The sequence below is a fragment of the Mesocricetus auratus genome, unplaced genomic scaffold (genome assembly GCF_017639785.1).
Source record: "Mesocricetus auratus isolate SY011 unplaced genomic scaffold, BCM_Maur_2.0 Super-Scaffold_100021, whole genome shotgun sequence".
Lineage (NCBI taxonomy): Eukaryota > Metazoa > Chordata > Mammalia > Rodentia > Cricetidae > Mesocricetus > Mesocricetus auratus.
Window position 1 is genome coordinate 17,297,587 of NW_024429202.1, and position 72,089 is coordinate 17,369,675.

At 38.5% G+C, this 72,089-nt stretch overlaps 2 long non-coding RNA genes and 1 pseudogene across 2 annotated transcripts; all 3 read left to right on the forward strand.

Moving 5' to 3' along the window:
• Window positions 1-7,479: 7,479 nt before the first annotated feature.
• Window positions 7,480-38,772, forward strand: LOC110341283. The gene is made up of 3 exons (XR_005870101.1): window positions 7,480-15,075; window positions 16,333-16,586; window positions 20,605-38,772. It is a non-coding gene; the product is annotated as an uncharacterized LOC110341283 (long non-coding RNA).
• Window positions 38,773-56,414: 17,642 nt separating this feature from the next.
• Window positions 56,415-60,179, forward strand: LOC106021322 (annotated as a pseudogene).
• A 208-nt stretch (window positions 60,180-60,387) lies between these two features.
• On the forward strand, window positions 60,388-64,857 carry LOC106021323. The gene is made up of 2 exons (XR_001196622.3): window positions 60,388-64,452; window positions 64,532-64,857. It is a non-coding gene; the product is annotated as an uncharacterized LOC106021323 (long non-coding RNA).
• The last annotated feature ends 7,232 nt before the right edge of the window (window positions 64,858-72,089 follow it).

A 72,089-nucleotide genomic window follows, 5' to 3' on the forward strand; every position in this document is an offset into this window, starting at 1 on the left:
TTATCACACACAGCAAGCACACTGGTCACATAAAATAAGCAAATAGCTCTGCAGCCTCTATTTATTGCAAAGGTGACCGCCATCTTTAACCAATGCTTTCCTCAAGACTTGTCTAGGGAGCTAGAAAGATCGTAGGAATTCATTCATTCTGTCTCCATCCTTCATTTCAGGTATTTCGCTCAAGTTTCACTGTAGACATTTTGTGCGACTTTACTGAAGAAATAAGGTTCACACTGGGCACTTGCCAAGTTGTCTGTGGTACCAGCACTCAGGAGGCTGAGGGAGGAGGATACTAGTTTAAACCGGATAGGATTACACGGAAAGACCCTAACATCAAACAAGAACAACATAACGATAACTTTGAGGTTCGTAATAAAAATGATTTATGTACTATACTGACTCTTTAAATCTTAAATGCAATTTTCCTTTAGGGAAAAAATATCATGACTATGCCATTGATGGTCGGGATTTGGTTTCGGGGCAGAAACTAACCTGTCTGAGATACCTGGTGCTCTGGCTAATTCTTTAAGAACTCAGTTGCTCGACCACAGAAACACCGATCTGAGTGCTGTCTGGTTATGCACTAATGTAAAGGGAAAGGCCTTACTTAACTTTAAAAATTAATAACGTTACAACCCATGCGTGCAGCTAGTCTTGCACGGGAGGAGTTGGGGTTGAGGGTGAAGATTCTGTTGAGCCTCAGAAGCTCGCGTCACCTGCCTACCAAGAGGACTGCCAGGTTCCTGACCTGCCCAGGCCGACTCCCTTAGCGACGCCGCACAGCCCCGGACTGGACTTGCTCAAGGCGGCAGGATCAGGTCCCACCTCTGGCCTCTGAGCGGCTCGCTCCTCGAGGATCAGGGCGGGTGTGTAGCCGGAGTCGCTTCCTATTGGCCGCGCCGCCGGGCGTCCCGACATCCCATTGGACGGCCCCGCCTCCCAGCAGGCTGAGCTCATTGGAGGGAGCCAGCCAAGGGGGCGGAGCGCGTCGTCCCCCCCCCCCTCCGCCCCGGGTTCTTGAGCGAGCGCGCCGGGCCGCTGAGTGTGGGGCTGAGGCGCGGGAGCGGGGCTGCGCGGCGGCGGGCTGCGGAGGTAGGGAGCGCGGCGGGCGGGCGGGCGGGCGGCGAGGGCGGCGGGCCCGCGGCTGCTGGCGGCTCGTGTCCCGCGGACGCCCCGTGGCGAGAGGAGCTCGCCGCAGTCCTCGGCCGGCGGGGACCGAGCAGCCGGCTCCCCGAGCCATCCTCCAGCGTCCTGACAGCCGCGGCCGCCACACACACACAAAGAGCGCGGCGGCGGCGGCGGCGGTGCGGGGCGGCTCGCCGGGGCCCGCAGCTCCCAGGCCGCGGAGACAATGCGGCGGGCGGGGACCCCGCGACCGGCGAGCCGCGAGGCCGGGAAAAGTTTGCGGCTTCTCCTCGGGCCGAGCCGAGCCGGGCCGGGCCGGGCCGCGGCTGCTGGGAAGGGAAGCCGGCTTCGGGACGGGGGCCCGCGAGCTCGGGCGCCTGCGCGGCCGGAGGCGTGAGGAGAGCCTTGAATACTTTCTTTTTTTTTTTTTTTTTTTTTTTTTGGAGCGGGCGGGGAGAACAAATACAAGTCGGTCGGGCGAGAGGCGCTGGCGTGCCGCTGACGCGGGGACGGTAGCCGTGGGAACCCTTCGGGGGCGAAGGCTGCCCCGGGCCTGGCGGGGGCGGGGTGGAGAGGTTAGAAGGTCGCCGAGCTGCGCTGCCTGCGAGCGGCTCTGCTTGACCTTGGACCAATGATTTAACCCCCTGGATCGCCTCCCGGGGGTGATCTGGGAGGCGACAGCCACTCCAGCAAGAGTCGTGTGGCTTTGAAATGTGTCTCGGAGGGAGATTTTTTTTTTCTTTTTTCCTTAAAGCCTCGTTGTGGTGCGGGAGTTAGGAAGTGCTAGGCCGGGATGTATTTATGTGCTCCCGGGATTCAGTCTCCTTTCAGACCGACTCCCAAGTAACTTTTAAGTCGGAATGGCTTAAAAACACCGATCCTTCGCCTATCTCGAGTGCAGAATAGGTGTCCATTACTTTATTTGCGGTTCTTAAGACTGCTCTACCTGGCTTTGCTGTTTGAAGTCCTAGGGCCGGGGACAGAACCCATGGTAAAGGTGAAGTGTCAGGTGCCCCCCAGCAAGCCCTTCTCAGCTCAGTTCAGAAGAAGCACGAAGTGTTCATTATGCAAAGGCAAGAGTAAACTGGGCAGGTGTGGTGTTTATGGCGTTGGTTTCTGTATTACTGCTCCCTACTGAAAAGTTTTGTTGAAGGGTGAGATGTTTGTGCTAGTGTGTGTGTGTGTGTGTGTGTGTGTGTGTGTGTGTGGGGAGGGGAACTCTTGTGACAAAGAAGGAAAAGGAAACTTTATTTGTAATCCAAGTAAATCTTAAAAGTAATGTAAATCTCCCTTGCGGGCAGACACGGTAGCGGTCCTAGTACATCTTGATCTAATTTTAATGAAGGATTGAAAATAGCCACTGTGTTCGTATTCTGACGCCAAGGCAGCTCACTTACATAATCCTTTTTGTTGAGATGTGTTAGTGCCGCGCATACTTCTAAAGAGTAATTAAAAGGTTTGTCTTGACATTGTCATTGAACTGTTGTCATTTCAGACTGATACGTAAAATGATGAGATCTTAACTTTTGGTTATCGTGATAACCTACATTTTTCCGTCAAGAGTGAAAAAAAATCAAACCTTTCCACGAACAGAACTCTTGTAAATTATCTATATGTAGTCAGCAGTGTATAAAGAAGTGTTTGCTCTTTGATCGAGTACCACAGTTCTCTCACTGTGAGAGTGCGTTTGAGATGTCAGGTGCTCCACAGGCCATGTTTTCTCCACCATGGAGCTTATAAACAATTCCAGCATGTAAGTTAGAGATTCAGCAAATATTTGCTCACTTAAACGCCTAGTGTCCAGATAAAAGTAATTAAAAATTCGCCTTCCCTATAAAAGAGAACTATCACCATGCTTTTCTGGAAAGAAGGGAAATAGCAAAGAAAGAATTCACAGAAAAAGTAAGCTTAATTTTAGTACCTAACCTGAAGTTTATAGCTTAAAATAGGGATAATATTTACAGACAAGGACAACTGGTAGTGTTTCTAGGAGAATGATAACAATGTTGAGTTCACACGTGATCTAGTTATATTTGAGCATGAACCTTTGAAGAGGTGTTTCCTAAATAATCAGTACCTGTTTGCATTGATTGGATTCTAATTAAATGCCCCAATCATAACTATAATGTTTCACTGAGTGCTGCCTCATTTTTAAACTCATTTAGAAAATATCATGAAAGCTTTCAATTTATTTGTATGAAGAAGTATTGTTAAGATCAAGAAATCTCAGTGAGAAAAATTATCTAAAATCGTATACCAAATGTAAATTAAACACCAGAAATGGCATCTTGCAAAGGTCCTTGCTCTAGACAAACACTGGATGTAGGAAAGATCCAATGTGGACTACAGTGCGGCCTGCTCTGTGTAGTAATGGTAGTGTCAGGAGAGTAGTAATGCCTTGAAATTTGGAAGCTGGGACACTTAGGGACAGTTGAGTGGCTGTATTTCAAAGTGACCACTCAACCTGGACCTAACATTGGTCCAGGTAACAGTGGGTTTTCTTTGTAGAATTTGTGTTCTTTACTCAGATTTTTTAGTTGTGCAGCAGTGTCAGAAGTTGGAACAATATATCTCAGGGTGTGCCCTTCATAGACAGGTATCAAAATTCCCTTGTAGAACTTGCAAAGCTTCACACTGTTGAGTATCTCCATACTTAGAGAATCAGAATGTTTGTAAATGGAATCTGAATTTGTACTCAAAAGTTCCTTTCAGTTTGAGAGTTAGTCACACAAAATTGTAAGCATAAGTGGTTTGTTTTCTAGCCAGTGTTATAATGGCTAGTGTTTTCTTTTAAGATGCTCAGTGCCTAATCATTTCCCTATGACACCTATATGGTCTCATCCCTCATCTACTGTCTCTGCGTGTGCACCAAGTTAAGGCATGCCAGAGTATAACTAGAGTTCACAATGCTTCCTTTCTGTCCTGTTTGTGGGAGTAACCTAGTGAAATTACCCTGTTAACTAAATTTTAGGCTTAAGGTTCAGAATGGAGCCTGGGATGGCAGCCTGAGATACTAGAACAATAATATTCAATGAAGAGCTGTCCATTTATTATCCTTTAACACTCACATTTGAAGATTTGGGTGAAAATGCTAGTATTTTGCCCGGTAAGTAAGTATATGGTTATATCCATGTACCCTGCCTTCTATTGTTACAGATTTTTGTTGACAAATTTATATAAGGGCTTCTGTAAGCTCTGTATTCATGTCCCCCAACTTGTGAAGATTTTTGTTTATTGAAAAAATTAGAAAGACTGTAAAAGAGAAGTTCAAAGAATAGACTAAGTAGTCTACCAGACCTGCGTCTAATCCTAGCTGACATTTACTGCCCAGGTGGCTTCAGATGAACCCCTGACCTCCGTGCTTTAGCTCCTTTACTACAAAGACAAGGGTAATAGCCCTGTCTCATAGGAGTTGTTTTGAGAATTACACAAGATTATACATTGAAATGCTATCTGCTAAAAATGAGCATAATGTATATATTCAGTAGATGTAATTTTTAATTGTAACTTTTTCAATTTTCCCTTTTAGCCCTGGAGAGTCACTGAAGAAGAGAAGAGGAAGTACACACTGGATGAGCTAAGTAATTTGAACACAGTGGAGGTCACATTACTAAGTAGAAATTGTTGAGCAGAGGGAAAGAGGGTAGGACAAAGATGTAGATTGTAGTGCCAGCTAAGAACTTGGGTTTAGTGGTACAGCTTTCTGACTCAGGTGCCTTCTCTACCCTCATCTTCATTTGTACAGTCTTATTTAGTACTTAATTATATATTTCCTACACTCACTTTGAAAAGCACTGGTTATGTGGTCTGCCTCAAATTTTGAATCTACCCATGAATCTAGGAATGGATCCAGAATTGAACTTAAGAATTGCTTTTTCATATAGGCATTTACCACCAAAGAAAAGGGATTCAGGTCAAAGAGCCTCCTACCCAAGGACTTAACACTCCCTGTGCTGTGAGGTAGTATTTAGATATGTCAAAGTTCTTTCTCTAGCATCAGTTCACTTGCTCCTTATAGCAGCCCACTAAAATGCTGTCAACCTAAGTAGTCAAGCACCTCACATCCTCTCTCTCATCTCTTCTCTATTGCTTGTCAACAAAAGGAGCCCCATCCTGCTTTTGAAAACCTATCTTCATCGGTTTAGGAACAACCAACCATTGCAACTTAGCTCATTGGTAATGTCTTCTCTTGAACCATCCAGAATCTGTCCATTGTTCAGTTTCTAATCCTCCCTAGTCTGTTTGAAGATTCCTAACCTCTTAAGAAGCTCACCCTTGAGTTTATATGGAAACCACAACATAGTTATGTCTTCAGGCAAAAGAAAAAAAAAAAAGGATATGTGGTATACTTGCTTGATAGGAGAAAGCACTGGACTGAGTGAGTTTTAAGATTTTTACCAGGGTTTGTGTGAACTAAGTCAGGTTGCTCTACTTTCATGATTGGTGAGTGGAGAACATGGGCTAGATTTCTTACTCTGAGGTTTTAGCACATTTTGGTCTTGCATAAGTGGGATGGGATTGAGTATCCCTGGGTGCAAATATTGTTATGAGAACTGAATGCCTCAGGACCTGCTCTGTCCCAGAGATTCCTAAGTATAAAATTGTCACCTTTAAATTCCACATGCCTTTTCTGGAAAGCCTTTTAACCAAGAACTCAAGAAGATTAGGTTGGGAGACAAATTAAGGGCCTGTTGATAAGAGACAAAAATAAGAGCCCACATTATCCTTGAGAATCATTTACTATGGGCAAATAGTAGACTGTGAGTCCTCACTATCAAATGGGGTTGGGAGGAATTGATGCCAAGATCCACCACTATGTAGATACTAAAATCTGAGTGTTTAAACCCTTTATGGAAAGTAATTGAGTACTCCAAAGCATCTCCAGATGACTTATACTTAATATAATGTGTAACTAGCTGCTGCATTGTGTTGTTTAGGGAGTAGTGACAAGACTAAAATGTCTATACATGTTTAACGTAAATGAAATTATTTGTTTGATATATTTATTGAGAAAAGGTGTTCCTTTAGCCAAAGCTGGAGTGGAACTTACCAGGAGTCTATGCTGTCCTTGAATTTATAATTCTTGTAACTCAATTTCCCAAATACTGGAATTCTGAGGCATGTGATATGGAACTTGGCATACTTTTATACACACACACTCACACACACACACACACGCACGTGCACACGCACTTGATTCACAAAACTAGAATGTCATGTGAAAACCAAGGGTGTTTTACATTTCATTTTTATTGACAAATGCTGTATCTTACTTAAATTATTGCATAACTAAAAGTCATAGAAAGAAAAAGCTCTAGACTAGAATGAAAAATACTCAGTAAGTTTCCACTAATCTGGCTGGTAAATATGGTAGACTGCATCTATATGTACATACATCAAACATGCACGTTACACCTAAATTAAGGATACTCTGAAATTATGGGATGCTATTGTACATTGACCAGGCTTTAGGAATATCTCTTTAAAGTGTGTTGACATTTAATTGACCTTTGAAGGTTCATTCTGTTAATCATACTCAAAGTGCTAAAGTTATGGTTGACTGCTCTGGAATTTTTACATTCGGTCGTGCTTAGCATATAAATTCTTTGGCATAATTGCTGCTTATTTAGAGAAAGTTTCCTTTCTTCTCTCTGAGTGTGAATTGTGTTTGTTTGTTTGTTTGTTTTGTTAAACTTTGCTTCAGGCTAGGTAATGTTAGAGGTTTGAATTAAGACTTTTCCTGTCATTGGTTATATGGGGTATTGCTTTTTCATAAACATGTAAAAGAAATTGCTTGCTTAAATGAAGGGTGCTATTATTCGTGCAAGAGCAAGAACTAGTGCTCTTCAAGGTACAATGTTAAATTTTAAACAAGTTTAACATTTTAAATTGTATATTTTTCAACAAACTTTTAAGAGCCTTTCAATTCTGTTATTATGGATTTAAATCATCAGTGCAAGTTTTTTATTGAACAAGAATTCAAAAGAACTATTTTTTCATAGTAAACTATATTCCTTAAATTATTATGAATATAATTTTATTGTAGACAAACTGTTTGTAAAACAAAAAAGTCCAATCTATCTTTTTAAAATGATAATTTTTGTTGCTTTATCTAGAGGATATCTCCTGAAATGCTTTAAGATTTCTGGGACTTAAATTTATGAAAATGGTCTTTGAAAGTATTTTTAATATAGCTAGCTCAATTGACTTCTAAATTGATGTTTTTGTTTTGTTTTGTTTTTTTTTCTTTCCTTTGGAATATCTTCATGTATCTTAAACTGGCCTTGAAATCATGACCCTGTAGCCTCAGTCTCCTGAATACTGCTACTACAGGTGTGTACTACCATGCCTGTCTGTAAAAATATTACAATTTTTTCAGTTATTAATTTTATGTGTATGGACATTCTGCCTTCATGTCTGTCTGTACCATATATACCTGGTACCTGTAGAGATAGGAAGAGGTTATCAAATTCCCTGAGACTGCAGTTACACAGTTGTAAGTTGTCATGTAGGTAATAGGAATAGAACCCAGGGCCTCTGGAAGATCACCATCCATCTCTCTAGCCCCAAATTAATGCTTTTAATATGTGTGGAAATGTTTAACATTTTGCTAAATTATGACTGAAAAATTAACATGTACCTACTATTTTTTGATGATTTATCTTTGAGGCTCCATACATATTTTTGAATGCTTTTACCTTAAAACAGCTATTAAGTAGGAAAATTGAAGTTTAAACTAGAATTTTCACTTTCATGAGATAATTTTGTATTTTGCAAATAAGTGCCTCCATGTTGAAATGTATTCTTCTGTAAATTTTGATGTCACTGTATCATTTACTTATTCACTTGTACAGTGTGAGTAAAGCAAACATACACCTTCCCACAAAATCTGATCCTTTCTCATCAGCTCTCTACATCATCATCTCTTCTGCTTTTCCCTGTCCTCCGTTAGAGCTGAAAGAACCTCCTCCAAATAAAAGGTTAATCATTTTCTCTTAGACATTTAAATTCAGACTAACCTTTTTGGGGGATAGGGGATATACAGTGCAACATATTAATAATATTATTTCAATAAACCTAAAGAACTGGAATCAGTGCAGTGGTGAATAGTCATGTACAGGATACTTAGACCAAAGGTGACATCTCAGACTTCCTTTCTTGTATGTTGTGATTTCAGTATATTCATCAGTAGCAAGTATCTTAAAGTCAGAAATAACTAAACATAATTTTAATATAAAAACTGGTTTCCTCAGAAACTTTCTTAGTTTTGATAAGTCTGTTGAGTGGGTAATGCATTAACAAAAATAAATATTTATTATCATTTTATTTTTATCTATTATCAAACTTGATGTCTTGTCATTCAGAGGTAGAGATGTTCACAGGTGGTTTATTTTACCACTTTATGTGTTTTCACATACTAAATCCTGGCCTAAACACTTCCTCCATAAGTGTTAGTTTACCTAATATTCTCCATGTTAAAATGGTGTCTTCATTTTACAAGTGAGAAGGTAATGGTGCAAGTATTTATGTCTTTAGTTGGGGAGACAGATTTGTAAGAAAAGTAGGTAGCAGTCTTGATACTCAGAAGCAACAGAATGCTGTGCAGGATCTGGGGAAAGGTGGGTCTCTTAGAAAAGGACCAAGGGCCGAGCTGGCCCAGTATAAAGAGCAGCATGCCCTCCTTCCAGGTCCTCTGGAAGCCCAGGGCAGATGCTCTCAGGTTTCAGCCGAGAGTTCAGCCTGCCAGGTGGAGGAGACTCCTGCTCTAGGGCTGCAGGAGCCCTCATGTCTTTCTCCTTCTGGCGTTTTCTGGCTGACTCAGGCAGTTTTGCCCCAGAAGAGTTTTCCTTCTCCCTCAGTTGGAAGCCTGAGCTTTGAAAATAATAGGGAATTTTTCTTCTGCCAGGTTTAACCTCAGGCCATTTCATCCTCCCTTGCCCTTTGTATATTCCTGTGAAAATAGTAGTGGTTTATATGTGAGCATTGTATGAAACTTAAGAGAGTCATAGTAAGTAACAGAATTAAAGGGCAAAGCAGTCTTTTTCTGTTTGAATTCACTAAAGAAAGTGAGAGATCAGTTAAGTGTAGAAAAAAGGGAGAAAAACATTGTGGAAATGAAGAGATAAATTGGGAGCAGGAGGATGATGGGAAATGAAAGGAGAGAATTGCTGATTTGCTTCACACCCACACCTCCTCCCCAAATTCACAGTAACCGGCAATGTCACTTTCTTTTGCATGACATGTGCTGAGCCAGGGAGTTGAGAATCAATCGTGGGAGTGGAAATTTTCTTCCTTTTGCATTTTGAGACTTGGGTGTGCTGCTAAGATGCCACTGGTATCTAAGTAATGTTTGTTTATACTGGATATTTTCTGTGTAGCCTTTGTGGACGGGGCTTACAATACAAACAATACTGTTAGGACTGCAGGTACTCCATTGCTATGTTTATTTTACTAGTTAAAAAATTGCCAGAGCCCTACGACTTGTGAGTGAGCACATTTAGAAAACACCAGAGGCAACTTTAAGAAGAGCTTCAGTAAAAAAGACAGAAAAGAAATTAAGACTTAGTGCTTTAGAATGCTGACCAACATGGATGTTTTTCTTCAGAGAGTATAAATTAAGGCCCAGCATTTTGAAACTTAAATGTTAAGTAGTTTTTTTTTAAATATTGCCTTCTTAATTGCCTAGATGAAAGTGTAGCACTTTTGTTCCACAGAGTATAAGGTTAAAGTTAGGAAGAATTTGGAGGGGTTTTAGCCCTATTTTTAAATTCCATTTTGGTCATGTGTAAAGATCCTTGATCAGATCTAGATTTGTTTTCCTGATCTGTGATTGTAATAAGACAGAGTAATTGAAATTATGACCATCTCACAAAATGTAAGATACATTGCCAGTCTTATTTTTAACCTTTCTGGTAACTCATTTTATGCCTCAGTCTTACTTTTTAATCTTACTAGTTGTATAAAAAGTAGATTACTCATTTACATTTTTGAAAAAATATTCTCTTTAAATAACAAAATGTTGAGTTGGAGAAAGTAATTTCTAAGTGATTGTTTGTACCCCAGGTGGAAAAGCATCTGACAGGGTTTATTTAGATCCCCATTCATGGAATAACGATGCTTTTCCAGCCATTATGTAGCCTTGGCAGTCTGTTCAAGCACTCTTGAACTCTAGGAAACAAAAAGGGGCAGGCAGATTTTCTTATTTTTCCTTGTATCTAATTCTTGTACTTGTCAGTTCTTTGCTATTGTCATGGAAACTTTTCTCCTCCTCTGACACTGTTTTCATTAGACTCTAGATTGCCACCGTGCCCAGTTTTTCCACATTAGGTGGAGTTGGAACCTGGGCCTATGAGTGTGTAAAAAGGGTCCCATGCTTTCTTGGACTCCCCTCCCAGAAAAATGAGCTGTATGAGTGCTGCTTGTTTATTGCTGTTTGTTCCTGTGTCTGTGCTATTCATCTGGCCTGAACTGTGTCTTTTAACCTCTACTCTTAATGCTCAATTTCACAAGAGAAATTTGAGTCAGTCACACTAGAAATGTCAGCTATCCCTAGTGGCTCAGTTCACCTTCATCACAAACCTACTGAGTGCATATTAAATAGGTAACTATTCTTTGAATAGGATTTTTTTTTAATCTTGCAGGTATATAGTTATTTCATGAAAATTTTGAAAATTCTTAATTGAGCCACTGAGCTTTAGATAACCCAAAACACTTTTAGTCAAATATTAACTTTACATAAAACTCTCCTGAAATTTTCAAGTAAGCAAGCTATTTCCAGTTAAATTGCTCATTTTCTTATGAAATGATAGAGAGTTGTGAAAGCTGACTTTTGTACTGGTTTTCTATGTTCTTTACTGCTATTTGTTTCCAGAAAAAGGTATGTGATCCTCCTTTGTTCCCTGCTTGCATCCCACATTTCTTACCAAGTTGCACTGTAGACAGGTTCTTCTATGGGATGCTGTATAAGTTAGCTTCTAACTGCAATACTGTCAAACAGCTGTGTAATGCTGCTATTTTAAAAAAACGTGGGTGTGGAAAGTGATGATGAATGAATTCATGGTAATTGGTGACTTTGTATTAAGAGAAAAAAATCACTAGTTAAGAGAAATCTGCTTCCATGATTTGTATATCTTTAATTTTAAAATCTTTCAACCCTCCTTTACTCTGTTCCCACTGTTTCATAAATTAGAAATTAGAATCATGACACTTTATAGCTGTAAAGATTTTTGTAGAACATTTTATTAACCCTCTTGTTGAGAAAATTGGCATCCAGTATAGTCTAATGAAATCAGATAGCTACCTGGTATAAAAGCCCAAATAACATTTTAGTAATTAGTTTCCATTAGTATATACTGTACTATTTAAGCTTCCTTAACTTTCTAATAATCAGAAAATGATAATAGGGAAACATAACTAGTAAGGACATACAAACTTTGTCTTTTTACACACACCTTGGTCACTTCTCCAGGAAAGTCTGAGGAACAGGTATTGCTCTTTCCTTTCATAGAGAAAGTAGCTTAGTCTCAAAGTTACAGAGCTCTCCTAGGCCCCAGGTGTCTGCTAGGTAACACTATGGGCCTGGTCTTCTTGTTATTTAAGATTCACCAGCTGGTCTTGGAGAGTTCTCACAGGACACAGAGGGGAGCAGCATCTTCATATTGTGACTTTGGCTGTCTTTGTTGAGTTGTAAGCTCCCAAAATATGCTAATTGTTAATAAGATTTGTCCTAAGAATTAAGACAAATTACCAATGTCTTCTTGAAGATTCAGCCAGCATATACTGAGTACCCACTTTCTGCAGTGCACTTCTTGGGGCACTTCAATAGATTCAGTAGATAGACTCATGACCACGGGCAAAGACTAAAGGTTGTTTCTTTCCTTTCAAAGACTTACCTTTGTAGGGAGGTGTGAAAGATACTAGTCCCTATGTCTGAAATTGGTCAGCTTTTTCTAAATATTTGTACTTAAGTTCATATTAAAGTAATGTACACCATAAGAAAAGCAGGGAAGTGAGTTTTCAATACAACAACAGTTATATGACTTGGTTATTGTCGTGACTTTCTTTTAACTTGATAGTATAGCTCTTACTCTGTCATCACATAACTTTCAAAGCATTGCCATAAGTGCTTACAGAATGAATCAGTTTGGAAGTATGACATTCTGGATAGCTTATGGCAATTAATTATTATTAAAGACTCAAAATTAACCTTGCCTTTATAAATGTTTTCAAAATATGAGTTAAGTAGTAGACTACTCTATAATATTTAAGAATACTAGCTCATATATACGTATGTATATACATGCATGCGTGTGCACATGCGCGCGCACACACACACACACATTCTGAACAATTGGTCTAAGTTAAAAATAGATGCTTTCCAGTTACTGATATTAGTTAACAAACTTTTTTTTATTATTGTTAGTTTCATTTTTGTTTTTAATAAGGTCTTATTCTGTTATCCATGCTGGTCTTGAACTCTGGTACTTCTAAAACTGCAAGTGTGTAGCATCCCCAACTCAAATATTTGTGTTGATACAGTTTCCTGTGTGTAGCGCTGCCTGACTTGAAACACCCTGTATATTCTTTGTAGCCTCAGCTTCTGCTTCCTGAGTGCTGTGATTGCAAGTGTGCTCTATCTTCCATGCATGGTAAAATAAATATTTTTTAAAGGCAGCATTTCTTATAAAATTGCTCACAACTGAAACAACATATTATCCTGAAGGAATAATACTGATCATGCTGAGTTTTTACAGTGTGGGAATTATAGCTTTAGTTTTGTTTCTTTTTTAAAGTAATTCAGTATTTGAGCTCATTTCTGCCATGTTATTGTTACACTAAAACGTAAATGCACTTGATACTCCTTTAGAAGCGTGCTATATTTCAGCAGAAGCAGGAGGGTATATCTATCTATTCTTTACAAGGAATCTAATGGAACAAGACTCTGGAGGGAAGAGCTGAGCCAGCAGTCCGTGATCTGAGGGAGGTTGCCTGGGAACTGCTGACAGTGAGGTAAAAGGAATGAGCCTAGGTGGATAGAATGGGGTGGGAAAGTCCCCTATTAGCCTGGAGGCTGGGAGGCCCTGACCTTCTGGAATGTTCCACCTTAGTAGGAATACCAGGGAAAGTAAGAGAGAAGAACTACTTGCAGATGGGGATGAGTGGAGAATGAATGATAAGACTAATACCCTTGAGAATATCTAAAACCTTGGCTTGGAGAGCAAACCAATTCTATTTCATCGTAAAGGGTGTTTTTAGCTCTTAGCTCTTAATTTTGTTGGTTAATATTTTTATGTTAATTTTATAATGAAAATACAGTTATTATTAAACTGTTAACTGTCCTTATTTATTCAAATGCATGCCTTCCCGTACTCCACAAATGCTCTAGAACACCAGAACAGAGGAGTGAACAGTGAGCCGTGGATGTGATTTCAGTGCTGCAAATCTGGTGTCTACATCAGCATTGTGTTGATGATGTTTTTCCTGGTAGCTGCATTACTATGTTATGACAGGGATAAGATGAAAGCATGGTAGATATCGGTTGACATGCAATAAATACTTAGGTCTTAGTTGAACTGAGGTTTTAAGTCTGTACAAGACATTTGGTAGGCAGAGGCAAGAGAATCAGGATTTCAAGGTCAGTCTGGGCTATATGAGAAACCGCACCCAAATAAAAAGGCATAAATATGAGTATGTATACTTTCTTTTTTATTTATTTTGTACTGCCATTTTAGTAAAGAATGATAATTGAACAAAGTAATTATGTTCACCTCTTGACTAGGGGAGCATTTAGTTTTAAATTTAAAGTCTTTACTATCCAAAATAATGGTTTTCTTCCTAGAATTTGAGTTTCTCGGTTGTTTGCATGAACAAACTTCATGAGAAGTTGTTCCTAGTAAATTCGCATAGTTTTGTTCCTTTTCACAGAGCCAGGATAACAGGTAGGTTTTTAATAGTTTTACTTCCAACAGCAATCAAGCAAGTCAAAAGAAGATTCATGGGTGTCATGATTAGCTGAAATGTAATGAGGACTAACACAAACCCTTAGACTAGCTAAGACTGTGAGGAAAACTAGACATAGAAGAATGAGTCAGAGAAGGTGGAGTTGGGATTTGAAGTTCACAGTTATGTTTGTACAGTTAGCTATTCTGTGTCATATGAGTTCTATGTATGCTTTCAACAAAAGGAAACAGACCAGTTAGTGTTTGTTCTGTACAGGTACATTAAAATAAAAACAAGATAGGTTGAATACCAGTACTGTTAAAGCAGATTCCTAGACCCTAGGGTTACAAGGGCAGAAGGATGCAGATTCTGAGCACTGGACCCTTTGCTGACAAGGGACCTCCCATTCTTGGAATAGCAATATAAACATGCAAACTGAAGTTGGGAGGTTACATGGATAGCAAGGAAAAAGGTAGAAGAAAGTGTCATTTTCTGGAGGTGCAGGGCATTTTGTACTTTCTTCTCATTTCCTTAACTAGCTAAGAAAAAGTTTTAAAAGATTTTTTAGGACCAGTCTTAAAAGTCTCCACAAGAATGAGTTAATCCTTTAAATAGTTAAAACAGAAAGGATATGAGGAAGATTCCAAGATGACTGATCTATACTTTGGGCTGGCAGACTTAGGAACCTTGAACTGCTCGTAGTTTTGGAGTTGGAAGTTTATTTTCTATATTTGAGGGTTGTGTAAGACTGATTAGGATCTAATGTACTAAATGAAATTGAATCTTATTCTTTCATATTTGTTCTTTTTAAAAACATTCATATTTTCTAGATGATGGCAAAATATTTTGGTCATAAGCAGACTTGCTTTGTTCAGATACTTTTGGTCAGTGGTTCTCTGCTGGAAAAGTGTAGCAGAAGCATTTGATAGCTTTTGCCAGGTGTACACACCCAACAGCTTCTCATCTTTTTGAGTAAAAGTTGGAGAATCAGTGCAGCAAAATGAAATCCAGGTATGTGGGGTTAGAAGAAGCCAAATAGATAATCTGTCTTATCTCAACCCTCTAGTTTTCAGAATTATGGTTCCAAGTGGAGTCTCTGCTACTCAACAACAAAAACGAAATCCTAAGTCATTAAAATAACTATGTAACACAGAACTTCACCTATAGTGGCAAAATTATCCAGCATCCATATGAATAAATTGACTTTAGCTTTTGTGTGAATTTTTGCTCTGCTTGTATCTTGCTAAAAAACACTGCACGGACAGGCTGTGAAGCACAGGACTGATACTTTTTAAATGGTCTTGCAGTTTTGAGCTCTTGTATCTATGATCTTAGTCTTTCATGTTTTAAAGATTTTTTTTATTCATAAAAGTATTGAGCAAAAAGCTGGAGTGGTGCTGAAGTTTTATGTTTCTTCTATACAGAATTGTTATTGAAAGTTGTTTGCTTATTGTAACCAGGAAATTAATAATTTATCATTTTTAATTTTAAGTTGCTATTCAAAAGTTAGCAGATTCTAAGGCAACTAGGAGATCCTTCACTTTGAGAAAAATTTATGGGAGTGAAAATACTTTCTTTTTATAAACAGTTACTGATGTACAATATCTTCTGGGTGTCAGTTCTGGTATTTATGTTTTAATTAAAGAACACCCTGCCTCTCTGTTTGTGGGCCACTTAAAAGAGGTGGGTGTCTTGGTGAGAAGTTCAGGAGGTTGAAGCCTGTATGTAACTGAGTTTAGGATTGACTCAGCTCTGGGCAGCAATAGTATATGAATGCCAAGTGCTAAGAATGTTTGGAATGTAGACTTGCCAGCACTGATAGAGTTTGCTTTGTTCCCCTGTGTGACTTGACCCATTGAGAAATTGTGGTTCCCTAGGAAGTTTTAATAGTTCAAAGTGTTTAGTTAATAAAGAGAATGGCCACAACATAATTCAGCTTGTTTTCACCTGCTGCTTCAGAGATTAACTTTCTTAACCATAATGGGAGAGAACTGCCCTTTGTTTGAAAAGAAATTTATGGAACTCATCACATTTGTTAGTTTCCACACACATGAAGGTCTTTGTGGGGATAGTTGTGTCATCAAATCCCAAGGCATTGGCAACTTAACCTTGTGGTAATTTCATCTATAGCCCAATCTCAGGGAAAGGCACACCCATTTTCTGTATCAGCTTAATCTTTCACTAGACTCAGAAGGGTTTTGAATTACTTCAGGAAAAGTTGTGACTGATAGAGCTTAACCTTCCGTTTTCCTCATTTATTTTCATTAGAGAATGGGAGTGGAATTCAGAACATTCAGATGTGGAGTTAATGTGCGTCACTGCTGCCAGCCCTTGCTGCCAGCGATAGGTTCTGTGTTTTTCCAGTGGGAAACTCTGACCCACAGACTGATGCATGCGGACCCGCACTCCTCGCTCTTTGCTGCTTTTCTCCTGGTTGTAGCTTATTCTTCCAGAAGATCAATTGACTGTACAAAGCCTCTGGAAGCAGATTTCAGAACAAAGGTGATCTGTGCAAGCAATACGTAAGTCTTTTCTCTGTTAATAACTTTCCTGTTTTATTGATAGTCTCAGCTCTCCTGCTTGAGCGTTTAATGTTGAGTACACTTTATGCTGTATAGAGATAATTAAGCCTTTCTTGTTTACTTTTTCTCAAAGAAGGATTTTGATGAACTTATGTGTGTTGTAAACACTTGGCTGTTTGTTTCTTATGTCCAACAGTTGTGGATGAAATCCATTTACATATGTTTTAGTAAATGTGTTTGATGCTTAGTAGATGAATAGTAGATGTTCCTGAAGCATCTGTCTGTTTGGAACTACAATCATTTTCTAGGGCCTGTATGTGTGAATGAGGCTTTACAGTTTTACAGAAATGTTGTTGCCTGTACATTTCAGAAACACCTACAGGGGACTTCTCAGGTCAGTGAGACAGAATGCTGAAGAAGGCATATCTCTGTTGACAGTGAGCGACTGTAAACATCCTCGACTGGAAGCTGTGAAGCCACAAATGGGCTTTCAGTCGGATGTTTGCAGCTGCCTACTGCCTCCAACTTCAAGGAGCAATTATCATGTTGGCTGAAACCAATACCTTGTTTTCTCTTTGATTTATTTTTACAAAGCTTAGGTGGAAAAGATATAAATTAAGCAACTTGTAAACCACAAGTGTTCTTCCTGTGCATAGAATATGCAATATATGAACTAAAACCAAAAGAAGTAACCGTGTTCTTGAAATACTGAAGTAATATATTATATAGTATTTCTATTATTATTATTTTTAAAGTATGATAGGACAGTGCTTCAAAAAAATTCTAAAATGTGGGCTCTTTGATCCACTATTTTTATATTAAATCTCACAGTAGGTATTTCTTAGAGCCATTCACAAAAAATTCTGTTAATATAACTAAATTATTTGAAAAGAGCAAGTAAAATACAAAGTAGAGAATTAATTCATGCTTCATAGATAGTACTTGAATTAAACCACCTTTCCCTTGTTGGTTTAGTCTTTAAATTAATGAAGTGTTTAAAAAGTGCATTTGGCTGATCAAAAATACAGTATGGCCTTGTTTGAGATTTTCCTTTTAGCTGAACTGATAAAGTAACCATCTCTCTTTAAAATAGTCAGTGCATCAAATTCCATTCTTTATGAAGACAATTTCAGAGTGGGAAGTCTATCACAGATCTCTGAAGGACAGTTTCTAATTTGCCTTTTTTGTAAATCTATAGTCTTATGGTTTAATGTGAATTTTTAGTTAAATTGTGGGAATGAGACTCCTTAATAAGTGAAGTAGGCAGTATCTTTATCTTCTAGAACATAGCTTTTGAAAGATAGTATTTTCATTATACACTACAACTTCTATTCTCCCACTTAATACATTGGCCTTATTAGTAGGAGGACATACTAAAGGACTGTGCTACAGTCCATAAGTGCTGGCCTTGCTGATGGTTGGGATGGAGAGATTGGTGCATAGAAGTGAGTTTCCCTCATACATAAGCCATCTAGTGAGAAAACTCAATTAGTCATGTCAGGCATGAGGAATTAGTTGACTACCTCTGGAACACAGGGGCCTGAATAGAGAGCCCTCGGGTCTGGAACTGAGCACAATGTAGCTTTAATAGGTAAACTGAAAACACTTAGTGTAAGTAACTCAGCTGTGTCCCAGGTAAATGGCTGTAGGTTTGAAGAAGTTCTTTGACCTTCAATATCTTGATATTCTCCCCTCTGTTACTTCACACTCCTTTCCTTGCTCCATTGACTTCTAAATTTTCCACTTTCCACTTCTGTTTGGTTCCTTCCTTCACATAAATAATGACCTACTGGAATTTTTTTTACTTGTAAATTTTACTTCATTCTTAGATAATCCGTAAGCCAGCAGATGTAAACCTCCATTAGCTATTTTGGTTATTTTTGAAATTAATACCTGTTACGTTTTATGTTCCTCATTTCCACAGTAATAATCTAAAATGCTATTTTAAAATATCAACAGTGTGCTATTTATAGTTGAAATCAGATCTGGATTTTTTCCTTCATTTTATAAAAATAAACTTGTTTAAAACTTAGCAGTACTACATTTACATAGTTATGTCAAAGTTATTGTGAACTTTAACTAAGATTAAGTCAATTAACTTGCTCATTATTTTTATTCATACTTCTTTAGTAATAATTTTTAAAAATTTCACATCCATATCTGCTCAATAAGGCATCTTACATGAACCACAATATACAGCAGTGTTCCTTTTCCTCCTCCTCCTTCTCCTTTCATGCTGAGCCTTGTGCTTGTTAGGCAAGGGTTCTTAGACTGAGCATTTGCCTAGCCATACTAGAGTCTTAAAGTGGCCTACAGTAGTCAGTTACTGAGAAGAAAACCAAGGTCTTTGGTGCTAGAGAAATTAACTCAAGTTGCTTTAAACTTAGTAATGTTTTAAATGTGAACAACATGCCTAAAAACCCTAAGTAGTGTTTATTTAGTTTTATTTGTAGTTTTCCAAAATAGAAATTGAAACATCCTTTGAAAGATTTCTAAAGGAGAATATAAGAGCTGAAAGTGACATTGATGATTCACTTACATACTTATTTCTTTCCTGACCCTAGAACTCTGACTTGAACCCACACTTAAGTTTATAGGGATGTCTCCATAAATAGCACACATGTGTAACTCCTTTCCTCTCTGAGAGGACAGCTGCAAGCTGTGAGGATTTTGATGACAAGAGAACTGGAAGTGACAGAATCCCATGTGGATTTCTTATCTAGACCTGTGAGCTCCATCTCTGCCTGCCTTGCTCTTACATTGTGTTGTTTTCTTACGCTAAGAATTACCTAAATGTTACTTATCAAGAAAATAGTCTTTCCTAAGTATTATTAGGCTTTAATGCTTTAATAACACTAATTTGAAGTTGCCAGTTGTTTTTGTCTATTGGGAGAATAATAAGATGTTAATTCTTTTAATTTTTGAAGTGGCTTAACAAAATCCTAAAGATGATTCGTAGTGAACTATCTTAAGAGATTTGCTAAAGGAACTGAAAATGTTCTTCACATGGTCCTCTAAGTAGACAGAGAAAGGACTGGAGATTCTAAACAGATGGGAAAGTAGGCTTGTTAGTATATATTATTATCTATATTATTTATATAATATATAAACCTGTATATTATATGTTATATATGCTACATATTACATATATTGTTTAATTGTGCATATATATAATATATTATCTATCTATAGTATAGTTGTTTGCATGCACAAGTATGCAAATAGAGAACTGAGCTATTTGAGATTGAGGTTTTTATGATTATTATTTTTCTTGTTCACTTTTATTCCTCTTAGCAGAAATTCCGTAAATAAAAGTTTGGTTTTGGTGGTGGTGGTACTTCTTTTGTTTTTATAAATCCACTAACTGTGGAGCTAACCAAATGGCTCATTGGGTAAAGGTGATTGCCTCCAAGCTTGATGACCTGAGTTGAGTTCTGGGCCTCACTGGGTGGAATAAAAGAACTGACACCTTTCAGGTTGTTCTCCCACTTCCTCACGCAGACTGCACACTGCACACACAAACAGATCAATACATTTAAGAAAAGAAGTGTTTTAACCTGCTGATCTTGCAAATGGTACTTGATGAATTAAATATTCTTTTTTTATTTTTTGGTTTTTTGAGACAGGGTTTCTCTGTAGCATTGGAGGCTGTCCTGGAACTCACTCTGTAGACCAGGCTGGCCTCGAACTCACAGAGATCCGCCTGCCTCTGCCTCCCGAGTGCTGGGATTAAAGGCGTGCGCCACCAAATATTCTTTAATAGACTTCCTTAGTGGTTATTCATGACAAGTTATCTGTCACTGATATATAAAATCGGGCACTATGAATGTGGTGAGAAAGTTAGTGTTGCCAAGTGATACCTAATCTGCCTTTCTAATTTGTAGGTTTAATTATTATGTAAGATTAATGATGCAGTGCCGTTAGAATGAAACTTTTTGTTGCAAAATGCAAATTAAAACAAACTAGACTGGGGAGTCATTCAGCACAACTGCTAAATGTGAACTTATTGTCTCCACAGACTTCACCGCCTCCCATGATTAGCAAGATTAATAAAGTTCATCAAGTTCCTTCTCATTTCTGGGTAATATCAGAATCTTTCTTGTGAAAAAACACAAAACAGTGTGATACTGTTTTAGTTGTTACACTCGGTGATTTCTTGCAAGACTGACCGCAATAGCTAAATCTTGGATTTGGTGAATTTTAGCTAACGGATGCAACTCTTGAAAAATATAAATGCTTATACAAGAAGTCTGTAAATAAAGGAAAATTTACATAAGCAAGTTAAGAAATGCCACAGCTGAATATGTAAATAAATACTCAATGTCATAAAACAGTATCATAATCCCCCCAGTTAGTAGGTCTTTATTTACTGGCAGGATGTGTAAGCTAATGTCGTCAAAACATCCTGGCCCTGTCTGGATGAAGATTTATTTGCTCTGAATGTAACTGTACAGAAATGAGTCAGAGAATTTGTAGAATTTGCAAATTCAAATGTTCACTGTTGAGCATTCTGGTTTTGACACAGTAGATCTTTCTAAGTATATACCAAGGTATAACATGCATTCTTCCCACCAGCCTGGTCCTGCAGCTGTCTCAGCTCCCAAATAACACAGGAAACACTATATTAATTATGAAGCTGTTGGCCGTTTGCTTGGTTTCTTATAGACTAGTTCTGACTTAATTATTAACCCATAACTGCTAATCTGAGTATTTCTACGTGGCCTTCCCTTACCAGAGAAAGAATCTGGACCTCTTACTCGTCTGGTGTCCTACATCATTACTGACTGTGCCTCTGTTTCCCAGAATCCTCCTCGACTCCTAGTCCCACCTATCTTGCTTCCCTATTGGCCAACAGTGCTTTATCTAATAAACCATTAAGACAACATATACACAGAAGCACTTCCCCATCACCAAGGAAATCATTTTGCTAAATTATTTTGCTTAATTTTTAATTATTTCCTTCAATTAAAATTATTTGGGAATTAATAACTTTAAAGTATGAACTGCCTAGGAAATATAATTTTTGTAAATATTTTATGTTTTTGATGGCTTTCTTGGTCATATCAGCTATATAATTTTAATAAGTAAATCTGTATTGTACCTAAAATGTAAAGTTCCAACAGTCCAAAACTGAACTACAAGTAGAAAATCTGCATAGATTCTTCATAGGATAAGGTCTATCTATATCTTGGAACAATCTTCCAAATTTCCACATTATAGCTTTGAATTCTGGGGTTGGTTTCATTGGTTTCTTACAGTTCAGGCTAAATCCTTGAATAATTTTAAAAAATCATAATGAGTTCTTCAAATTTCAAAATTTAAGGACACTTTAAAAATGTAAATTCAATTAATCACAATGAAATCTACTAAAGTATAATTTATCTTTTCTTTTTTATACAATAGAATCTGTTGTTAGTATGAATTTAATTATTATTGAGTGTTTTTATTCGACTAGCTAATTAAAGCCACTTTAAAAATATACTTGAGGTTATCATCTGAGATGGTAGTAAATCTAGAGCGAGAGAAGTTAGAGTTGCAAGAATAATTGTTTGTTAGATTTAGATGTCAATTCAGTACTAACATGTTTAAACACTGTATTGCTTCATTTTTGAGAGCCCCTTCTGAAGAAGTCTTTCTGATCTAGTTTGTGTCCATCTTCTGCTGTGCTCGCCTCCTTAATTTTAGTCCATTGTGTCCTTCTCTGACCTCGGTTCCTTATTCCACTCATCACTACTCCCAAGCACATACGTCCTTGCGTACTTGCACACATACACATGCATGAACACTGTACTTTGTTTTGGGTTCTAAATAGCACTTCCTTGGGGAAGATTTCCTTTATTACCCCTTTTGTGCTGTATTCTTATTTGTCTACAAGTTACTGTCCACCATGTGAATGCAGAGGAAACAGCAAGTAAATGATCAGAAGTTGTATCAATAGGAAACAAGGAAATATTCAAGTATACAGTAAGACAGTCCCAGAGAGATAAGCAACAACCAGGTGATTCTTGTAGGAAATGGTGGTCAGTTTAGAATATACTAGTTGACATTAGATTACTATTTGTTTCTATGAAACATACTTTGGATTTTGAATTTAATTTATAATACCTTATACTTAAAATTTGATTGTACCAGAATTTTTTTTAAGATTAATGATTATTGGCTTTCTTTAGTAAATGCCTCACATGTAGGAAGGCTAGTGAAGATATACATAGAAAAAAATCTTTGCCTCTTGTGGTACTAATAGGTGGAGTGAGACAGTGTTAGGTGGACCAATGACCAACATTGCCTGAGATCAGTCTTTCCAGAAAATTCCATGCTAAGAAGAGGAAAAACAATAAACACTCAGAGCATTTTTTTCCAACTCCAGTATACTATACAAATGAGCCAGGTTGGAATAATTTGTTTCACATTCCTTTACTCTGTCTGTGGGCTATTAAAGAACAAGAGAATTTAGGTAATGAAGGGGAACTAAAAATCAAATCTGTCCACAACAAATGATTTAAACTTAGGCAGAAGAGCATCATTGAGGAAGTCTGTACAAAGGGGATAAGGACCATGTATCCTTGAGCATTCAGTGTTCATTTATCCAACCCACTGTAAAGACACTCCTCTGGTAGTTTGTTGGGGCTGGAGGGTGTGGAGAGTAAAGAAGGGGTAGGAGAGGGGAAAAAAAGCAAGGAAAGATGCTTACAAACACCTTTACTTCCCCTGAGTGCCACTACTTGCCTTTCAGCAATTTTCCCTGTGAAGACTGAAGTAATTATGACAAAAGTATGTTGCTGCCTGGAGTACTGGTAGCATTGATAAAATTGTAGATGCCATGTGCCAAGCACTGTTCTGAGTGATTTGTTGTATCTGTCATAGATGAATTACCACAGTAGCACTGGAAAGAAAGTGAAATCTTACTTTCATAAATGAGGAAACTGAGACCCAGATGGTTGAGTTACTCAGCTTTTCAGGAAGTGGCAGGGAAGCTAAAGTAGGAATATAAGTTACCAAGGCTCACATGATAAAGACAAATCAGTTTGACCTGGGCTGTGAAGACATGTGAAGCATAGTCTCCATATGGAGAGGGGAGGAAATGAAATACAAGGAAGGTGTGGAGGAGAAACATTGGAGTTCAAGGTGGATTACCTAGATTGGCTGGCCTGCTGCAGGTAAGAAGGTATCTGGAAGCATATGGTGAGGAAATAAGCTAGATTATTTGTGAAGTTTGAAAGTGTGCAAAAATAGCTCTCCAAACTTAATGGCAAGCTACACTTTAAAGGGTGTTGAATTATAGTTTAAACTTACTATGCAGACTTGTTTTGTGTCCCTTCAAAGCTGCAAACAAGGGACACCACTCTTGCTGCATCTGTAAATAGGCTGCTATCTGTTTTCCTGTCTTTTTGTGGTTGTAAAGAATCATTCATGCCAGCATAGTTAATGAGCTTCAACAGCTGTTGAATGAAATTATATATTCTGTTCCATAAGGGCCTTCTCATGCTGCCATCATTTCCTGCCTGCCTTGGTGTCTTTAGCACCAGGCTACTTCTAGGTCTAAACAGTCAAGTTCTTCTCCAGAGAGTATGGGCTCTGGGTTAGAGGCCCTTTGGGCAAAATTAGCCATAGTGGGATGCCCTGTTTCTATTCCATAACTCTCCTCTTCACCAAGATCTCTAAAAATTCTAGGGGGAAGCTGTTCAGTTTCCTAATTCTTTTTGAACAAAATAATAATTTACCAAATTGTGCAGGAACTTTTCCAGGTACAGAACTTCACCTTCATAGGCTTAGTGAAGGATGTGAATGAGACTTGATTTTCTCCTTCAAATATGTTTCTATTGCACCCCTATTTTGTAGTTTCTTGGGTGACTTTCTCATCTGTTATTACATAGGATTTAAACTTCTCTTTTCAGTACTAGGAATTGAAACTAGGACCTTGTGCACAGTAGATAAGTATTGTATGTCATAACCCTATCTATCCCCAGCCTGAATCCAAACTTGAACATTCAGTCTTCCTTAAGGAGTTCTCTGAGGTGACCACTTTTCTCTAGTTCTTAGAAAAGGTAAGCCAACTACTTGGTGTCACCATGGAGTAACTTCTCATTTTGCTTACCTGTCCTGGGCTGGACTCTGGAATTTGCCTCCATGATATAGCTGGTGGTTATGGCCAGCATTTTTTGCTAGAAACAAAAGAAGTGCATGTTGACAAAACCAGCACAATTTCTGTCCAGGCATAGGAGATGATGAAGCTTGGCTGTCTTCATGTGTTAAATGCTCCTCTGCAATGAAAGCATGTAGTTCCTTGCCTTTTGCATTGAAAAAAAATAATTTCAGGGTTTCCCACAAATATTTCTGCATACATTTCCATAAAATAAATATTTGGTAGACATAATTGATTGCCTTCTGTGTAAAAATGATATTTTTTTCTAAACCTAGAAGAGTATTAATTTAACCAATTAAGTTATATTTCAGAGTAAAACATAAGAAAATCAGAAGGTAAGCACCGGAAGCAAGGGTATTTTAATAAACAGATGTACATGTACAACTATACTCTTTTAGTTTTTTTCTATTTATTTGCATCCCTGATTCCATATGGATTTTCCATAAATGACCACTGCTTTATTTAAACATTTTAGCTGCTTTCATAATTAAGTGTGAGTAATCCAGTAGTGGTATTCTGCTTATTCAGTCACTGTGCTAGTTACTTTCCTCCTTGCTGAGATTAAATAGCCAGTCAAGGACCAAATTGAAGGACCAGGAGGTATCTGGTCACATATCGGCAGTCACAAAGTAGAGAGAGATGAATCCTAGATCTTGCCTTAGCTTACTTTTTTCTTTTCACTAAGTTTAGGACCCTAGCCCAAAGCATGGTACAGTGCCAAATACATTCAGAATGGGTCTTCCGATCTTATTTAACTGAATATAGGAGGAGAAAAATCCCTTATAGGAGTTCATAGAGGTTTGTTTCTATGCTTATTTTAAATTCCACCAAGTTGGTAGTCAAAGTTAACCATCACAGCTCATACATCTGCCTTCAAAACTATGGCAATATATGAATTCACAATCTTTTCACTTTTGCATACCTTTTGATGATGGGGAAGTAATTTCAGCATGTGATGAGAACAATATAAGGAGTGAAACACCACAGTCAAAAAAGAATACCATTCAAGCTTTCTGTGACTTAGTCTCTATTGATATCATTAAGGGTATGTTAAATGTATAGTCTAGAGGCTCTCCCAACATGTTCTATAGCGAGAGTGTCAGTTGACACATGGGCCACTTGGAAATACTGCTTAACATGTTTTCAAGTACTCTGTTGCCATCTCAATTGAATTCATTTCTGAATTAATGACTCTTCTTACAGAACTCAGATATATAATGCTATATATCCAAGGGCTGCTTCAGAAGTAGTATTTTTGTAGCTATAAACATTTGTTCTTCTAATATAGTAGGCATTAAGATAAAGTCTATCCCTAGCACTATGAGAATACTCGCTTGCTGACTAAACAAATATGGCTTCCAGAAGGAATTATTAGACTCCAGCTAGCCTTACTGCTAGAAAGTGTTACTCCTTTTTTGGTACATAGGTATACACCTTTTTACTAAATGAACATTTTTTAGCTCTAGCAAATAATTGCTGTATTTTCTAGTCATTATTAAAAGTTTCTCACCATTTATAGTTTTTGAAGACTAGTACCTGGACTTTGTGTGCACCTATGCAGATGTTCATCTAAAATTACATTAGTAAAAGTCTCAGTATCAAGAGAGTACAAGGCCCTGAGTTTCATTCCCAGGTATTGCAATAAATATCATAGAGATTCTACTCCTAAGTCTAACTGCTGTACGTGAGTCACTACTGTGAGACAGTCTCATCATCAAGCTACTTTTACATGACTGAACAGTGGTGACTTCATTTCAGTATTTCCTTTAGGCAGCTATTTGGGAGACTCCCTTCCAATAGAGGAAGTGGGTTGATGAAAGCCAGTGTTTTCATTCCAGATCCTTCACATCTCTGGAAAGCTGCATCCTCTGTAGAAAATAGAGCTGTATGTGTGCCAGAGTGTAACCCTGACATTCATCAGGGAGGGGGAGGAGGTCACATAATGCCTTGTGTCTTTCAACAGTAATCCTCCCATTTGGCAAGGGTTAGACAGGAAGTATTTAACAATGGGATTTTATAAAATTCAATGTAGTAATGAGTGTTTTTATATTTGAATGAATCTAAGGAAGTTTTCTTTTTCTCCCCACAAGTGAGTGAGGGTGTATGTGGACTTGGGAGCATTTACCTACTTTGTTGAACTTTGTGTAATATTTATTCCACTTTGTCATGCCCATGAAGGAGAGTTGGCAGAAAAAAGCTGTATATAGTCTCTTCATACTGATCTCAGATATTTTGCTTAAGAGGAATTAGTGAGGAAATAACTGTCTCTTAGGAAGGTGATTTTATTCAACAACCTGAGGTCTTACAATGGCTTCAACTAGACCAGAAACAATGGAGTTATTTTCTTTCACACATGTACTATAAAACCTGGTAGTTTTAAAGGCTTTGCACACAAATAGCTTTATATTAAAAATTAAAGTTAATACAAACTAGAGGAAAAGATACTCCTATTAACATTTCCTGCTTGTCCCCAGTCACACAAGTTTCTTAGGGATAGTACCAGAGATTTGGTTAGTAATACCCAGAAGACATCTGCCAAGGAACAAGGTGAGTCCTTTTCCTCCAAGACCCTAATAGTTACAGGTTTGGAACACAAGAATGATGTAGGTCTTCACTGTCCAGTAATCCTTAGTCACAGCTAAAGGGGATAAAGAGAATGAAGAAACAAAGATTCAAAAAGGCATGGAGATCATAAACCTGTCCATGAAAGATGTTCTGCTTCGTTGAGGACCAGCTAAAGGGTCACAAATTTGGGATGGCATATATTTCTTTTCAGGCATTTTCCCCCTAGTATTTAGATAAAATCCTAGTAAAGGCACCAAGAAAAAAGAATATTGTATATTGGGAACCCCACTTAAGATGAGAACTCACTGTAGGAGTCCACAGTTATATTAAGGGTGTTTTGTTGTTGTTTTTAAATGACAGATAACAGCCTTATCTCTGATCCTATCTTATCTCTACAGAGTCTGGTTGCCCCATGACCTTAAAGTACTCAGGTCCACAAAAGTCTAGAATACCTTTTATCTCTGACCATTATCGACATTTCTCTTTTCTCAGATGTTACAGATTGGTCTGTACATTTCAGCTGTGGAGAGGCTGCTTTTAGGGAGGAATTCTCATAATTTCATTTTCCAGATAAGCAATTATATCCCATTTAAACTAAAACAACTAACCCAAGAAGATGATTTTTGAAGTGTTTTTGTACTTTTGATTTCTCTAAAGAAAAAAAATAGGCCTCCCTCTGCCTTTTCAGCAGCATTTTGGTACATTTAGGCCATGGTTATAGATAGCACTTGTGCTGTGCCTGTTGAGTGTATTGAGGCCTCTGATGTTTGGGCTTGGGACTGTAATTGTTAGTCTTCCTGTGACAGAATTGTGCTTTTAAAATATGGGGACTGTGCCTGCTACTTCTCTGTCCATAAATACTTAGTTAATTTCTAAGGATAGCGGCCTCTCCCTTAATGTTGCCTTTTCCAGTCAGTGTTATTCAGCTTAGGCTTAATAGCAATAAAAACATCTTCTCACTTGAATTGCTTTGCCCCATTTGGTCCTTTTCTGTCCTGGCATTATCTGAATTTGAATAGGTCCTTAGAAGTCCCCTAAGCTTCACAGGAGCTAAGTCACCTCCACTGCATAGTCAGTCTCTTGGACACACTAGTGACATTAATTTGGTTCAGTGTATTAATCTTTAGTTCATGTCTTTGTGGACCCCAAGTCATAAGCTTTTTAAGGTATATGTCTAGTTGAGGAGGCCAATTACACTAGTTATTTAGTGCAATTGGCCATCTTGATAGAAGTTGCCATGTTACACAGAAAATACCCAAGCAAACTCCAGTCCATGAGGACTGAAGCTCAGCACTCTGCTTGCCTGGTGCCTGTTACAGTTCTGGCTGAACTTCTCCACAAGAACATCTTGAGAGACTTGGTCACTTATGTATTACATAACACATTTTCTCTGTCCATCCACTAATTATATTCCAAAAGAGGAAATAAAAACTAGTACCCACATCACATAAATTTCCTCTTACCTTCTCTCTTGCCCTAAGTTAAAAATATGATTGCTACTCCAAGGCAGAGGATTTCAGATGTGTGTTCACTCATAAATACTTGTTAATGTCTTATTCTAAGTAGCACTTGGTGCTAAACATTGTTGGTACAGCTGTAAATAAGTCAGGTGCTCTCCCTGCCCTCTCTTGTCCATTACTGCCAGATATTGTAAGGTTGGCAGAAGGAATGAGTGAGAAGCAGTTTCTGAATAGGTGGTGGCCAGACCAGAGCTGAGAAATTGTGTATGTTAAAATGGAAACCATTCAGGTTGCTGAGAGTTGTCATATCAAGGTCTAGATAGATTGGGGAACTGGTAGAACTTTGAAACAAACAAACCCCAAGAAACTGGAATTTGGAGCAACTTGCTTTCTAAAGCATTAATTAGTAATATTAGTAGACTTCTCATATCAGTAATTCAGGTTCATACTAACAATAGCTTTCACAGTCTGGTTAACATGCTCTAAAAGTGGCACTACCATGTCAAGTAAATGCCCTTGAACTTAGAACTGCCATATACGAATTTTGACTTTTTTACCAAGGGGGAAAATTCTAGCAGAACAATGAGTCAATCTTTTACTATGTTGCCCAAGTCTGAAGCTCTTTAGAGAGTTTTCAGAGAATTGCTTATGCAATACCAGTTTGTTCACTGTTGCCTCAGAGGGCTCACATTAATCATCTTCTGAAAGTTCTTTGTTTAGGTGTACATTATACCTGAGCTGACTTCTGAGTTAATCAAACCTGTTCACAGGTCTCAAAAGGTCTGTGGGTGGAAAACCACAAGGTAATTGGACCAGGACTCCTATTTAATCCTATCTCAGTTCATTCTACCTTATCTAGTGCAGTTTATTCCTTAGTCTAAAGTGTTGCAACCGTTTTAAAACACTGGAGAAAAGGAGTAGGCTTTGGTCCCTAGGACGCTACTGCTTGCATGAGCCAGGTTCTAGGTTCCCAGCTCTCCTGCCACCTTGTGTAGATGCTAGGCTAGAGTATTTTTGCTCAAATTTAGAAGGTCTGTGTGTGACCCAGTTGCCCAAGAGAAAACCAGTGTTTCCTTCTCACAACACTGTTATCATCTATCCTTTGGATTTCCTGACAGTCTGTTTGCTTGTGGACTCCTTTCCGTCTCTTATTAATGTCTACATATGTCACACACATGTATGAATGTCACAGGGATGTGAAAATGTCTAGATGCAATTACACATATAAATAAAAATGCCAGATAAACACAAATAGTAAATGGAACCAAAATCCAAACTTAGTCTCTGGACTGTTCTTATTGTATCTCAACACAGCAAGAGAATAATATCCATACTTACTATTATGTCTTTACAGAGGAAATAGCATAAAGGACCGACCATGCAGTGAGGTTGTTACAGGCAACTCTTAGTGAAGTATCAGCCTTGTATTTATAAGTTCGCTCTTTACATCCTCTCGGGTATCTCTTGCTGCCCAAACATGCACTGGGCTTAAGCAGTTGTATATTGGGCCAGGCAGGGTTTTGTGTATGTACTTGATGTATTTGGACTTCTTCGTGCTTTTCTTGTAAATTTCTCTGTCATCTAATGGGTTAGGAAGGAAACATACAGTTCTCAAATGAATATCAGTGACAGGATTATAGTTTTCTCTGATTTTTTTTAACTGAAGAAGAAAACGCGTGAACTGGACTAGAAGTTTTGATTTTTATGAAACTAAGAAAATGTGTTCCTTTGCCGCAGTGACTTTCCTCATAAATTAATGTTTCCAGCAGAAATAAGCTTCCAACTTAAATATAGTGGAAGAAGTAAACTGATAGATCTGATGTTGGTCAATAAGAAAGAGTTAAAAATTAGTTCCCCACTGAGACAGTGTCCAAAGTATTCCAGTGCTAGTTTGTTGTATAAGCTTAGCACGTTTTTCTTCACTTGGTTCTCCAAGGTTCTGTTTTTCATCAGAAGAAAACATTGTGTCATGTTAATATACAATAGCTAAAAAATCCTGCCCTGGGATACTGCCCTTGGTGCTGTGACAAGGATCACTGTCAGATTTCCTAAAGTATGAAGCACCCTGTGTTCTGTTTTCACCAAATATAGTAGATCACCTGAGAACTGTGTCCATTGCTGCTACTGTTTTAAAGCAGCTGGTTATCGGGCAGTAGCAAACGCCGTTTATTCATCTCCTTAAAAAGAAAACTCAGCATCATGAGTCTGTGAGATCTCAGTATTTCTTTGTCATAAAAAGTTATTGAAACATTGAACAAGTATACCAGAAAGTCCACAAAGGAAAAATGCTTTACTATCCTTCTGTTCAAACATATATGTTTTACGTTTTTACGTATGTCCCTTCAGTACTGGTCCATTTTTGTAGCCGTACAATTGTGTTATTTTGAAAGTAACAGTGTACTTTAAAAAGTGTCATAAATACATAAGGTATGGATGACTTAAGTGAATGTGTTACATTGATACATTATGCCAAGTTATTCTTGAAATTGCTTTCATTTTGATTAATTTTCTCATGTAGATATGTGTTTCTACCAGTCTGATATCATGACAAATTATCTTTAAAATATTTGAGTCAAAACTAGGGTTTTTGTTGTTAATTTTTCTGGTTTTTTTGCCTTTCTTAAGCATGACAGAGATGTGAACCATGCCAGGATTTTTGTATATATAATTTATTAGCTGAAAATACTAACTTAATGTTTCTTGACCTCAGTTTTAATCACTACAAAAACCTAGTCATCCCTGCTTTGTTATTTGACTTTCTGCTCTGGTAAGTCGTATTCGTATAGCTCTAGCAGCAAGCATTGTTGATTACACAATTGCCTGATGTAACATTGATTGGCAGCCCTTTATAGAGACATTGCATGATCTCCTAAGAAGTACATGGCAATGCTTACCCATGTAGAAGGTTGTGCAATCTAATGCAGTAATTAAGCTTTGATTGTTGCTCATTGTGACCTTAAAATTTAAAAGCTGGTACAATAAGGAGATAGTTGTTTTTCTCATTCACAAGTTGATAACCAAACTGCTATAATGGAAAGTAAGCTGAATAGATTAAGTATAAACAAAAGGAAATATGGCAGCCATGGACCAGAAGCTGAAGAATGTGTCACACATAGGAGTCATATAGGCAAGTCTAGCTTTTATGCAGTCATATCCATACTTTTGTGTTAGACTTGCCCTAAGTAGTGGTGGTGTTGATTTTTAGTCTATGGCTTTGCTGATTCTATTTTTGTTTCCGTTCTTTAGCCCTTCCTTTCCGGCCCTTTATTATTACTCCGAGAGGGGGGTCATGCCCACCACAGCATGTGTGTGAAGGACAACTTTATGGAGCGGGTTCTGTAGCTTTACCTTTACATGGGATCCAAGGATTAAGCTCAGGTCATTAGAATTGGACAACAAATACTTTTATCTACTGCGCCCTCTCACTAGCTCCCTACCTTTTTTAAATGTTATTTTTTAGCATAGCATTTTAGTTCTGTTACCTTTTTTAATGCTACATTTCCTAGCGATTTTATAATAGTTACTATAGAGATTATAATATGCTTCTTTAATTTATTATTACCAGTTTAAAACCAGTGTCATTTAACACTAAAAATAATTATATACACATAATTACATGCATTTACATACAGGTCCATTTACCTTGCCACTTCTTAGTACAGTTATTGTCACTTATATCACATATATATTAAAACCCAAAATGCAGTGTTATAAACGTTTCTATAGGTAGTCATATACTTTTAGGAAAGTAAAAGAAGATATAAAATGCTATTAATGCCTGGGTAGTTTTGTCTCTAAAATAAATCTTGTACATAATGATTTATTAGTTATGAATATTCCCAACAGTTACCTTTACCTCTTCAAGAGGCAAACTCAGTATGGCAGATGGCGAGGTTAGTGCTGAGTGATCACTTGGTCTCATTCACTTTCAATCTGTTTCTGTCAAATATCATAAGAGTGGTTGTCCCTTAGGTTTGCCCACTAAAAGGACAAAATTGAATATCCAGAGTCCTTTACCTTCCAGAAGATTTACTTAATGCATTTGAAATCATTTATAGCACCCCATTCCTTATTTACTGTACAGTATTCTTGACCTGAGGTTTGTGGAGTCTCCCTGTTTGGATTATGCAGCCACTGTGTGGCAGTGTCACATTACTGGAAGCTCTGCTTGAGCTCACTACTGCAGTGTAGAACTCCCATTTCCTCCCTGTAGGGCAGAAAAGCAGAGGTGCTTTGGGTTATAGTGACACCTGCTGGTGTGCTTTTTATTTTTTCTAGGCCACTTTGAGAAGGAATTGTTTCATACCTTAGAATGTCATAAAAGGCCTCCCTTTTCTGTCACCACATGCTCTTGTATAGCATATCCCCAAGCCACAGAGGAGGCAGCAACCAACATTTGGTTTTACAATTGGCTTGAGAGAAAGATCTATCCTCGTCCTACAGAGGGAATTAGACCAAAAGGATGATGACATGGTTATATGTTTATATGTTAAAGTTAGAAACGACTGCATGGCAATACCACAGGAAATGCTTCTGAGGATAGGTACTCTGAGAGAACATAACATGCCTGACATAGCATGAGGTGTGATCATGTTATTTTATCATTTTACAACATCTGAGGATACTCAAAGACAGGGTTAACAGTTTTATTCCATTTCTGTTAAAGTTTTCAAATGAATACTGGACAATGACAGAAATTCAGTCACAAAGCACTGGTGCAATTTTTAAACTTGTATAAATGTTGCAGGACTAGATTCCTTTTTAAAAGTTAATATTGACACGAAGGTTAAAATCAATTTTTCCCAGCCCCCCTCTTCTTTCTCTGGTTGTATTACTGGCATCATTTATCTGTGGCTTTCCAATACCCTTTTCCAACAGCACACAAACATACTTTGTCGCTTGATTGTAGACTTAACACACTAGCTAGTTGTTAAAAGTTACTTTGTCCTAAAGCTGGAGAGACAGAACAGTCTCAGTATCTTAAGTCATGCCACTGACAATTTGATATTCTATCACAGTGACAATTGTTTTTAACATGCTCCAGTATGCCTGCTGGATGTACAAGATTTAACTAAAAGATTGATAGTACTGTGATTTTTCCAGTTAAATTAAAACAGTGATTTACTTGTACAGTTGTCTAGTAAGTGTTCCAATTTGGCAACACTGGTCAAAATACCTTTTATTTGGCCACTGCCACACTTCCATCACCATGGTCATAGCCAAAATTAGCTAACTTTTCAACAGAAGACCCGCACTTGGAGAGAGGACTAAAATTGGCTGTGAGAAGATTTTATTTGAACATTTTTGATTACATCATTGAAAATTCATATCTTTCGTCATTCAAACCTTTAGAATCCCTGCGTCTGTGTGTGTGTGTGTGTGTGTGTGTGTGTGTGTTTAACTTGGATTTTCCAAACTTAAAACACCAGTAGGAAGTATTTATATATATGTATATATAAGTTACAACAAGTTTATCTGTTATTGTTTTCTTCTGAGAACAATAGCATAAATGAAACAGTTAAGCATAGAAGAGAAAAACAATGGTTACTAAGTCTTGGGCTTAAACAGGATGATTTCAGTTAAGGCACGAATCTAGACAGAAAATCATCAAACCGGAGATTCAAAGTAGGTAGCATATCTAGCTGGGAAAGGGAACTTTTTCTTTGAGATGAACACAAGAAGTTAATTAAACAGAATATAGTTTTTTTTTTAGAACAAAGGGTATTTCCATTAAATTGGGGAACTTTTGGGTAAGATAAAGCTCTGGATTTTGTGAGGATAGTATTTTTTATTCACTTTACGACATACTGCTAGTATGCTCATATAGCACTGTAGTGAGATGGTCTCTGCTGCAGTTAGCATCCAAGAAAGTGCCACCCAACTAGAATACGTTGTGACAAAATGAAGTTACTGTTGAATAGAACTATTGGAACTGTTTCCTTTCATTCGTCTCCATTTTTAAACTGTTTACATGGACTTCTTCTATGAAGTTACTTTTCACCCTGACTTTTCTTCATTTGGAATTCATCACGGAAGTAAAATTTAAAAATCAGGTGACTCTCAGGGAAGGTTAACATTTCACAAGGTCTTGTTATCACTTAAGGAAAGATTTATTTTAATGTGATCAGTTCTCCTAACAAAGAGTACCATAGAAAACTAAAATCGTTGTACTTTGAATTACTGAGAAATCTAAAAGAATTTTTGAGAAACTGTTGGGTTTTTTTCCTAGAAAGTTAAAACCAAATAATTATCTTGAAATCATTAAATTGGCAAACATTAGATAGCAATGTTCACATAGTTGAAATATTTACTGGTTATACTCAATAAATCCTGGCTCCTTGTTTTGGATTTTCTTCAAATCCAATGAAGTTGAGTGAAACTAAACTAATCTTGATTTCACAAAGAGAAAATAAACCATGAGTTGGTGATAGACGAGCATGCAGAGTATAGTGATGTGGAAAGGACAGACTAGATAGTTCCTCCAGGGTGATGGGGCAGATTTAGCCAAAGATCAAAGGGGACTGCTTTGGAGGAGAGATGAGTGATTAAGGATCTGACAGTAGGGCCTACTTAGATGGGTGATCAAAAGTACGAAAACAGTTGAATGACAAATGGGCTTCTTGAAGTTCTTTTAGATGTCATTCTTTCAGTGCAACATAAGTCCAATATGCAGAAGCCTGGTTTAGGAGCCTTCCATCCAGACTCTGGGTGACTTTCCACAACTTCCTCTTCTTGGAAAGCCTTATCACTAAAGGGATTATTTTCATTTCCCCATCTCTGTTTTTCTCTTTGTATTTTCTCATATTTGTTCTTTCTAGCTTTAGTACTAAAATACCCACACACTAAGCTGTTTTCCCATTTACACTGCCTTGCATTTATATCAACCATCTTCCTTCCCTAGCACCTGTGTCACTAGCCTCACATGTCACCCCAAATCTTCTAGTTGGGTCTCTATATAGACTTTTATTTCTCCATGACTTGTTTCTGATAAATTTCAATACACACTATCCTCCTCAGTGTGCAGCTCTCTCGGTCCCAATAACACATCTTCGTCTAACAACTTTATTTAATATTCAGCATTTTCTCAGTTACCATCTAACTCTTGACCCACTACACTACCCCTCCACTGAGATTGAGACATATGTCCTGCAGATTAGGTATTGTTTTGAGGAAAAATGTTAGTAGTACTCCTTACACCTTACCTAGCATTTGCAACATTGGTATGTAGCAGGTACCTATAAATGTATGTCTAATGCATGAATGAGTGATTTGTGTCTGTTCCTGAATTTTGTGCCACTCTGGTACATAGGTGGTAATTTCATCATGTAGGCTTGTTTTATAGTATATAGTAGCCGTGATGACTTTATTTTTCACTACCCAACAGATCAATATAGCAAAGAACTCCAAGAACCATCTGCGTCATTCATTCTTAGAGAAGAAATTAGGACTTAATTTGCTCTGTTTGTGTATATGCCTCCAGTTATATATGACTTTAAATTTCTAACACTGTGTTAGATTATTTAGTGTACTATTTTAATGCATGTAATTTGTATTCCAACCAACATACTTACTCTGCTCATTTGATTGATTTATGACTTTATAACTCATAATTAAGATAACTGCCTATCAGTAATTAAACCTTTGGATAAAATTCTGTCTGCAGACACAGTTGAACAGTTGTTCTCAGTTCTAGGCAGGAGTAAAGCAGAACAAAGTCACATAGCTGAGACAATGAAAAGTTGACTTTGTCTTCCTCACGTTAGAAAACTATCATAATAGCAAGTAGAAAGGAACTGTCTGAGAGCATTTTTGAGAAAGCGGAAAATTAGTCAAAGTTCAAAATTAGTCAAACGCCTGAGTGTTTAGGGTCAAACCCAGAGATCCCAGGAAAATCCTGTTGTGTGCAGAACAGGAACTGAGCATTCATCAGTAGTAAGCAGCCTGTAGCCTTCTTACCAGCTCAAGACCTAGAACCTCTTCTGCTGTAACACATTATGGTCTCTCCAAATGCTGCTGGGCTCCTGAGGCTTGCGCTTCTCACCGCCAACCTGCTCTAGAGAGCACTGAGTGACAGATACTGTAAACATCCTACACTCTCAGCTGTGAAAAGTAAGAAAGCTGGGAGAAGGCTGTTTACTCTCTCTGCCTTGGAAATCAGCTAAAGCGAAATGAATCTTAGATGGCCTATGTCTTATAGTTAACCCTATCACTGATCTGCTATGGGACCAACTCTAAGAGGTAAAAGGGTGAGCTAACTCCTTCATGATAAGAAATGCAAGAAACTTTGTGAGACTGGTTATATTTTAACTATTTAAGAAGACCAAGTGTGGTGCTGTGTCCCTATAATCCCAGTACTTATGACGATGGGTCTGTTGGATAATGACTGAAAAGCAGATTGGGCTACCATGCCAGATTTAGGTTAACTATCCACTCACAAGATGAAAGCTTAGTTAACCAGTTTGAGACTACATTTCATGGATTACTATGGGTAGCCTGGTATATGAAAGCAATAAAATGTAAATGCCTGCTTGTTAGTCCATCAATTTTTCATTAACCTGGCTAGCATTTTATACACTGAGTTTGTGTTTTTATGGTGTCTGGGACATGTTGCTTTATCAGGGATCAGAGGCCGTGGTGATTCTCATGCAGAAAGAATGGTATGATATGCAATATGACTAAAGCCTGGTATTTAAAGACAATATAATTATACTTTTCCAAAAAAAGGTAGGGTTGTGAGGTACAGTTTTTAATCAAAATTTTAATAAAAATCTGTAGAACTCACTTCCAGGTTCAATTTTAATCTGAAAAAATCCACCATTTCTTTTTCTTGTAACTCAGTTAACCTCATCGAGAATTTGGACTTCTCCAAAATCTAAGTTTTTTCCTTGAGTATTCTAGTAAGCATCTGTGACGGAGCTACATCCCCAACCTAAGTTTTGGTTTTGTTCTAATCAATATCAAAAAAGTCTTCTTTTCAGAGATAATATAAAGTATGTTCTTAAACAGCAAGTTCCTAAAAGGTTACAATTCTTAATGCTTATATTAGATTTTATTTACACATATTTATTCATGTGTATAACCTTGGTATACTAGCATATTGCCTTAAATACATTAGAAGAACATTTTACTTCCCTTGATCTTTAAATATAGCATATAAGACAATAAGAAGTATTGCTTCATGTAGGTCTAGTAAAACTATGCATAAATGCAGTGACTTCATTCAGCATGAGAGTTCAAGTAAGTTTTGGACAAACTGGTCTTGAATTAGTTACAGACACTGTTGAAGACACTTGGATGAGTCATGAACCTTTCTAGATTTGCCTTCAGGCTTAAACCCTCTTGATGATGATGTTCTTTTATTGTCCTGAAAGAAACACTTGCTATTGATGTTTCAATTTATGCTTTCTGTCAGAGATGTAAACTATTCTGTAACTCTTCTGGAAGTTGGTGGAGTGTGACACTACATGTGCTCTCCTTACTTTTCACTCCTAAATTAACAAGGAGGATATTAGGCTATTCCAGATCAAAGCTGATATTATTAAAGAAATATTTATTGAGAACCAACTGTGTGCCAGTTTTGGGGATAATAGCTACTTTAGAAAAAAAATGCTTTGCTCTCTTGGGACTTAGAAATAAAGTGTATGTCATGATAGATCTGTTTGTGTTCCCTGTATTTATGTAAAATATCCAGTTTTATTCGGTGATATTTTTGCCTTTTCAGTCTTTCAATAGCAAATGAAATTTAATATTTCAGAATTCTTATTTCATTGTGGAACAGTTCTAGACATAAACTGTTGTCTTCCTCATATGTTCTTATTGTAGCCATACTGAATGTGACACGACTGACTTGTGTGAGTAAGCATGCTTGAGGGGTCAATGTTTTTTGATATATTACATATACATGTAGCATGTATTTGCTGAAAAGATATTGTTAACCAGATATATGAATTTTGTTTGTATATTTAGTATATGTTATGTAAATATTGTAATTGTGCAAAATAAACTTAATTACTTTGAACCTTTGTTCAAATTCATAGTTTTGTCTTCACAGTATATTTTAAAAATGCTGTAAATGAGTTAGACTCTGTCTCAAGAAACAGGCAAGCAAGTGATAAACACTTAGGCACATTCACAGATGCCCAGGAAAAGTGCCACCTATGTCACACAGTGTAGGTAAAGTGCACACAAAAAGATCCCAAGGGGGGGGGGCTAGGCGGGTGGTGGCACACACCTTTGATCCCAGCACTCAGGAAGCAGAGGCAGATGGATCTTTAAGGGCTATGTAGTGAGACCTTATCTCAAAAAACAAAATACTGAAAAGTGTTTTAATTGTGTTAACAGGCTTACAACAGAAATTCACACATTGTACAGTTTGTTGTCCACTGCATACAACACATGAGTTTTAGTATATTTTAGGCTTGTGAAACATTCATAGTAAAATTCTAAAAATTTCATCACCCATAAAGGCTCATTCCCATTAGCATTAGTAATCACTCCCAATTCTCTCCAGGGCCTGATTGACTGAATCCTCCTTGGAATCCTGAGTGTCTGGCTTTTTTCTCTTAGCTTGGTGTTTTTTTTAGGTTGATCCACCTCTGAGCACATTCCTTTTGCTGGCTGCAGAGTGTATTTGTCAATTCTGTTTTTAAAAGAAGACTACAAAAACCCCCACTCGTTCCCTTGTCAGACAAATACACCGTGCACTGGAGGCTGTTAGTCATTTAAATAGAACAATTGCTTTGTCTTTGATATGATTTTGACCTTGACAGTTTTGCTTATATGAAGACTCCAAAACAGAAATGAATATTATGTGTAAATTTTTTATACTGATGAAATAAATTTAATAATTCATTGCAGATAAAAAATGCTGTAAACACTTTAGAATGACTCCAAACATCCTATAATTTTGAGTTGTTTTCAAAGGCTTTGCCACTCAAGTGTTGTTGTTTTGTTTGAGTTAAATCTCTTAATTTTTAATAATGACCTCAGATTAAGGGGCAGGTATCTTAGGGAAAAGAAAAGACAGATTCTGTTTTTAAAAGAGTGAATTAATTCCTGATGTGTTGCTTTCCATGATATAGGAATCCAATGTATAACTTTTTAGCAAAAGTTTGCTAAGAGAATAAAAGAAATTCAAAACTTTAATTTTTAAACTTCAATTGTATTTCTTAATGTGCTACTCCTATTTGGCTCAGGAAAAATTCCAAGGTTTATGGGTAAGCCAAGATATTGTGTAGTCTGATCATGCTTATCGCTTGGCAATCTGATAACACTCAGGCTTGGTGGCAATATCATTCAGTTCTTAAAAAGCTATGTATTTTCTAAGCATTATCAAAAAGCTTTCAACACTAGGCATAGATAGTCCTTTAAAAGTACCTTCAGTGGATGACAAGGAAAACTTTTCTGAACACAGTGGGGCATCTTTTCATGCAAACTAATAGTGGTTTTAACAGAGTTAGTGGGAACTCTCCAAGCTCAAGCCAGACCGCATCCCAGCATAGAGGAGGGAGTTGGCCATCAAATCCCAATCCCAAATGTGGATGTTGGTAAGTAGTATCTGGTAAGTCAATCACAGCTTCAGTGTAGGCCACACATTAAAGAATATTTGGTCTTGATGGGAGGGAAAAAGAATACAAAGTAGATAAGGAATTGGGGTAGTTGGGTAGATCTGGAAAAAGTTGCAGGGTTGGAGGAGGTAAATAAAATTAAATATGAAATTTTTAGAGAACTAATAAATTTTCTTTAAAATCTCATTTAATTTTTAAAGAATTTTAATGCAGTTATAAGCTCATATATATATACATATAGAGAGAGAGACAGAGACAGAGAGACTAGTTGCTGCCTGTCGTGTGGTACCTCTGAGAAGACATGGTTAGTTGCAACCCACATCACAATTTTAAGCCCTATTTGAGTCATGGCATCTGCCACATTGCTATATACGCTACATAGTAAGGGCCACAGGTATCTGCTCTTGACCCCATCAAGGCTTCTGGAATGTAATGTGTCCTATGACTAGTGGTTACTATGACTGTTAATGCCATAGTAGAAGTCAGTCTTGCTTCTCTGCACTAACTTGACATTAAAAATCTAAATCATGAAGCTGGAGAGATGGCTTAAGTTGCTGAAGCATTTGCTTCACAAGCATGAGGAACTGAGTTCAAATCCCTAGAATACACATGAAGCCAGGTGCAGTCAGTAGTGGGTATCTGTAATCCCGATGTTCCTGTGTTAAGATGGGAGGTAGAAACAAGGCAGCAGTGAACAGACCCTGTCTCAGACAAGATGCAAGCTGAACACTGACAGTCAAGGCTGTCCTCTAATGTGAACAAGGCATGTACCTGCATACACATACACGTGCATTCACAGCACCCATGAACAAAGAGCCAAGGTGATATTCATGGAAATTTTGGTACTGTTCGCTATCACTGTAGCATATATTTAGAGAAAAGCACTTACGTTGTCTTCACCAAACCAGAAACTTTCTGAACATGGAAATCTACTTGTATTTGAAAATTTCAAGTTCAAAACATTACTAAACTAAGACATTCAGATAGCTATTAAAATGTTCAAAACTGTCAAAACAATGAAAGTTGTTCAGTGCTCAGGGCAATGTCTCTGGAATGGAGACAGTTCATTGGCTTCTCATAACCACATAAAGTTCAAAATCTGTTGACATGACACAGATTTGAATTGCATTAAAAAAAATCTGAACTGTGCCAATGGAGCACACAGTCCTTTTTATCAACTATTCTGTGTGTTTATCCTTGAGATTATGAAATTAATCAATCAAAGGAGAAAATGGAGCTGGCGTTCTTGAAACCTTTCTTGGAAAAATAAGTTTTAAATGCTAATATCTGCTAGAAAAAAAGGTACATCTATTATGATAAACATATGATTGCCACTGTAGTTATTAGACTTCTTTTTTTCAATGGTGGCATCAAATCTGGAGCCTCACACACAAGGGAAGCAAAAGTTACATGCCTAGCCCAACCAAGTACTATTTTGGAATAAGATTTGAAAGAAGTTAAATTAACCTAATTTAAACCTTATCCTAATTTAAACCCTATGAATTACCATAATGTAAGTGGTACATTGCACTTTACTACATTCCAAGCTTTCTATAGGAGCTTGGAACCCCTTAGTGTATATCCATCCCCCCAAGGCAGCAACAGTAGACTGCAGTTGTCTTTTAATACTGTAAACTTTATTATAAAATACTTGCATATACATAAAAACATCACAAACCCAAAGTCTATGCAACTTCATGAACTTACACAGAAACATCATTTAAAATTGAAGTTACAAAACTTCACATTTTATTTCAGACTTTCAGTATTGTATATATTTTGTGGACTTACCCACCACCAAAAACAAAAAGTCCATAGCACTACTAACCTTATATCCCCATTCATGATTTGTGTCATTACTTTCATTCAGTAATTCCTCATTCCTTTGTATTTAGTTTTTCTTGTTTTGCTTTCAATTTTTTTGTAGTTTTATACGTGTGTGTGTGTGTGTTGATTTTAATTTTTTTCTTTTGTTATTTTTAACTGAAATGTCTTTTTTCATATAATGTATTCTAGCTATGGTTTTCCTTCCCCCAAATCTTCCCAAATCCCCCCTGACTGTAGTTGTTTTTAATGATATAGTCACAAGTAGACACTGGTGAGAAACATTATAATCTAAAAAGTGATGGGGCGGCAGGTTGTTTTCAGCTGCTAATTCTGTGGCAGTGTCATATTTTCCCCTTGCTTGGTGTCAGGGACAGAGGGGGTGGCACCCTGAGAGGTAAAGGTAGAACAGGGAGTGGGAATAATAGTGAAACAATGTCTCTTCAAAGCTGTGTTAAATTACAATCATGTTCACAACAATAAAATAAAGCCCATGTTTAAATATAAAAACGAAAGTCCCTGTTGGGCAGTGGTAGCAGACAGATCTCCGTGAATTTGAGGCCAGCCTGATCTACAAAGCAAGTTCCAAGACAGCTGGAACTTGTTACACAGAAAAACCCTGTCTTGATAAACCAAAACACACACACACACACACCTAAGTCCTATGATTCAGATTTATTATACTAATAACATACTAAAATCCATCTACCTTTCTATTGACTAAACATTTAGTTTTATTAAAACTAGAAAGTCTAAAGGCAAGCATAGCTAAGACTAAGAACCTATAGAGCTCAACTGAATTACACAAAAAGAATTCACTGAAGTTTGTTATCTCTACTGTTCAAAACAAAGTGCAAGAGCTGCTAAGTAGATCTGATCCTTCCATCACACAAGTAGACAAGCTGAGAAAAAGGTACTTCTAGCGTATGTCAACACCAAACCATATTACTCTTTAATTTATTGCAATCAAAAATTATAGGAAAAGATATAAAGAAATCTTGTGAAAATGTGGGCAGACTTGAACAAACTAAGAAATACAAAAATGATCTTAATCATCTGGAAAGATCAGCAATTATATCCACACCAAAATAAATGAAAGTCCACAAGGAAGGTCTACTATTCATCTTTCAAACTGGAAAGGAAAACCAAAAGTTTTACAATCCATTCAGCTTGTGAAGTAGAGAAACAACTCTATGGCCAGGAGATGTGAGGCACAGCACAGTCTCTACAGAAGGGATATTGACAGTCTCATCCACTTCTCTAACTGCGCTACTTATCCTGGGGGACATATCAACAAATGTCTTTCATCCCTGATAGGGAACCAACCACAGACCAAAGAAACAATTTTTACCAAGGCAAGCTTGGCAATTAGTGTAACTGGGATTACTTTCAAGAGCATAGACAATAAGGAGGGGGAGCAGGCACATTCATGCCCTGTGCACCAGGACCCCTTGTGCCACGTGCCACTTATGTGAGCCGACAGCCTTGTTAGGATCTTGTACAGATAACCCCACTGCTCTGGTTTTGATATGGCAGTAGCCATGTGGTACCTAAAGCACAAAGCTCCCCATCCCTAAGCTTGAACACATTTCCCCAGTAACATGATATGAAAATACCTTTGTAAAAAATTAATCATGAAATACTAATGGTGATTGTCAAGCAAACGGAGTACATGCCTTTAATCCTAGCACTTGGGAGGCAGAGGCAGGTAGATCTCTTGTGAGTTCGAGACCAGCCTGTTGTACAGTTCCAGTGTACAGCCAGGAGTACACAGAGAAACTCTGTCAAAAAAAACTATATAAAGATACAGAATGATTTACAAGAAATACAATTAAGTGGAAATGTTGGGGGGAAGCATGTTAATTATATTTTAGAAAGGAAAAATTCTTAACACACTATGGCTTATTATACCTAAGAAGAAGGACACAAGAAACACAAAACAGGGGACAAAGTTGGCTACTTATGAGAGATGGAGAAATTGAACAAAAAGAATTCAGGAAGAATTATTTTACACCACGTGACATAGTTAGGTTTGAAATAATGTTAATATTCTGTATATTCCAGAAATAAAATCATTGAGATGAAGAAGGAAGTACAATTGAAATGCATATACTTAGTTGATTTTCCAATAAATCTCAGGTCATAAGACAAGGGAAAAAAAGAAATGAGTGAACAATTTCTAGACACAATATTTAACTGCATAGCCTTAGTATTAGAGATGAAGGGAAAGTTGCCAACACCTTATGTGTCATCATCATAGTGGCATGTGTAAAGTCACTCTTAACCTATTTTAAATGCATTGGATAATGGGATAAATGAGTAAATTTCATGAAGTCATTGGGTTCTCACTGTGAAAAAAGAAACATGTAAATATAGAATGGTAGAAAGCAAGACAAATTCTGTGGGGATGGCTTAGAACGAAGCACATTGTTCTGACTTTATAATGTCTGATTTCGTATGTGTATGAAATTCTATGTGTACATATACATGGATATGTATTCTGTTGGTGTACTCCCCCCCTACCCATTAAACAGCCAAGATGCAAATAGCAGAGTAACAGTGAGCAAACCTAGCAACTAGACTTTGATCCTTAGTGAAAGAAACCCCAGGAATCTAGAAATCAGACCCACAGCTCAGGGTGGCTCATAAAACATGTTCTGCCTATAGCCCCTAACACTGGCATTGCTGGCCACAATTACTTCAATTTATTTCTAACCAAAAACATGAAAATTATCCATATTAATGAGGTATGTTATGCTGTGATGTTTATTTTGCATAATGTTCAAATCTCTACCCTCTCATATGAAAACAAAATCAGTGTTTTGTCAAATTTATGTGAACCCTCAAGACATTAAAGAATTTCACCAATTACAATTATCATTTACTTATATCCTGTTTGCCTGCAAAATGATCTTCAAAGGCCATGTCAATGTAGGATTTTAATAGTCATGATAGCAGCTCTCCTTATGTTCAATTGGTTCTGCATTCCCACTCCTGAGTACACATGTCCCACATTACATATTTGAATGCTGTCATCATGCTGTCATAGTTAATATTGTTTGTGAACTCGATGGAATTCGAGGCACCATGAAAAGAAACATCTGGGCATGACTGTAAGGGACTGTTTACACTGGGTTAAAGTGAGGTTGGAAAAGCCTCCAACTTAGGAGGCACTATTCCAGTTGCTGTGGTTATAGACTGGACAGAAGGGAGACAGGACTGGGGAGCAGCCTTCCCCTCTCTCTGCTTCCTGACTGAGCACAATGTGACAGCTGCCTGTGCTCCTGCCACTAAGCCTTCCACACCACAATGGGCTGATCATACCCTCAAACTGTGCACCAGAAATAAAGCCCTCAAGCCTTCGATTACTTTTGTCAATAGTTCATCTTAGTAACAAGAAAAGTAACTAATATAAAAGTTTTGCTAGAACACAAAATGTCAGAGAGGTGACAGCAGGATGAGTAACCAACACAGTAAAAAAAAAATAAAAAACACTCAGTGTGGCTCACTGGAAAACTCAAGATCATCTGCACAGTGGCTGTTCTGAGATTTAACAGCCAAGAGTATACCTACCAAGCTGAAAGCAGAACTGAACATAAACAATGACCAAAAGCAACTTTGAGAGGGCAGGGTTTCTTTCAACTCACACTTCTGGGTCACAATCTATCACTAAGGAAAGTGGGGGCAGGAACTGAAACAGAAATCATAGGGGAATGTTGCTTACTAACTGACACTGGCTCAGACTCAGTCAGCTTTTATATGTGGCACAGGCTCTCCTGTGTAGGATGGTGCCACCCACAGTGGGCAGGCCCTCCTACATCAATTGTCGAGCCAGACAAATCTCTTACATACATGGGCATGGGCCAATTTGATCTAGACAATTCTTCAATTGATGTTCTCTCTTCCCAGGAGACTAGTTTGTGTCACAATAAAAACTACCCAGGACATGAAAGTCTACCAGAAAAACCCTGCTACAATAAATTATCCCGTGATCCTCAAACTATCCACCTGACATTACCAGCAGGATTTAAGTGATGACTGCAGTTTAGATTTGTAGCCATGCTAGTGCATCCTGCCTGCAGGGGAGGAGCTGTTACCTTGAGGCCTTTATAGAAGGTTGAACACTGATCCAGATGGATTGAACTTTGGAACAAAAATCCAGAGCAGTTTCCCAGCAGCTAAGGCAGCCAGGGCCTCTTCCCCTGGAGGAGAGTCAGCAAGCAGGGTAGGAGAGAGGAACTGAAAGCTGTTTTCCTTTGGCTTGAGAAAAAGTCAAAGTGCAATTCAAAGGCCCCCGAAGGATCACACATGAAGGGAAATCTGAGTCCTGCAGTTTTGGTAAGTATGAGCTCCCTGCTCTTCGGAAGGCAACTCTTGCTTCTGCCATGCACTGCTAAGCCATCTCCTTTCCTTGAACCTGCACAGCTGCTTCTGCAGTGTGACTGGCACAAGGGAAGAGGCTGCCGCGACTGCATTGTGAGAGCAAGTCTCTCCCAATAGCAATGTACTCAGATGCTCCTTGTCGATACCAGTTTTCATGTGTGCTTCCTTCACTTTTTTTCTGGATAAAACAAAAAGAGACTCAAAGAGTTAAGGAAGAGACATAGGTTTTCTTCTCCTCCCTGCCCCTAAACTGCCTCTTACTGTACTTTCGAGTGGCTTATGAAAGGGATTAAAAACAAAGGGTGAAAATGACAAATAGACACTGTTTCTATTGTCAGCCTCTGAAGTTACAGGAACAGACTGAAAGTTTACTCTAGGTCTGTGAAAATATTAGCAGGTGCCAAAAGGCCAGCAGCAGCCAAGACTGGTCTCTGTGTGGAAGAATGAAAAAGCTAGAAAAAAAAAATGTAAAGGTTAGAGAGAGAGAGAGAGAGAGAGAGAGAGAGAGAGAGAGAGAGAGAGAGAGAGAGAGAGATTATGCTTCTGAATTAATTAGATTTATGAGATTCTCATGATCCTGGGCCTTTAAGTGTTAGCTGGCTGAAATTATAAGACCAGGAGGTACTTGTTTCCTTTCTACATGATGCAGTAGTGCAGTGCAGATGAAATAAATCTGAAGTAACTTGGGATCCTTTAAAGAGGGAACTAATAGTATTGGTAACAATAAATAAGTAGACTTTACAGTGAGCAAATGAGCAAATATGTAACCTTGAAAAGCTATTCCAGGTTATTCAGAATGTCAGCCACATGGTATCTTTTTGAAATTATTTGTTTTTGAGATTATGATATAATTACATTATTTTCTTCCCTCCTTCCTCCCTCCAAATCCTCCTATATATCTATCTATCTTGCTGCTTTCTTTAAAATTCATGGGCTTATTTTTTCATTCATTGTTGTTATATACATACATATATATGTATATAAACATACATATAGGAATATATACATACATACATGCATACATACATACAAATTCCCCAATGCATAAATACAGCCTGCTCAATCTGTATAATGTCTCCAGGACTGACCATTTGGAATTGGTGTGCTTTTCTCTGGAGAGACTATTTCTCCATTTCTTGGTATTTCCTGATTTTCTATAGCTTTGTGACTCATGTGACATTGTAAGAGTTCTTTTTCTTCAATATATCTAATCAATTGTATTTAAAAAATCATAATTGACCCTTCACAATTTTATGTTTTTAGAAATTTAATTCAGAAACACCCATTTTTCACTTTAAAAATATATCAATTAGCACAGGAAGAAAAAAGAATACATAAAATGATTTGAAACTGATGTTCAAAGTTGAAAGTATTTGCATGCACTGTAATATAAAAATTTAAAGTAAAATACATGATTGAAAATCACTAAGGCAAATACTCGGTTTAGTGGTCAGATTATAAAACATGTAAATACCTCACAGAATTTTAGTTAGTCGTTTCCCTTTTCACAAATACCCATAGTTTATCAGAAATAAATTTATTGCTGGTATTTCTAGAGAGCATCTAAATGGTTTTACCAGATATCCAACTGTAATGATAGAAAATGAACAGTAGAGGGCACTTTGGTTCTCTAACAAAATAAATTGTTCTGAAATCTTTTGTAAATCAGCAAAACAGAGACTAAGGTTTGGACAACATGATAGTCTTAAACAAAGATATAAAACAGTACTCTTCACTTGTAGCCAAAGCAAAGATAGCTCAGGCTAACTGAAGTATCTTTCTTTAGTCAGCTCATAAAGAAATTAGCTGCCCCATGGAATAAAAAACAAAAACTGTCTGAGGACTATAAATTGAGGTTCCACCATTTCAAGAATGTTTCATTTAAAAATATAACAAAAACTCACAGTTAGTTTAAAGTTGACTGACATACTAAATGTTTCTAATTTAAAGCAGCAAGCTCAAGCCTGGCAGTGGTGGCACACACCTTTAGTCCCAGTACTCAGGAGGCAGAGACAGACAGATCTCTGAGTTGGAGGCCAGCCTGATCTACAGAGCAAATTCCAAACAGCTAAGTTCCATAACAGCCAAAGCTACACAGAGAAACCCTGTCTTGGAAACAACAACAAAAATCAGTAAGCTCATTAGTTGCTGTGTCTTTCTGTGATAAAACAGTAGCCAATAACAATTTGGGGCTGACAGTGTTTATTTGCCTTACAGGTTACTATCTATTATCAAGGGAAACCAAGGAAGGAACTCCAGGCAGGAGCCTGCAGCAGAATCCAATGAAGAATGTTGCTTGCTAGCTTGCTCCTCTGGCTTGTTCAGCTACCTTTCTGATACAGCCTAGTCCCACCTGCCCAGAGATGTCACCACCCACATTGGGCTGAGACCTGCTACATCACTTAGTAGTAAGAAAATGCCCCACAGACATGCCCACAGACCAACTGAACAAGGCCAATTCCTTTAAAATTCCCTCTTTATACATAAACCCAAGTTTGTGTGAAGGTGACAGAAACTAAGCATGACATTCGCATTACCCAGAATTTTAAGACATAATTTGCATGCTGTAACTGCAAGCAATGGTAAGTAACCATGCACAATTCTTCTATGTTGGTTTGCCATGCCTAACTTTCGGCCTCAATTCAGAAATGTTGTTCAGTTTGCTTTAGAATCATCCTTTATCCTTTGTCATTTTGGTCTTAAGTCATCATTTTACAGCACAAGAGCTTTACTGTACCACCTAAAAATCTATTCTAATGTCACATATACACCAGAAAAATCATATGGACTCATGAGATTGCATTTATATATTTATGCATATATATACATACACACACACATACACACACACACACACACACACACACACATATATATATGTATATATATATATATATATATATCAACAATAAAGAGTCTAGGCTGGTCTGAAGGTATCCACACGTCCTCCTGGTGCCACTCAGTGCAGGCAGGTGAAAGACACCCACAGGCCGGTCTGGACCCTCACAGTCCAGGCTGGTTGACGGCATCTACAGGTCTACCAGGGCTTTGGGGTGCCTTGTGGGTAGGTGCCATTATGATGAGCAGATATATGTTGGAGAAATGGAAGAGAAAGAGAAAAATGGTTCATGTGCTGTGGAAAGAGGAAGGAGTGAACGTGGTGAGAAGCAGGCTGACATAGGTGACCTGCTTGCCAAGTGGGGCCAGGGTGATGTCTGGGCCTGGGCTGCTGACAGGGCTGTGTCTGTGGCTCTGTCGCAGCCAGGTTCTGTGATGATGTCTGTAACTCCTGATACCATCAATGGCCATGCCAATGACAGGTCTGGGCTGTCACCTGTGGCCATGTTGGTGTCTGAGGGCCATGCTGCTACTGGGGCTATGACAATCTGAGTTGTCTACACTACAACTTGGGGCCATGGTAACATCTAGGCCCCAGCTGCTCTGAGGAGCTTGTCTGGATCTATGATCCAACTTCAGCTGGGGTCTTTGTTGATGTCTGTGGCCCATGTTCCACCAAAGTCTGCACGGATGTCTGGGATCTAGGCCACAACCTGTAGCTATGTTGACGTTGGAGGACCATGTTGCTGTTGTGGCCATATTGATCTGGGTGACCTGTGTTGCCACCATGACCATGGTGATGTCCAGGGCCAAGCTGCTGCCTAGGCCCATATCTGGGTAAGTGACCCTATCACAGTCAGGGACTGAGTTGATATTCATGACTCCTGTTACCACCAAGGGTTGTATGGATGCCCAGATTATGGTCAGTCACCTTAGACCATGTTGGTATCTGAGGGTCACGCTGCCATTGGGGCCATACTGATCTGAATGACCTGTGTTGCCACCAGTGCTACAGTAATGTCCAGGCTGAAGCTGCTGCCAAGGGTCATGTCTGTATTCTGCAAAAGCTGAGGTCTGTGTTAATGCATGGGAACCATGCATGTTGAAGCCTAGGGCCAGCCTGACCCTTCCTTGACACTACAGCTGGAAAGCTGGCCCACCACACATAGGAGAGCCAGACTCCCCTACACTAGGGAGATGTAGTCCTACCCTTTAATACTGTAGGAGAGCTGGCTCCTGACTTTGCCTGAAGGGGCGTTCTTAGAGGCCAAGGCTGACTGGCTCAGCTACCACCCAGAACCGTATCCGAGCCTTGAGTTGGCCCACCCTAGCATCTACCCATCAAGACGTGCTGGAGTGTGTGAAGGGACTGGTCCTGCAGAATGAAAGCCATAAGATCTCCATGACTCAGGTTAACAGTAGGATATCTACGAGGAGTTTTGGTGAAGGTTCAGTATAGATGGTGTGCCAGAGGCCAGAGATCGTGAACCAAACCAATGACTCATTACAATGACCATTTGTAAGTGGGGTTGATTGGACAAAAGGGTGTATTGCATGACTTACCACAGCTCCCTGTGCTACTAGGATGAATGAAACAATGCTAGAAAGATAGAGGAGTGAGGTGGTTTTTTATTTTGTTTGTTCGTTTTTCCTTTGTTATTTAATTAAATTGGGTTCTTTGGGGGGTAATGCTGTGGGGGTGAGGGGCAGATATGGAGGGACTGGAAAGTGAGTGGGATTGGTGTACATGATGTAACATCCTAAAGAATCAATTAAGAGTTATGTTTTGCCGGGCGGTGGTGGTGCATGCCTTTAATCCTAGCACTCGGGAGGCAAAGGCAGGCGGATCTTTGTGAGTTCGAAGCCTGGCTGGACTGACAGCCTCCAAAACAATACAGAGAAACCCTGTCTTGTAAAACTAAAAAAAAAAAGAGTTATGTTATTAAATAATAATAATTTAAGGAAAGGCCTTGACATAGATATGTAGTTTAAAAGTCACAAAGATCCCCTTTTGGCCTCTTCATCTTTGTAATTCCTATCCTTCCCTGTGTATATGACTATATGTAAAATATATTAAGCAATTAAAAAAAGAAAAGGCCTTGAATTTGAAGAGGAGAGGGAAAAAAGAGAAGACATGGGAGAGGATGGAAGGAAGAGAGGGAAGCTTGAAATGATGTAATTGTATTTTAACTTAAAAATTGAAGATAAAAATGAAAATGTGTGAGAGAACTTGCCAAAGAAGATAATATACAATTAAATCTAAATTATATTGTTCCATGTATAATTGACCTTAGGAAAATCATTACAATTTATTGGACCTCAGTTTTAACACTTTGTAAATGAAGTTCTATATTTATTATCAATTCTACAACAGTGTCATCCATTCTTACTCTGTATATTTTTCTAGCAAATTTAATGATCTATGCCCTACTTCTCAGCAGATTTATCAAGACTCTTATTCTAGTAGGTTGAAAGAGCCACTTGAATTTTGATAAAAAGATATGGAGCTATTGCTGAGATGTACATCTTACTCAAAATGAGCAACCACTTCAGGAGGCCTGAGGACCTTCTGAAATCAATCAGCAAATTCCATAAACCGTATGTCAAGAATTAGTGAGAGAGCTTCAAATTACACAATTACTCTGTATCTGGGGGCAGAGTAGAGAAAGGCTATATTCTACTTGAGACAATAGGTCGGTATCTGCAGCCGTGTACTTAGATCCTTTCCTGTGTGAAGTACTTCAGTAGTTTGAGTTGTTGCTGACCCACTGATGAGACACAGGAGCTCCTATAGAGCTGGTAGACTGGAGAGATTTGCTTGCTATCCCCCTATATCTGAGTCCAATGATGAGGGCTCTACTTCCATTATGTCTCATAGAGAAGATTTACCACTCAAGATGTTATGTAAAGCTAGTTCAATCTGGAGATACCTTACCACTGCCTAGAAACCAAATGAAAACAGCAAACAAGCAAAAAGTCTGGATACTGAGATTTATCAAGAATTTAGTAAAAATGAAAAAACTATAGTCATAGATTATTCTCTAGGATGTTTGTACATATCTTGTATTGCCAATCTTATTTGATTCTAATAAAAAGGGTAAAAATGGTTAATTGAATGGTAGAGGTGAGATATAAGCAATTGTTCATTTTTATGAGAAGGACTTTGATAAATGACTCTAAGATCAGAAATAAGATCAAAGCAATTATAGAAAATGCCGTTAAATATTAGTTCCTTGAGTCTACTGAACTATCCGTATTTATCCAACGTAAAAGCTGAAATTGATCATTCCAACTCTGTAGAACATAGCCCCCATGTTTTATTGAGCACCTCACTATTTGACCCACATCCCATATTAGCCTGTCTGTCTACTATCTGCCTTCTATCCATGATCAGGAGATAGCTAAGCAGTCCACAAATCTTAGAGTCTTTGGGATGTAGTATACCCTGAATCCAAAAGCCCTTTCTCATCACTCTACCTGGGGGAAGCCTATCTGACCCAAACCCTTAGCCTCTAAGCCACTTTCTCCATCTAAGCTCTTGTTAACTCCTACCCACCTCCTGTGAGCATAAGTAACCACTCCTCACTCTGGACTATATTTCTGATGTTCAGCATGACATACATAGATGAATTAAGTTCATATCCTTCTTTCCCACAGTACAGTACATTCCTAGAAGAAGGCTAGTCTAATTCCTTTTATATCCCCAGCTTCTAGCACAATGTTGGCATATACTAAGAAATAGATCAATATTTCTTAAAGAATGCAGAGGAAAGATTCTAGCTGATAAGCTGTTGTGATAGTCACAGTCTTCCTAAATTCAGAAAGATGGAACTATGAGTGAAATGTAAAATTATTAATATACAATAGATTCAATTATCTGAGTTATTAAATATATAAATGAAAGATAATAACTGGAAGATGATTATAGCCACATGTCCTAGCTGAAAATACTGAGAAACTCTAGAGACTATTACAAACATGGGAAGAACAGAAGAAAAAGAACGTGAATTTTTAAACCTGATAGGCACATAATCTCCATTAACAGGTTAGCAGAGAGTAGTGTATCCAAAGCTGAAGCTTTCAGAAAGGCTATAGCCTTTAAGGGCATGGCAGTAGGAAGTATAGAGTGGAGGATATTTAAGAGAACCGAAGAGAAGCATAGCAATGACTGGACTCGTGGTACTACCTCTATTTAAAAAATAAAGGGGAGAAGTGAGAGGATTAGAGACGAAACCAGATGACATGCAACAAGAACATGCGATGTCATGGGATCCCAGAAAGAAGACCAAACTGAAGAAGGGCCATGGAGCCCTCATCATGACAACCCCATGAGCACAGCTTCATCAGATGATGGAGCAGAATGCAGAAGAGCCATAAAAGAGAGTGAAGATGGTGAGGGTGCCTGCTGCCTAAAGTGGCAGTTGTATGAGGCATGGGCAGTGTTGCCATAAGTTCTGTGTCTTGTCACCTCTTCAATCTTTTAATTAATTAAGAGTTATTAATATACTCCAGCTTCATGCAAAGCTTCTACTGCTCAGAGCTACTAATTTTTGCTTCTTTGAGAAGTAATAATGTAATCTCTGGGGTTTGAGATACAGCTTAATGGCAGATTCTTTGCTAATGTGCCCCATATCCTCAGATCATTGCTGACAAAACACACACATACACACACACACACACACACACACACACACACACACACACACAGAGGGGGGAGGGAGGACCTAGTATAGTCTTGAGATTGGACTGGGGAAATAGTTTGAGAGTTCATCATTATTCTCTTTTAAAGTATGTCATAGGCTTTTATGAATCAGAAGTTCTGTGTTTTGTTTTGTTTTCCTAAAAAGATAAGCCAAAAAGATCTTAAAAGATACCTTCCAAAGAGACACAGACAGGCTGTCACTAAAGCTAATCAAAATTGTATACGTCTACTGCTCCGGACTGGAGTCAGGCTCTGACTGTGACCCTTCACACTTGAAGTCATCATTTCCCATGTGGCTTTCTCCTCCTGTCAACAAAGATCATGGGCTTAGTGCATTGATATGTCTCCTTCCTTGTAGTTAAACACATTTGTGGTGTCATCTGCTATTTATGACCAAAGAGATCTATAGATGTTAGGTCATGATCATGGCTCTTTAGCTGGTGACATTTCTATGGATTTATTCCATTAAATTTACCACTGAAGACTTGTGTGTTTTGATCTGGTAATAGTCGATTATGTCATTTTAAATATAGCCTCTGAAGAAGTTTGGGAAAGATAATTAAAATCCAATTAAATTCAGGCTTTAGTAGAGATCAAATATATTAACTAAATAAAATATCCAGGCTGTGACTTCCTAGAAATTACAGTTGATGAATTTCTGCAAGTGATGTGAGTCCTTCTCCAGGGAAGCTATAGAAACTCAGGGAAAACCTTAGGGGAAGCAAGGGGACTGGGGACAGACTAGGCTCCCAGTAATCACAAGGCAACTCCTGCTGAAAAACAAAGTCTATGTGAAACCTGTTCAGATGGGTTACCTGTGTGTTTTTTGTATTGCTTTTATACACATTAGTTCCTCCCTGCTAAAACTTAAGCTGCAGGAGGAAGGGACAAATCTTTGCTTTGTTTCTGCCATGTCCCAACCACCCACAGCAGTATCTGGCACACTAACTGACCCACAATTGTTTGTTACATGAGTGAGTGGTTTTTCTAAGAGCATTCATCTCCTTCAAGTTTTACATTTTCCTACCCAGAAAACCTCTATTTAAAACTTCCTGTTCTTGCCATTTTTCCCTTCTCAGAACACCTCCCTCTGCACCCATGCCATGCATCTGTTGACTTCTAGATATAGTGGTTCATTTTCTGCTCCATTGCTTAGAGAAGAGGGTCTTCCATGCACCCATCCTCCCCTCACGAAGTGGCAGGAGAGAATGTGCACATAACACTGTCTTGGTTTTTTATTATTCACCCAATTTTATATATTGTTTTAAGATTTACTCAAACTTTATGGACAATGCCCATCTGATCTCCTTCTTTACTAAACAGTTACCATGGCTACAGTCTTCATTTAATAACTCATAACTTGTCCCCAAAGCATCGCCTAATTGATTCATTTAAGGGTTCTACTTTGGGTGGGAAAATGAAGCTCTTAAGATCTCTGTGTGTTCCATCGTTGCCTGGAAGAAGCATAATGGACTTGACAGAGCTGGACCCAACCCTGCTGCCACACAGGTCTCTTCAAATGAGATCCAGGTAGTCTTCTTTATGGCTACAAATGGGTCTTTCTGTGTGCAACAACAAAAAACCAAAGTTCCTTTCCTCTGGTGTGTCTGTGGTGCTACTTTGGAGCCTTTAGGGATCTATACTGTCTTTGGACCATATGTCTGATAAACCTACCCTTAACACTTCAGGATCTGTAGGTTCCCTTGTACCTCCTGTTTCTGCCTCCTTTATGCTTCATGGAGCTCTTCCCATAAATCTCTTCTATGTAAAATTCCATATTGCCATTGGCTTCTTGGACAACTGGAATGAATGCCTCTAACAGTTGACTACCTTACAAAATCATCAATGAGAAGCACTAAAGACAGTGTGGATGAAGGTGTCACTTTCAAAAAGCCTTCTGCAAACACTGCAGCTCCAAATGCAGTCAAATGCAGGTTCTAGTCACATAATAATGGATCAATGAAGGAGGTTCATGACCTGCTCACAGGCACAGAATGTCTTAAACCCTTTGTCTGTGTGTACTTAATCTGTGAATTTCTACAAAGATCTTAGCTACCGTGTCAGTTAACATGGTAACTCTCAAATGACAATAATGTGAATCAGCACAAAACAACCTATTTTACACAATAATAAGTGTGGATTCATATTCCATCCCAAACTCAGTAAATACTAGTCACCTTTGAAGCTCTGCAAAAGGTCTGTGATATAAAGATGAGTAATGGTGGCTTTCAAGAGGGAAGGGGGGATGGAGTGGAGCTGAGGTGTTGGGAGGATTGAAGATTGGGGAGGAGGGGAGGGAGAGGGAACTGAAAGTGACATGCGTAAAAAGTTAAATAAAAAATATGGAAAAAATTAAAAAAATCTATCAGGTCCAATTTGTACCACCCAAATTAAAAAAAAATAAGAGAGAAGCCATACCTCGAAAGAAGGTGAGGTGAGCAAATTAAGTAATTGATCAGTAGATAAAACTTTCAGACTAGAGATGAGAGACTAATTCTTGGTAGAAGATGCTTCCCTTTTCAGCCTAGACAGTGCACTGAGCTAACCCAAGGGATTTGGCCAGAAGGCACCTTAACAGCTGTTCTCAAGGAGAAGGCCTATGTCAGCACCATTTATATCAAGTACACTTAGAACAGTTGTGTCAGCAGCATAACTGCTGGCATTTCAGCATCTCTATTTTACACCCCCTAAATTGTGTACACTTTAATTAGACTAAAGCCCTGGAATGGTTTGTTGATAGCTCAACCTGGATGTAATGACTTCCTAAGGGAAACATCCCTGCCCTACCCTGGGGAATCATGTAATATTTGTCTTTGTAAAGCCAGTCCCTCATGGTGTGTTCCCTCTAGAAGATTATTCTCAAAAAGCAATAACTTTACCCCCTGAATCTAGTGGAATATTTATGGTGAACTGGGATCAATAATTTTGTCTGGACACCTGCAGACTTCTGTGCTCTGCTAGTACCAACTTCAGTCACATGCTCTATGCTATTATTCAAGCAGGTTGTCTCTGAGGGAGCAAGTTTCTCTAAAGACAGAGATCGGTGGGCCTCCAAAAGCTCACGAACATTTTCAGAATTCTCCCCCATAATGTCTTGACTCTTTGAACCATTCCTTAATTAAAAAAAAATCTTCCTCCACTATCACTCTTTCTCAGTGCCTAGTTAGGCTGAATGATGTTTTAAAGAAAGAACAGGCCAGGTTAATTCCTGAAAATCTCAAAAGATTTTGTTAAGTAGGGGTGGGACAACAGTGTATATGTGGGAGAATTATGTCCAGTTAGGTTTGGAAAATAATCCTTTGAAGCCCTTCCCGTGGGGAGCAGGATGCCAGGAAGAAACATCAGAGGAGAGTGAAAACTGAGTAAGACTTTTGAAGTAGAAATCAGAGATGTCTTTATGATGATGACAACCAGATACTGACTTCGAACAAAACAATTGGCACCTCCACAGAAGTTCCTCTCTCGCCAGTAACTGAGTTCCTTATATCTCAGTATCTCCTGGAGACTGCTTTCAGTATCTTCTGAAAGGAGCTTTTGTGATACCATGAATCAAAATGGATATTCTGGAATTATGCATGTATACACACAACACACAGCAGAGGGAGATAGAGAGACTTTTGGAGCATACATTTTCTTCTTTTATCTTATATCCTGATTCAGGGTCTCAGTGTGCATCCCAAACTGGCCCTGTGGGGGTTCCTTCTTTCTTCATGGTCCTTTGGCTACCTGGACACAAGGGCAGAGAGGGCAGAAATGACAAGCAGGGCTTTGTCCTGCTGGTGCTATGATGGAAATAGCTTCTAGCACAGTGTTTCAGTGCTACAGCTCGACTTTATTCAAGAGTGAGGGCACATTTATAGAGTCAGGGGCAGTGTATGGAGCACAACCTGATTTGCCTTAAACAACTTGCTCCTATCATAAGGCTCCTAGCACAATGTCTAATTACTATATGGGCAACAGGGGAAAGCTTCTGCAGGGAACTGTATGAGGGGGTCATACTTGAGGTAAATCAGGCATCTGGGTCTAGAGACATTCTCCAAATAAAGAGCAGGAAGCCTCTGCTGTGGGGGAGGGTGTCTTCCATGTTGCAGCACGCTGGGACAGAGCTGCCAGGCCATTGTAGACTGCAACTTCTGACCAGCAGTGCCTCCCAACAGCCCTGACCTTGATATTCTCCTGCCTCAGCTTACCCAGAGCTAGAATTGCAGGTTTGCACCATGATGCCTCCTTGAGGCACTCTTGTTTGTTGCAGTAATTTTATGGTGTGGTCTACATGGGTAAAATGGTTACTATAATGATCTATGCCAACTCAGAGTTCTCAACTGTTAACTTCAAAGTCTTGACACTAGGTTCTTGACAGGGACGCAAAAAGAATAATGTAATGTTTAGTGCGAGACCAATATTCCCAACCAATAGCTCTCATAATCCCACTAGCTCTTACAAAAAGGATAAAACATATTTTCTTTAGTGCTACCAGTATTTCTTCCACATTTTAAAGATACCCTTTCAGAGACAATTTTCTGGAACAGCCAGAGTTCTGGATAGGAGGACCTGGACAGGATATATTGGGTGTCCTGTGTTACTTTGTTAACACATAAAAATAAATGTGACTTGAACTGCATATTTCTGAAGGCTCACAAATTGCTTTACTGCTGTCACCGCATAGCCACTCTTCAATCACTTTGAAGAATTATAAAGGACACAAAAAAATCTCTGAAGATGAAATAAGGGAAATGCGTCTTCTTCCTAATAAAAAGGAAAAAGGAGTGTCGCAGGAAATTATAGACTGCTGGTTGAATATGAGCTCCAGAGCAAAGGATCAAACAAGTCATTGCAATGCCTCATGAGCAGTAGGGAGCATGCCTTTTTGGAGTGTGCAGTCATATTAACTAGAATGATAAAGAGACTTGTTACATTTTGAAACAATTTTTAACACCAACGGGGTTATAAATCCATTGCATTGAATAAGTGTCATGGTGCTATAGACATGGGTCTAGTCTTTTCCAGAAACTATCCATGCAATTCTGAGTAACCATGTTTTTATTTGTTGCATTCTTAGATGCATTACTTGTCAATGCCCCTTGAAATCTGAGAAGCTCAAAACTGGGGTTCAAAATCCCAAGGATATTTGTACCTGTAATCAATGCCACTTAAGAGTAGCTGTTGACTCATAGGGGTCCCCACCTGTTGTGATCTGTGTTTTGATACAGGCTGTTGAAATGGAAATGTTCATGTATGTATCATAAAAATCCTATTCTGTTATCTTCCTTGTCCATTATGGATTACTGTAGATGTAGATAATTCACTCAAATTTAGCTGACCAAATTCTCTCCAGAATAACAAATGAGAAGATGGAAGGCTCATCTCTGATTTTTGTGGCTTGAGCAGCATGAGCAGCAAAGTCTCTCAGAACACCCTGTACTAGGCAGTTCTGGAAGTCCTGCACAGGAACCCGAGCAAGTGCTGCAAGTCGCTGGAAATGGTGGTGTTGCACATCAGCCTGAAGAACTGTGACCAGCAGAACGGCAAACACTTCTGGAGTGCCATCAGATTTAACTATACTCCTTGCCCCAAGTTCTCTGTGTTCTGGGGACTACCAGCACTGTGATGAAGCCACACCCCCCTTCCCCCGCGTGGGCATTGATGTGCTAAAGAAGCTTAATAAGAACAAGAATTTAGTCAAAAAGCTGGCAAAGAATTATGATGCCTTTTTGGCCTCTGAGTCTCTAATTAAGCAGATCCCATGTATCCTGGGCCCAGAGCCAAATAGGACTGGTAGGTTCCCTTTCCTGATGACACACAATGAAAACAGGATGGCCAAAGTTGATGAGGTGAAATCCATGATCAGGTTCCAGATGAAGAAGGTGCTGTGTCTGGCCATTGCTGTTAGCCACATGAAGATGACTGATGATAATCTGGTGTACAACATCCTCCTGGCTGTCAATTTTTTGGTGTTCTTGCTGGAGAAGAACTGGAACCATGGGCAAGCCCAAGCATCTGTACTAGGACATCCCAATAAAGCTTACTGCATCATCCCCATGGTTTTCCTGTGGTTAGGAGTAGAGTGTTTGTGAACTCAGTCATAGTCTCGGTAAAGAAAAAGAGAAAGAAGGCAGGGAGGAAGGAAGGGAAGGAGGGAAGGAGGGAGGGAAGGAGGGAGGGAAGGAGGGAGGGAAGGAGGGAGGGAGGGAGGACAGAAAGGCACTTAAAGATGGGGAATTGTCAATCTAGAGACACCAAAAGAGACTTTTACATTGTTAAAGAATGGAATGGAAGGAATAAGTGAATAGTGCTCTTAACACCCCCCCTCACCATTATAGATGCCTCTCCTTGCAGTGCCCAGGACCATCTAGAACCTTCAAGCCTGGATAGGGACGCATTTCCAATTTCTTCTCTTTGAGATACTCTATAACTTTATACTACTACCTAGAGTCAACCAGAGGTCTCAAAACCTATAACCCAGACTTATGGTGTCATAATTAGGATTCCATGGCCAGATTCTGTTTTCACAAAGTGACCAGATGAGGGAGTTACTTTTGCTAATTGGCATTGCATTTCTTCAATTTGATCATATGAGAATAGACTGTCAAAACAGTGTCAACACACTGATGTAGGAGCTCTATATACCCTATGGGTCCTTGTCCAACAATGTTACTAGTGGTAACAATGTAAACTTGCTTTGAGAAATGAAACTCTCCTATATAACCTACACAAGTATTAAATAAATACTTGTATAAATACATATAACACATAGTAGTATACAATATGGACATCTCATAAGCATCTATGTTATAAATTTAATATGTATCAAGTTCACATTTGATAAATTATTTATTATAAGTCACAATAAAGAATACTTCCTTTAGGTTTATAGGAGCCAGAGGGATCGAGGACCCCACAAGAACACTATCCACAGAATCAACTAAGTAGGCCTCATAGAGCTCACAGAGACTGAAGGGACAATCCCAGAGCCTGTGCTAAGTCTTCTACATATACCTTATGGTTGTGTAGCTTGGTGCTCTTATGGAATTCCTAATAGTGGGAGTGAGTGTGTCTCTGACTTCTGCCTGCACTTGGAACCCTTTCTTCCTACTGGGTTGCCTCATCCAATCTTGATGTGAGGGCTTGTGCCTAGTCTTATTGTAACTTGTTATGCTGTGTTTGGTTGATATCCTTGGGAGGCCTGCTCTTTTCTGAAGGGAAACAGAGAAGAAATGGATCTGGGGGAGACAGAAGATGGGAAAGGTAGGTCCTGGGAGGAGTGGAGGAAGGAGAAACTATTATCAATATTTAATATATGAGAGAACAACAACAAAAGAATACTTTCTTCAATAAACTACTACATATACCTAAAAACAGGCGAATAAACATCAAAACCAGTATTGGAAAATGGCAGCAGCAACATACAATTCTTCATTTAACATTAAAGTTGCGTTACTTCAATGAGAGCTATAATGTCACACTTGTAGGACTATAGGCAATGTTTCTTTGTGATTCTATTTTTTCTGTTTAGGGATCCAAACAAAAGACAGCAGAATCAGAAACTCTCAGCTTGAAGCAAACTAGTCATACTGAGGACAGGTGTGCAACTGTATCTCTCAAGCCCAGCCAACCACGTTGTCATATTGGGTTCACCTCAGCTGTCTGCATATAAACATTGATGCTACATCTCAAAGTGTTACCTTCATATTTCACCATTTCTACCTCATCTACCATTTTGCATTGGCTGTCTTATTTTGTTACATGTGAATAATCAATAATTAATCCTATAGTTTTAGAACTTAAAGGCTATCACACCATTAGGAAGAGCAAGATTAGTCAAGAAAAAAAACTAAAAATAAACATTGCAAACAGATTTTATGCATGCATGACCCTTGAACATACCAAGTATATTTTCAAATCTTCTTTAATCCACTTAATCAATGGTGTTAAATCAACACATTAGTCCTGTCAGTGCCTGCCTGGTCAAGCCCAAAGAATCAAACTCTGTGATTCAAACTAAAAGGAAAGTTTTCATGCTGGAAAAACTGTCAACTATCTCATGATTTTTTTCCCTCCCAGTTTATGAGAGCTCATTAAAGCAGCATTCATTCCCCTTAAACACCCACCTACAATTTACTGTCAAATATATCACCCTCAATTAAAGGATATTCTTCCTAATAATGTTTCCCAACATATACTTCTTTTTTTTCCTTTTAAAGAGTGAAGTGACTAGCAACTGTGAGAAAATAAGCTTGTTCATCACATTTTATCACTTTCCCTGCTATTTTTTTCTTTGAGACACCACTGTCTTTTTATGTCCATGCTGGCTGTGCATGTTTGTGACATCTATCACGGAGAGCCGTACCTGCCAGGACAAAAACACAGTACAGAGGAGGGACAGTCACTGCTGGCCAAATCCCTTTAGACTATGTCAGAATGAGTAATGGTGGTGGGAGCTTGCAGAAAAAACCCCAGAACCTGTGGGATTCTAGGACACTTTATCTAGATCAGAATTTGTGCAAATCCCCCATATTGGGTATTTTCTTTAAACATTTTTTATGTTTAACATAAGCCATACTTCCCTTTTTAAGGCTAAATCATTCAAGTTTCCAAGCTTCTCTCTCAACTAAGGACATTTTTCAGTGTTTTATTAGCTGGTTTGATGAGCAAACAATGATTTGGTGTTTACTTCTAAGGTTACCCAATGCCTTGAGACAGGATAACAGCCTTGCGTGAAATAGTATAAAGAATGGAAAACTGCAAGCACTGTCTGGCCATTGCCAGTTGCTTTTCTCAGAAAGGAGAATTGTGGGGTTCTCAGTTATATTTATTCTAAAATTCTGTGAGGTCCTCTTGCATGATTTTTTTAACTTTTTACTGTTGTTGTAGTTCTTTAAAATACACACACACATACAGATACATGAGATAGGATATTTATCATCCATACTGGTTACTGTTGCTTTTCATTCATCCTAACACGCTCTATCGAGGTGCTTATGACTAGGGAGGCGCATGTGGAGGAAAACCATTTGGCCACAGTTTAGCATTTAGAACAACTTCAGTGTTGGGATGCTGGCATTATCTCCAAACAATACATACAAGTATTCTCACAGGGTATTCATCATGCATGCAATTTTCCATGAGTCCTGTTGCTTAACTGGCTTTCGAAAATAAGGCCCTTGGTGACCTATGAATAGCATCTTGTATGTATGAATGGTTTTTATGTAAACATTTATGATATATAGCAATTTTCAAGAACTTTGTGTTATTTCCTCTGTGTTTAATATTCTGGAACCCTGGACAACTGGAAGTGGCTTGGGATCTGAAATATTCTTTTACCAGAACCTTCCATCCTTTGCTGTTCTAAGCATCAGCTCCAATTCAGCTTTCTCCTTTGCCCCCGTGTCTTTACCACAGCCCACCACACTGTGGTATGCGTTCTTACGTGGGGATGTCTGCTCTCCTTGTTTGCTTTCTTATACAGTCACCTGTCCAGGGATAGCAGTATCCATAATGGCCTGGGCCTTCCTACATCAACAATAAATTAAGAAAACATCACACAATCATGCCCACAGGCCAATCTGGTTAAGGAAATTCCTCAACTGAGGTTCTTTCTTTTCATGTTAAGTTGACAAGAGATAACCAACAAAGTCACTAAGATCAGTTTAAAGAGACCCCCAAACCAAAGAAGGAAAGTGACACCTCTTGATGCCAAAGGACTGATAAGAGCTAAGAGCTAGCTATGGTCATGATTCACCAGATAAAAGACAATGAGTGGTGAAGGCAAGGCCTATGAATCTGGGTCTCACAATATCACTCCTAAGGCCAGGCACACAATTCCATTCTAGGGTTGACCACACCAACAGCTTACTTCCTTTATGCTTAAATACCTACAGGTTGAGTTTGTAACACATTTAACAAAAATATAAATATTTATATATACTGATATACTAAATATTTGAACACCTCCTTGTGTTAGGCTCCAAGGACAGAAGAGCAAACAAACAAGACCATAGCCCAGATCCCTATAAAACTTACAGCCTAGTTCCCCAATGACTGGAAGGGACTGCAAATGGGAATGTTATATTTGTATCGCAGTAACATTTGTATTATCATTCATTCATGATGCATTAATAAATGTCTGACAGAGCCAACATGGACATTAAAGGTTAGAGTACATCCAAATCATAACCCTTCAATGAAGTGCTAGAGAGAATATACTCTCCAAGTGATACTCCTGTGTCAGTGTCAAAGTCAGAATTTGGGAGCTGAAGTACTAGTCTCACTAAGCAAAGCCATTTCTTGTGATAGATGCTGACTAATGCCATGTGTTTACCTTGTAGGTCACAGTGCTTAGACATGTCTCACAAGTGGTGCGCTCCCAACAATGACATAGTAACAGGTAAAAAGGATCTCTCTATTCATAAACTAGACCAGAAGTTTGATTTACCACTAAAACCTTATGCTCATTTGCATTCCAGAGTTCATTGTCGAGCAGGAGAGAAGAGGGTGAATCCCTGATAATGATCCAGGAACGGAGTGCTCCCTGGGAAGCCCCTGGGAAAGGTCTTGGACAAATCAATATTGCCAGCCAAGTATTTCTTCCACTGGGGATATGAAGGCTGAAACTCATTGGGCAGGAAAATTCAGGACTGGACCCATGTATCTTTAATTTTGTTAAAGGTTCTGTTTGAAATCATACACAATAGAAGGCAAAATGAATTCTCAACCTTCAAGCAAAAAAGAAGGAATTTTTAAAGATGTAGTTATTAAATGGCCCAGGAGAAATAAACACACATCAAAGGAAGCTGAGTCTGTTATTTCTGCAAAGCCTTTTCTTCCCCTGTTCCTTAAAGAGCAATTCCACTGATCTAGAGGGAATTTTATTTTTATCCTTTCTAGCTTAACTTCTGTTTATTGCAAAGGAGGTTAATATCGTCCCTAAACTTGGATTTCGTAACTCGGCATTAGGACCTGCCAACTAAGATCTTATTGAAATACCTGGGATGAAACAAAACATCATTGACTTGGCCTTGCTCCTATAAACTTCCGTTTTCAAAAGCTTTCCATATCAATTACCTCCCATAACAAAGCAGGAAACCTTGTCTCCTGATGATGCTGAGAGGGTCATATCATCAGTCGGGGCCTTGCTTAGACTTCACAGTCTAATCTAATTTCTTGTAGTTACTCCTGAGAGTCAGGCTGCCTCAATCAATTGAATTCCTAAAGAAAATGAGGACCTCAGAAGTAAACCTGAATTTATTAAAAAACAACCTTTGCAATCAAAATTTCCAGGCACTATGGGGCTTGCTAATGCAGTTCACTCAATACGTGCTACTCAGCAGTTTTAAGGATGTATTTCCTAGACTATACTGAGGTCTCTTCCCATTAAAGTAAAAATATTGAATGGAATGCAATTCATACAATATTAATCCCTTGCTCTACTTTACAGCTTAGTAATAAAGTGATTTATGCTGCCAAAGGCATTTCATGATGTTAATGGTAGGAAGATAGCAGTAGACAGGTGGACCAAGTCTGCGATGGTGACAAAGGGCAGAATAACAGCATATATCTCTCTCTGCAAGGCTACATAACAGGACCATGGCAAAGAGGAATGACCCTGGAATAAATTCTTTATATGATGCACGGAAGAATAATTGATGTCCAAATCAATCTGTCTAGCTTCTGGAACAAATGAATAGCAGAAATTGTCAATTAGATGAACATAGTCTAGATGTAGGTCAACTATCTGCCAATCACAAATGTATCTTCTTCCTAGATCAAATACGTTCTTTCAGATCTAATTATGTGTTCTGTATCCAACTCTCCACATATTAGTACAAGCTACACTCTCAACCATAGTGTGTTTATTCACATGGACATATTTTATCTAATTATGCAATTTAATAAACCTTTATCACTTTTATTTTTTCCTACATCCAATACCAACTAGAATGCAGTAGTGCCATCTTGCCCAGGGATTTGCTGTCTCCCACAGCACCTGCTACAATGGTAAATATGAGACAGACACACACAAACTATCTGTAAATAAAGGAAAACGGAGCTAACATTTTGCCTGATAGAAGGTTATAATACTGTCATTTCCCGTGATCAGATTTGGACTGTTCAAAAAGAAGGAAATCATACCATAAATAATTCAGAACAGAAAACCTGAAAGCCATTTATATTTTACTTGAAATGCATTAAGGCTGGCCACATCTTTATAGAATGGTGCAAATATAAAAACAGTCAACCAATGATGGACGTGTGCTGTGGTGATCGAAAAGATGAAAAGGGCGTAAGAGCATTTGTGGTTGTGTCTGCTCAGTTTTCATCCCAGTCCTTATAGCATCTTAATGTCCTCTTGTGTAGTTTTCTGCCCTATCTGGTGCATTCCAATGGGAAAGCAAACCCAGGCATTACTCCAGGCGCCTCTGACTGATTTCTCTGTTACTGCCTGCCTGCAACCAAAAGAATGACACCTCAATAGCTCTTAGATGACCTGCCCTTTCCTGCAGCTTTCAATTTCAGACCATGTTATGGAAAAACAGAAGCAGAACATTCCAGAGTTGGCACACACGTAGTATGCTCCTCAGAATTTTTAGATACCCACATTCCCAGAGCATCAAATATGTGTCTTGTGGGTTACCTACAGTTTCTAACCAATTTATTTATAATAGTTACCTAAATTTCCTGTTGTTTATGCCCTATTTACTGACAGAGATGATCTGAAAGTATGAATGCTTTGTTCAGTTGTTCTGGAACGGAGTGGAAATGTCCAGCTCTACTTCTCAAAACATCCCACTGTATATTTCCTGGAATTGTGTTACTTTACTAAGCTTTCTTAACCAGTGGTTCTCAATCTATAGGTCTCGACCCCTTTGGGGGTTGAAATGACCCTTTTACAGAGGTTGCTTAAGACCATCAGAAAACACAGATATTTACATTATGATTCATAACAGTAGCAAAATTATAGTTATGAAGTATCAACAAAAAATGGTTGGAGGTCACCACAACCTAAGGATCTACATTAAAGAGTCATGGCATTAGGGAAGATGAGAATCATTGCTGTAAACTAAGTGCCTTCAAAATCAAAATATGCCAGTCAGAGTGTAGGATATCAGGTCCAATGGCTTCCAGAATCATCTCAGTCTACTCCTACTCCTATTTTAATTTTCATACATCTAAATCTGAGAGTCATAATCTAATCAATATCTCACAGGATTTTGATGAAGTTGTAATATAACAATCCTATCATAGCACTCAGCAAAATGTCATTGTAACATAAATCTTGTTTGCCTCCTTGGATTGCCTCTACCCCTCACCTGCCAGACAGTCCTCCTGACTGCTAGGAGGACTCCTTGGCCACTCCAGGCCTCTGAACTAAAAAGTCTCAACAAACACTGAAGGTGTCAGAGAGTGAGACAGAGCTAACACCCTGTGGAACAAGCTACAATCCACTATAAAGCGATAGGAGGGAACCGCGCTGATGAAGCACCTTCTAGTCTGACCCTTAGAATTGGTCACTATGACTTGTCTGAAGCCCCAGAACCTGCTGACTGGCCAGCTGTGTCGCCATCATGGTCCCCAGGGTCTGGACTGTAGTATTTCATAACCCGTTGATGCTCACCAGCCTCCACATGTCTTCTTCCCTTACTCATTCACTTCTCTGCATTTGTACTTCCCAAATGAAACCTGGGTTAAGAGTTCCTACTTGCTTTTTTTTTTACATTCCACGTAACCTAGGCAAACCAAAGATCAAGGCTGTTATTTCTTGACCTAGCTTGACTGGATCTCTGTACTTAAAACCCAGAAGCCAGAATAGAGCAAAGAGGCTGAACATCTATGTTAACATCACATGACATCAAAAGACAGAGGGGCTACTCAGACACTGGAGACTTTTAGAAGGTAATGAAGGTGCGATAGTGATAGTAATGGGGCTCCTTTTCCTTGTCCTTCTTAGTGCCAGGCAGTGGTGGCATATGCTTTTGATCCCAGCACTCAGGAGGCAGAGGCAGAGGCAGGTGGATTTCTGTAAGTTCCAGACCAGCCTGGTCTACAAAGCTGCACAGAGAAACCCTGTGTAAAAACCCAAGAAGAAGAAGAGAAGAAGGAGGAGGAGGTGGAAGAGGAAGAAGAAGAAGAAGAAGAAGAAGAAGAAGAAGAAGCTTTGAATATAATAAGCACTCTATATCAGAACTACACTCACAGCTCACAAAGGTAACTTCAAATAATTAAGCTAAATGCCTCTTAAAGTAATTTTCTAACAAATGGAATTATGGGCTTTTCAAATATTTATATGAATATTTTTCAGATGAAAATTGTAAAGAATCAACTATTTTTAAAAACCAAGCATTTATTTATTTTTTCTGTTCTCCTGAGTCAACCAAGGAACTTTGAGAGCTGTTCATCTGTCTCTACCTCATACATTGATGTTGAAATTCTTGTTCTGTTAACAATTCTTGGAAAGTTAATTGTTTACATGAAAGTTGCCTAGTCTTTTATTAGCTAAGTGGAGTTGAGAAAATTATTTAACCTTTCTGTGACTTTGTTTTCTCTTCTTTAAAACATAATAGCATCTACTTCAAAGATTCAAAAATGAAGAAAATGAATATAAAGATGTCCATGAGGATCATTCAACTGAAAAAAAAAACATTTTAAGTAGGACTTGCATTGTTAGCCAATAACAGTGTATTAGGCCTGTATCCCTGGATCTCCTCATTTGTATAATTTCTCTCCCCCTCAATAAGTTATGTTTTGTTCAGTGCCAAGTATGAAGAGAATATTTTAAATTGTAGCCGGACCCTCTGGCTCATCTAGATCCTTAAAAACCAAAGTCATTTCGGCAAACTATCATTGGAGCCCCAATCCATCCAGGCTTTGGATGAAGATGGGCTACTACAACACATCCTCTTGATGAATGTGTGCCTCACTGCTGGGACCATGTAGTTCCCTTAAATAGAGAAGTTCCACCAATTTGGCACACTGTATGTATGTCAGCCACTAAACTCTCCACTTAGAAAACAATCTCATATAATGTCTGCATTTCTATAAAAAATATCTGATGCTGATTTTTTTAGAAAGGTAATTCTGTTTCCTAACAGTCTTCAACTAATAGTATTTTTTCATTTCTTTCTACCAGAGCTTTCTGGGAGAGAAAATAAACTATCATTCAGTGTCAGTACTCAGTATTTTCATGAGAGAATTGTAGTCTTATAAAAAAATCAAGTATATTTGACAGCATTACTGAGTTGCCTGTAGTTCTCTGTCTAGGTTGAGGCCTTGTGAGATTTGCCCATTTCATGTCTATCAGCGCCATCGTTGTTGGGACTTCACAGTTGAAGTTTCTCTCACATTTCTAGGAGGCAAAAGTTCACAGCAAACTACTTGTTCCTCCTGCTCTTACAGTATTTCTGTCCACTTCTGAAACTGGAACAAAATGGCCTTTTCCAGTTGGTTACCTAAATTCATATACATACAAATAACATTGCACAGACTAGGTATATTGTACATATATTTAGATACACACACACACACACACACACACACACACACACAAATCAGCAAATAAAGAAAAAGAAGGCATGAATTCAAGAGACAGAAAGGATATGGGTACATGAAAGGGGTTGATGGGAGAAAATGGGGAGGGATAATTATTTTATTATATTATATTTACAAAATATTATTTTAAAAGACAGTACAAAAAGCTAATATATACAGTATGACAAAACTTAAACTTGCTGGGCAATGGTGGTGCTCACCTTTAATCTCAGCGCTCAGAAAGCAGAGGCAGGTGGATCTCTGAGTTTGAGACCAGTCTGGTCTACATAGTGAGTTCCAGGACAGGGCTACACAGAAAAACCCTCTCAAAAAACAAAACAAAAACAAAAAGAAAAGTTAAACTTATTCTCAGACTTTAATTTTTCTTGCCACAAATGCACATACAACTACATAACTAGCTGTATTCCTTGCCATTTTTCAAACAGTAGCATGCTTATTACATCATACAGCAGAGGTTGCGAACGCAAAACCATTTCCTGATTTCAGAAGACCATGGAAATATTAGGCAATACCTACACTACAAATATAATCTCCAGCTATAGGAAAATTAAGCCATTCAGTCATTTTGGCCATATGGGCCGACTGGCTGGTGTTGGGCCGACTGGCTGGTGTTGTCTTACCTGATCTACTCTGAGTATAGTAGTATTCCTAGCCAATTTAAAAGTCCAATATTTCCCCAAGCAAATACCAAGAATACTAGCTTCGAAATGTCTCTCAACAGCACGAACTTCAGCCACAGTAGCTAATCCAGCATTCCTTTTCTTCTTAGGGCACTAAATAAGATTTGAAGATTGCGTTATTGTCTTTAACTCCAACCACTAACTCCATCAGTACCATAGTTTCTAGTAGACTTCATAATAGTATACCACCCAGTCCAGGACATGTCTTTCCACATGATATGAACTGCTTGGCCAGTTCAGTTTATGGTGCCTCACCTCCAGCTCTAGAATACTTACGTCTTATGAGAACTTCAAAAGTGTTAACGGCATCCTGTACTGCCCTTTCTGTAGTATCCATCAGATTGTGTAGGTCTTTGATGTACTATAGTAGAAATGACACTTCTTTTTTTCTTGCTTGAAAACAACCACCTGCATGTCTTCAACATCTGAGAAATCAGCATTCTTTCAATGTCCTATTTCTTCAAGGATATGAGGCATCAATTTAGGAAGAGCCCCAGCACCAGCTGTTCTGGGCACCAGGGATCTGAACTGCCAGTGCAGCAAGACTTTGTTCACTAAGTCATCTGCCTAGCCTCATGACTATCATTTTAATCGGTGTGCTTTTCTTCTAACCCATCGTTGTTTGATTATAGCACCTCTGAAATTACCAATGAGATGTTGGCCCTCATGATACCCTCCCTTTCAATTTTGTCCTGTTCTCCGAGTTTTGAAATAGTCTACATAGTCTCCCCACCACCAACCCATTTACCAAGTGATGTGGATTCCGTGAACAATCCTTCTAAAGATGCTCTCAGATCAAAGCATCCTTCTTCTCAGAATCCTTCAGTTACCATGCTTACTACATAGACATCAGACTCCCAAGTCTGATTCCATACTTTCCTAGCTGAAATCCCCTATACTCCAGAAAATGACACATGGCCTTACTGAAATAGACTGCCCTGACTTCCGTACACAATTACTTAGGATGTTTGCTTTCTTACCTCCCCCTCTTTTTCCCCTTGCATTCCAGATTCCACCTTCCAAGCTACTTCCTATTTGCTTCCACCACTATCACTCACAACAAATGGAGGCAATCAGCTTTTTGTGCTCTTGCAGCGACTCCTCTGTTAATTTATAACCCTCAGAGGGACTTTGGCTTAGCATCAGACATTCATTTTTCCCACAGAGTGCGCTTGACCACAGAAGGGAACAGACACACTGTGGATAGTTGTGTGGAAGGAATGCATATTTATGTACCAGGATGTGGAAGAGAAGACTAGAGAATATGACTCCTCATTACTCACTGGGTTACATTTTATGACACAAGTGTTGGGAAATCTCTCATGGGACTATGAACTGCCTATAGCAGAGGGATGAGGAGTGTACATTGCCTTGGGCTCTGAAAATGGAATCAAAAAAGGAAGTAAACTTGCTGTAGGGAACTATCTAGTAGAAAGATCAGCTTAGATACCTTTTAGACTAATAATCTTATGTAGCAGGGGAGTAAATGGGCTGCAAAATCTCCTTTGGAAATTGTGACTGCTGGTAGAATCTTTGACTATGCATACCTTTCTTCTTCCTTTTGATGTGAAACCTTTTTGGAGGCATCAGGCATATTTTGTATGTCATCAATACTTTGTAAATAGGGCTCTCAAACCGTTTTGTGTGTTGTCTACTTGGTTTTGTCATTGTAAAGTTTGGTAAAAAAAATAGGGGGGAGGGTTCTTTGGATTGTATCAATATTCATTAGAGTGCTTAATGTGCCCTGTCCTACAAAACTGTACCCCAGAGTTCTAACAGGTAAACACTAAAACGTGCG